A 68,484-nucleotide genomic window follows, 5' to 3' on the forward strand; every position below is an offset into this window, starting at 1 on the left:
TCTTGCAGACTGAAGCTGAGCTCCCGAAGCTCCCTCTCTTCCCCAGCCAGACTGCCACAGATACCAGAGCGGCCCCTGGCTCCTGCTGAGGGCCTGGTTAGCCAGAGGTGGGGGACGACATGTCCAGCTGGGGCAGATCCAGCCTCAGCCTCTACCTCAGACTTATGTGCCAGGGAAGAACCATGTCTTTACCCTTTTGCATCTACTTCTCAACCCCTTTGCCCAGCATAGGTGCTAAATAAAAGAGCCTGTTGGCTAAAAGAACCCTCTTTGCTGTCTGTTCTCTGCATGGTGAGGATGGGATTTGCATTGCTCTGAGCAGTCAAAGGAAGGGCATAATCGCTCCCTATAGGCTTTCCTAGGGTGTCAGACAACTTGGGGTTGTTAAGCAAGGGAGGAATCTGACTCGGTCCCAGGTGTCAAAGTAAAGCTACACTGGATGAAGGGGTCTGCATTTGGATGGAGGAGGGCCTGTCGTGTGCGACCTGCAGAAGCGAGTGAAAGCCCCCAGCTGGAACCTGTGTAAGGTGGCACAAGCCAGAGTCTATTTTAAGCCAGCTTGCTTCCTGTTCCCCAACCAGGTGTATGGTGATGAGGTGAGGCAGAGCGGGTGGGAGGGGAAAAAAGGAGGCAGCAGCTGGGCTTTCTCTTTCCTACCTTGGACTCACCCAGTCTCCAATGTGAGGAATGACATCAGCTCCACACAGATCAGGAAACACTGAGGTTTCAAAGAGCTGTTGTTTGGAGGCCTGACTCCTCCCCCAGCCGGTGTGAGAGACCTAGCGGGCCGCCTCAGGGAGTGGCAATGACTGGGCCAGACCCAGAGGGTTCTGGGAGCATTAACCCCAGCTTGCTTCTCTCTTCCTGCCTTTCTCCTGCCCCATCTCCCTCCCCTCCCTTTCCCTGCAGATCTCTGGTGAGTGTTCTCCCAGCCTGGTGTAGGGCATGCCCCAGTTCACTTTCGCCTGCTTCTGTGGTCTCCATGGCTTCTGCAAAATGAAGAGGAAGAAGGAGGAAGTTCACAGAGAGCGGGAGACGGCGGTGTGAGCAGAACCAGGGCCCCTCCATCAAGCCCCCAGCAGGTCTCCGGCCTGATGGTGCCCGCTTCTGGCTGGGGCTTGGAGCAGGAAGCCGTGTGTGTATCTTAAGTCTTGATTTAGCCAGTGCTCTTCTCAGCCTGACTCTCACCAGAGGGCATCAGCCTCCTGTGTGCTTCTCATCCTTCTCATGCCCACCACACCCATTAGCTTCCAATTCTCAGACCTCCTTGGAGAGAGGCCCCAGCCACACAAGGGGGAACCCCAGGACCTGCCGCATGCCTTCCAGAGACTAAGAAGCCCCAGGGAGGCCGAGGGGCGAAACTTCTTTCCTGCCCTGAGAGCTTCGGGGGACTCTTCTCAGGGTAACCGCATGAGGGATGTGCTGCCTTGGGCTAGGAGAGCTGTTGCTAAATAGGAAACTGGCTGCTTTAGCAGAGAACCTCCAGCAGCCCTGACCCTGGAGAAGGCCTCTGGGGCAGAAGTGTGAGACTCTCCTGCGGTTGCAGGAAGCGGGGCATGAGTCCTTTTCCAGCCCCCTCCCAGCATCCTTCTGGGCCAGGTGGGGCCAAGCCTGAGGTGGTCATCCCAGTGAGGAGGAGGGCAGAGGTGGCCGGCGGCCCCGCGGTTCCCTCTGTTCTTGCTCTCTGGAAAGCAGTGTTTCCTCCAGCCCTGGCCATGACGCACCCATGTTCATGATGCCGGCGCCTCCTTGCCAGTGGCACAGATGTGGGGAGGCCTGTTCCCCAGGTCCTGACTCCCCTCCTCAGGGACTGTCTTGCGGTGGCCAGACCGAGGGACTCCTTTCCTGCACTGAGCCGTGCCCTCGCTCGATTCTCCTGTCTCCCCTGCCTTTTTCTTCTCTCCTCAGAAGCCATAGAGGGGACCGCGTTTGTATGTGGTGCCTTCAGGGGAAACTCTTGGGGTGGGGGACCTCTAGGACTTTCCTTGACTTTTTCCCTTATCTCCCACGCCCATCAACCTTCCAGCTTCAGTCTCTGCCCTTACCCCCAGCCCATTTCCAGGAGGTAGGAAGCAAAAGAAAAAAACATTTCCTTCCCTCTTTCCTTCTTCCTTCCTTCCTCTCTCCCCCTATTTTGGTATAACTTAGCCTTTTGTCTTTAATCCTGGAGTTCTCCAGGGCTAGAAGACGTGCAGACAGGAATGCCAGCAGCAGAGACGCTTCAGGCAGATTCTGTAAGCCTGTTCTCCCGCATCGGGGAACAGCTCAGCCAAGGAGCAAAGTCAGATCCCCTCTAGCTCCCCAGGGACAGAATAACCCTTCTGACAGGTAAACAGGTGACCTGGGTAGACAAGTCAAGGCCTCAAGATAGGAGAGTCTGGGCTCCCCTTTCCTTAGAACGTGGGCCTCTCTGGGCAACCAGGGAGGGCAAAAGGCTTCCTCGGCTGGTTCGCCCAGAACCTGGGAGAAGCAAGGGCACATTCTATGCTGGCAGCCTCTGCCTGCCCAGCTCATACCCACACTCAGGGCCCTTTCCTGGGCTTTGGGCAGATTTGGTGGGATCCAGGTTCTCTTTATGAGGCTTGAGCACAGCTTGAGCTCCTCCTCCCATCCTCCATCCCCTTCCTTTGCCCCTACCTCCCAGCCCCCGCCTTCTACAATCTGTTATTTCCTTTTATATCCAAAGAATTATAAACAGAAGTCCTTCCCTCAAGGGAACAACAAGATTCAGCAATAAAAGCCAGTGGGTCACAAAGGACAGGAGAAAAGCTCCCTGGTTATTTGTCCTCTTGGATAGCAGAGGCCTTGGGTGAGGAAAAGAGATGGGCAGAAAAGTTAGCTTGATACAGAGGCCGGAGAGCTGCCTGGAGGGCATGTGTGTCCCTAGCGGTCACCTGCGAGGCTGCAGTCCTAGAGAAGTCACTTCTGTGGCAGAGGATGAAACTGTATCCCCGGAGACTCAGAGGTATTGGGTGTTATGTCCCGACCACACGGGCTCATCAGGAGGAAAGGTCAGGAAAGCGGAGACAGTGCGTCCTGGGGAGTGGGTGGCTGAGGAGAGCTTTCCCCAGGTGTGCCTCTCAGACCTTGGCAGGGATTGCAGCTGCAGGGGCCTGGCAGGGAGCCCATCCAGAGAACCTCTTCCCCCGGGAGAACTCCCTTGGCTCCAGAGGGATACTAGATATCTTGAGCCCTGGCTTTGGGAACACGGGTGGGGTCCCAAGGTCAAAATGTTCTGGGTGGAGGTCCAGTTGTCCTCTGCCACCAAGCTGGCAGTCCCTTCTTCACCCAGATCTGAGGTGGGGGCCAGCACTGCAGCTGGAATGGTCTGAGTAGGAGGTAGCAGCTTCTAGCCAGGCACACCCCAACCCCACATTCTGTTGTCCCTCGGTTTCCTTCTCAGGGAAATGGGGACTTTGCTCCTTTTAGCATCTCCGGAAGCAGTCTGGAGACTTGTGCCCTCCTCTAGGCCCTTGAATGAGCCCAGGGAATAGGGAAAGACCAAAGCAGCTCCAGCATTCACAGACCCTGCACCCTGGGCCTCTGACTTCAGGCCAGGCTTCTGCTCCTTCTGGGGTGGGCCTGGCTGCCCTGCCTTCCCATCCTCTCTCCATGGTTCTGTCCCAGAGACTTCACCTTGAGGTGGGGGCCCTGAGCCCTTGGGGTGAGGGAGGGGCACATGGGTGGATGATTCTGTGGAGGAGATCGGGCCTCTTGTTCTTGCTGTGTGGCACTTATTCCTCCTTGCAGACAGGTGGGGGCGTCAGTTTTCCCCATCTGTAAAGCGAGGACTTCCCATGGCCATTTTCCCTCTTGGGCTTCAGGCTGTTGAATGGAAGATCAAGAAGTGTGAAGGGTGCTTGGGGTCCCTGTGACTTGAGTGTTGCCTAGGACCCTGGCCCCCAGGACCCAAGGGGCTTCTTGTCTCAGGTTGAAACCTTTTTATTAGAATGTCATTTCCTTCTCTGCTCCCAGGGAAGGGCTTCTTGAATGTAGCATATCGGTTCATAGAAATATATAGGGAGATTGTTACTTTTAGAAAAAAAGAGCAATAATTAACTAACTGAAATACACATGAAGTGTTAGAGTGAGGCGCAAGGAGCACTGAGCTGGGAGCCAGGTCTCCTGGCTTCTAGCCCTGCTTGGAAACTAATGACCATGTGACCTTAGACTAGTCATGTCTTATTTCTGAGACTCAGGTTCCTCAACTGTAAATAGGGGATTACATGAATTTCCTCTTAAGTCTCCTTTGGAGTCCAGGGCTCTGTGAGTCTGGGAGGTTGAGCCTCAGTGGGGCATAGGGTTGTGGAACCAGAGGGTCGCAGGTTTCCTCTGCCCTCACAGATGCACTCTGTGCAGACAACAGACATGTGGGGAGAGTGGGTGGAAGTGGTACGGTGGCTCTGAGAAGTGAGAGGGGGAGCGAGAGGGAAAGGCAAGTCACCCAGAGCTTCTGCTAGTATCTTCCTCTAGCCAGGGCCCAGGGCTCCCTGCAGTTCTGCCTCTCTTCCCTCCTACAGCCAGGCCCAAAGGGAGTAAGTCAGTTGGCCTGGACTCTGACTCCAGGTCCTGTCTAGGCCATCACAGGCGCCACTCTTAGGTACACTCTCACTTTCTCTCTGTCACATACACACACCATCACCACCACCACCACAACCACCTGCAGATAGATGCTCAAGTGATTCTAGAAGAGATCTCAAGGACTGGCGCCCTGCTCCAGTTTTGTAACCCATGGGCTTCCCTTTGCACAGCTCCTCATGTGCCCATCTCCATGCTGATCAAACTACCCCACCTCATTCCTTGCCTTCTGCAAAGGGAAGAGCCTCAGGCTAGAGTTTGTCCTGTCTACAGACTGAATGTGCATTTTGCCCAGTGGCTGGGGATGTGCTGGTGGAATGTGCTGGTGATCATTTCTGGATGGAGAGCCACAGCCCCACAGTGTTCTGCCATGACTGACTCCTGACCTTGGCAAATTGCCTCCTCTCTCCCAGCCTCCTCCATAACAGGTGGCAATGAGTCCCATTTCCTCCCTACCTCACAGGAAGGCACGCATGATAAAGGGCACACTTATCAGATGTGCCCAGATGTGGCTGGAACTTTTGGAGACAGATACTTGGTTCACAATTGCAAAGGTGGACTTTTGCCAGAGAAGAAACTCTCTGGGCTGCTGAGTTCAGTGGGCTCCTTGCAGACTGGTCCAGGAGGTCTGGTGTTCCTCCTGAAGGTGGCTGCTGTGCCCAGCAGGCGATCAAGCTGACAATACCACAAGAACCAAGAAACAGAATCTGTTCCCAAGGAATGAACGTTCTATCTCTCTGACCCAAAAGCAAGAGCAAGAGAGAGCCGTCACCATCATCACCCTGCTCCCAACACAAACACAGCCCCTCAAGTCCATATTGCTGACAAGAGTGTCTGGCTCGTCAGGGTGAATCCTCTGGACCCCCAGGCCATCCCTGGAGTGGTCAGTGCACACTGTGTCGGGGTTGTTGTGGCCAGTCCGCCTGGGTTCCCTTCTCTGAATTTCCACGGGATAGGAACTATAGGATCATGAAGAAGAAATAGGAACCTTGACTCTTCACAGAGGAGCCCAGGAGGTCAGGACCATCCACCAGGAGGGTGAGTGGTAGCTGCCCAGGGCATCCCTGGAGGAAGTCGTCATACTGAGGAAGAAACTGCAAAAGCCAAGAGCTCCTAGACCTGGGCAGCTCAGGAGCTGGCAGAAACCCCTCAAGTCTGGAGTTCAAGGGTTTTCCTCGTGGGCTGCCGGTCTGTCTCTTTCCCTTCTGGGGCAGCCGTCTCTCCTCCTTCAGCTTATTCCTGTGTTCCATCCGAGGGGCGGGAGGAAGGCAGGAGGGGGAGATGGCAGGACCCAGACAGATCCTCAGGACTCTCCCTGCCTCTGTTGCCATGGCAACACTGCTATTTTTATCCCGTTGTTCATGATGCTCAAAGCTCTAACTTTCTCTGTTCCAGAGAGGCCAGGCTGGCTTCTGCCCTCATCCTTCAATACAGCATCTTCTCCCAGAGGCCTGAGGATGGGAAAGAGTGATGGAGAAAAGGGGAGCCCCTTAGGTCACCCCTCAGCCAGAGGGAACTGTTTAACAGGGGTTTGTCTCTGCCCTTTTGAGCCTTTGGTTTTCTACCTGGCTTAGGCACCCAGGTTTATGTTTTCTAGATCAAAACTCCCCATGGTCTCCCTGAGAGACTGCTCCAGAGAAAAAAGAGCTGCCAATCAGGATGGATTTTTCCTACACACGTATGACGCTGCGGACACTTCCCTTCTTGGGAAAATCAAACTTCATTCTGAAGAATGTCCTGTTGGTCGTATAAGCCAACCCCTGCCCTCCTAAAAGGGGATAGAGAATTAAATTTGGTTAATTAGCAATCAGATTCACTGGGGAATTGCAACTAGTACTTCCCTTTCTTCTGTCCCTCCACCAAAAAACTGGAACAAACGGCTTCATGTCTTTGTCCAGTCTTTCTGCCTAAAGCAAAATAGCATACATTCTCCAGGCTGAAAAGTAGGTTCCTCTCCACACCTACTCAAGACGGCCACATTTCAATCCAGGCTCTTGAAGACAGGGTCTAATGAAAGGATTTCTCTTCCTTCTCTGTTTGTTCCCTCTGGCCCAGCTTCTAGTCCTCTCCTTATGTCCCCACCTCCATGGCAGTGGCAGGAGACCCCTGAGAGGCAATGGTGCTAACGTTCCCCATCTATATACCCCTATGTAGTTTATCAAGATTTGAACCCAGCACCTGGGTGGCTGTGTTGGGCGGATACATTTCACATCCTCAAGACCACAACCCTGGCGACAGGTCTGGATTAATTCTGTAAACTGGGAATCTATATCATGCTGAACTCCTGCACTGAGGTTCTATCTTGGCTGAACTGACTCGTGGATGGTTAAGTTTCCTGGGGTGGCTGGGACCCATTTACTAAGCCTCTAATTGGTTTCATTTTGGCTCAAGTTGCATGGTTTCCCGAATCTATGCACCTGGAGTAAGCACTTTTCTGGTTGCCACTGAAAAGCATGCCGGCAAACGCTGCTCTGTTAATTGCTGTAATAAACAGACTTTATTATATCCCTTTGCAGTAAATGTATTATGTTGTCAGGGTAGAAGGGGCATCCATGTTTATTTCACACTGTAATACACTGCAGCAGCAGAAGCTAAACATTTGTTTCCATCAAATCTGCTGAGAGGAGGGATAATGGAGACTTGGGGGAAGAGTCAGGAGTATGGACATAAAGTGAGGTGTTGGGGCCAAGAAGGAGGCTTTGGGAGACACCCCAGGTCCCCTGGAACTCCGTGAGCCTCACTTGTGCTATCTCTAACTGAGGGAAGCCAGGCCTCGTGCCTCTTACCATCTCAGAAATAATAGTGGGATGAAGCCAGCTAGAGTGGGTGAGTGTGGGGAACAGGGAAGGTGGTTTAGGACTACAATGTGATCACATAGTCTTAAGGTGCTTTTAAGAAAGAGAAAGGGCCAGGCGCAGTGGCTTATGCCTGTGAAGCCAAGGTAGGAGGATCACTTGAGCTCAAGAGTTAAGACCAGCCTGGGCAACATAGCCAGACTTCGTCTCTACTAAATATATATATATTTAATTAGCCAGGCATGGTAGCATTCACCTGTAGTCCCAGCTACTTGGGAGGCTGAGGTGGGAGGATCCCTTGAGCCTGGGAAGAGATCTTGCCAGCATTCCAGCCTGGGCAACAGAGAAAGACCCTGTCTCAAAAGAAAAGAAAAGAAAAAAAGACAGACAGAAAGAGAAAGAAAGAAAAAAAGAAAGAGAGAAAGAAAGGAAAGGAAGGAAGGAAGGAAAGGAGGGAGGGAGGGAAGGAGGGAGGGAGGGAGGGAGGAAGGAAGGAAAGAATCCTTAGTTGGGCTTCTCAGAACTGAAGACTGTGTTAACAGAATTTTCAGACTTACAAAAGAGAGAAAGATGCTGTAAGATGGCATAACATTAAGAACAAGAATTATATCATGTATGTGATTATATATCCATAAAGCTGTTTGAAAAAGAATTATTGTGTCATAACTCCACTTGGATTGGGGGAACAGATATTCCAACGATCTCTGAAGCAGGAAGCCCTGAGAGAGGGCAGAGAGATCAGGCCATCAAGTCTAACCCCAAAGCCAGTCTCCTGTAAGGCAAGAAGTGATTTGGGGCAGGACAAGATTCAAGTATCACATACGCAGCTGTTGTTTAGAGCTGTGGAATGACTGCTCCTGAGAGGGCTGGCTGCCTCTTCTGCAGGCTCAGCCACCATTACGCATAGCACAAAGCGCTCACTAAGTGTTTGTTAAGCAGTCTGGGGCAGATATGACCCCAAGCCTTTCCATCTTCAGGAATTCGCCGAGATACCTGCCACAGCCTCTCTGCTGTCTGCACCCCAGCCTTCACCCTCTTGCGTGGGGAAATGTATGCCATGCACTGCTGTTGACTGAATCTATTCTATCAATATTGAGTCCTGGCTCTATGCAAAGCTCTGCAGGAGGGGCTGAAGGAGAAATGTAGGAAAGTCAGACATTGCTCCAACCCTGGAGAAACTCACAATTTCTTTTTCCACCCCCCCGAGACAGAGTCTCGCTCTGTTGCCCAGGCTGGAGTGCAGTGGTGCGACCTCGGCTTACTGCAACCTCTGCCTATTGGGTTCAAGTCATTCTCCTGCCTCAGCCCCCTGAGTGGCTGGGATTACAGGTGTGTGCCACCATGCCTGGCTAATTTTTGTATTTTTAGTAGAGACGGGGTTTCACCATGTTGGTCAGGCTGGTCTCGAACACCTGACCTTGTGATCTCAAAGTGCCTCCCAAAGTGCTGAGATTACAGGTGTGAGTCACCACGCCCAGCCAATTTAATAATAATTTAGAAAACAATGTGGCAAGTCTCAAAAATGTCTCAGTTAAAGTACAAGCAAAGTGCTCCAGGGCTTCAGAGGCCTGAGAGAACACAACTGTAGAGTAGGGAAGAATCAGAGAAGGCATCACAGAAGAGGTGGAATTTTTTTATTTTTTGAGGCAGGGTCTTGCTCTGTTGCCCAGGCTGGAGTGCAGTGGCACAATCATGGCTCACTGCAGCCTCAACCTCCCAGGCTCAAGTGATCTTCTCACCTCAGCTTCCTGAGCAGCTGGGACTACAAGCACGCACCACTATGCCCAGCTAGTTATTTGTAGTTTTTGGTAGAGGCAGGGTCTCACTATGTTGCCCAGGCTGGTCTCGAACTTCTAAGTTGAAGCTCTCGTCCTTCCTTGGCTTTCCAAAGTGCTCGGATAACAGGCAAGAGCCACTGTGCCTGGCCGAGGTGGAATTTCCCAGGGACCCTTCTCTCTTCTTTGCTGGCATCTACAGACTTCTGCCCATGGCTATACGTACGCACGGACACAGTTAGCAATGACTCTGACGGCAGGTATGATAGGAAGCCTCTTCTGTCACAGGTGAGACATATTGTTCCCAAATTCCTCTCCTCTCCAAAGTCTGACATCTGAAATTTCATGAGTGCTTCCTCTCTTTGACTTCAGGTTTTGATCCCTTGGGGTTTGTAATCCAGAAGGGAAGCAAACACTGGTCAGTTTTCAGGCACTTGTCCCACAGCATCAGTGATTACCTCAGATTTCCTCTTGGAGCAGGTTTTGTTAGGATGAGGGGAAAGAGCGTGAGAGCAGTGCACACCTGGCCAAGGAGGGCGAGGCCCCACCCGGTGGGAGACCGGGAGCACAGAAAGGAGGAGTGGCTGGGGGCTCTCTGAACTTCCCCATCTCATTGCCCTACCTGGCCAGGCCATGCATGTCTACACACACTTATGCTTGTCCACTCTTCAGCCTTCCTCCCTCCTTTTCTCTTCCTCTTCCTTTCTCTAACTCTTCTCCTGCTACCTTTTCCCTACCCTTCTTCCAAAGAGGCAGTGAGAACCTCAAAGACATCACATGGGGTCTGTCATGCCCCACCACATTGCCTGGGGCCAGAAGATTGGGAAGGCTGGCAATCCTAAAGCTTCTGTGTTGGCCAGGCATGGTGGCTTACACCTGTAATCCCAGCACTTTGGGAGGCTGAGGTGGGTGGACCATGAGGTCAAGAGATCAAGACCATCCTGACCAACATGGTGAAACCCCGTCTCTACCAAAAATACAAAAATTAGCTGGGCTTGATGACGCGCAGTTGTAGTCCCAGCTACTCTGGAGGCTAAGGCAGGAGAATCGCTTGAACCCGGGAGGCGGAGGTTACAGTGACCCAAGATCACACCACTGCACTCCAGCCTGGCAATAGAGCGAGACTCAGTCTCAAAAAAAAAAAAAAAAAAAAAAAAGCTTCTGTGTTGTTGTCCCGGCTTTGCTCCAGCTAAAATGTGTTTTGGTGACCAGACAGACATGCAGCTTTTTCTGTCTGGACCTCAGTTTTCCCTACTTGTAGAGTGGGTGGAACTCTGCCTCCACCACCCTTCCACTCAATTGGCTATGGAGGGAAGAGCACAAGACTTGTCTTCACTATCTGTGGCAGCCTACAGAAGTCACTCAGTCTCCCTAGACTTCTGTTTTTCATATGGAAAATGTAGATAATAATAGCCACAAGTTTTTGCAGGGGTCAAGTCAGACAGCCTGTGCTCAGGTGCTCACCTAGCTCCCAGCCTGGCACAAAGCAGGTGTTCAATATGAGTTAACTGAAAGGTTCGTTGAAAAAATTAGGAATCGCAAGTGTGCGTGTTGCACGTGTCACATGTTCCACTGCATCTAGCACGGTGTTGGGTACGAAGTAGCCATTCGGTCAATATCCACAGGTCAAACTGAACTGAAAGCAGGGTGTGGAGAGGTCAGGAATGATTAAATTAGCTCACTTGTGTGTTGGCTAACGTCTCCTTTTTCAAGTAATAAACAATAAATAGTGTGTAAATCTGCTTATCCCCAAAAGGCGTGTGACGTGTGCGGTGAAAGTGAGCTGGGGTCCTCTTCCCCACCCCCAAGCTCGCTGGGCGCTCTAGGACGAGTCTCTTCCTCCTGCTGCATTTTGGGGAGCATCCTGCAGACGGCGCTCTCCCATCATCTCAGCCTCAGCCGAACTGGGCTGGGGTAGGGAGCGAGGGGTGAGGGGAAGTGTGAAGGAAAAACAGCCCCACGCGTCACTCACATATTTACATCTGAACTGTCAAAATAGTTATTTTTAAGTCGAGTTCCGTCTGCTGCGGGTTTAAAACTGAGCGGTGCGGAGGCGGGGACGCCCTGCTGTGGAGGGAGGGCGGCGGGCACGGAGGCCTGAGTGCGCGTGCGCAGTGCGCCTCGCCGGCTGCCTCGGGGGTCCCTCGGCCGAGTGGGAAGCTCCTGGGCCAATGTGGGCGCGGAGGTGTGCATGTGGAAGACCGGCTCTTCCTTTGGCCACTTTGCACCTAGCTGAGGAGCTGCGTAAACTGTTGGCGTCCGCATGGTCTGCCATTCCTGGTTCTCCACGGTGATGAGCGGCTTTCTCCTGAATCATAGGAAGCACGCATCCCATTCCAGGAGGGAGATCTGCCCTGTTTTTACCTCCTCTGACTTTGGTTGTCTACTCCTACCCCACTCTCCCACCCCGTCCCTGACAACCCTCCGTCTGAAAGTTCTCCATAGCCTCCCTCTATACTTCCTAGTTACAACTGGGGCCCATGCCCATCTCTAAAACAAGACTTCATGGGCTCCATTCAGATCCGGGTCTGATTTGAGGATGCTCCTCCCGCCCAGCCGTCTGCAGCACAGCCCTTCCTAAGAGGGAAGGAGCTTGGGGGCTTCTACGGGAGCTGGTCCACACTTGGGCGGGCCTGAAGCTGAGGGCCCTCGGGTGTGCAAGCAGCAGAGAGAATGACTTGGCCTTCTATGTGGCAAGAATTCATTTTTCTCTGCAAAGTGAGGAGCCTGCTGGTTTGACACTCAGGATGGTTCTTTCTCGCTCTCTCGATTGCTCTCTCAGGGGCAGTGAGATTTGAGACAGACGCTGGCTGGCCCTGTTGCCATTAATATGTGTCCCAGCCCTGTCCAATGTCTGCTCTGTAATGAGTAGTGTTTCGGAATGTCACCTCTGTTAATGGGGAAGCGGCACCTGTGCACAGCCGGAACCACCTCTCTGTCTTCATTAGGCAGTCCTCGGCCTGGCTGCCGGCTGCCCTCGCTGGGTGACAGATGATGGGGATGAGGAGTGAGAGCAGCAGCCTCCTGCTGTCCAGGATTCATTCCCAGACAATGACCCCAAATGCCTGTCCCTGCTTCCCCCACCCCCCAACATCAAAATAGGCAGCCAAGAAAAATGCCCTTCTCGGGCAAGATGTGGCAAGGACAGATAATAGCTAAAAAGCATGCTAAGGAGAGTAGAGGAGTCATTTCCAGAAACAGAGACCTGCGCTAGCCATTGTGATCTCTGGTTTAGATTGCATTTGGGGGTCTCTTCCTCCCCCCACCCCAGCTATCTCCACAGGCCACCTTTTATGCCTCTTCTAATAAATCTGTCCACCATGCAAAAGTCACAGTGTGAGGGCATAATGGTTGTTCTAATTCCAGATTTCCCTCTAGCCCAGACCTGCATATTGCCTCCCAGCAAAATCCTGATCCTTTTAAATCTCAGCCCTCATATCTGCCTGACACAATGCAGCATCGAAATGAGCCAAGCCACAAAAGGTCCTGAGACATTGACAGGGCTTCAGAGGACCCCTACCATCATGATAAGGTCAGTCTTTGAAACACCACCAGCATGGATATCATATTCCTCTGGTTCAGTTCAACGTACCCACCCTCCCCACAAGGCTGTGTTAAAATAGTTGCAGCATCTCCTTCATCTCCTCCGCTGCCCAAGCAAATTAAACTGGACCAGAAGTGTCCTTCCATACTCTCTAGGTCATTGGAGGTTGAGGTGGGTTGGGGCCACCTGTGGAGGGTAGGGGATGGTGGTGATGATCACTTGGAATTGCCTGAGGCAACTGTCTGATCCAGAAGCTGCATGGATAGCTGGTTACTTGACTGGGGCTGGTGGTGGAAGTGGCTTCCTGTTGCCAGGCCCTCACTTTGAAAGGCTCTGAGGGAGCCATGTGGAGATCTGGACTTTTCCCATGACCTCTCTTCCCTGTCTCAGGGAAGGGCACCTTTGTCTACTGAGATATTCAAGCCAGAAATCTGACTCATTCCTGACACTCTCCACCCCATTCTCAATCGGTCACCAAATTCTCAAATCCTGTTGGCTCTCCCTCCTAAATCTCCCTCAAATCTATTTCTCTTCATCCCCACCTAGTTACTTAGTCCAAGCCAGCATCTTTTCTCACCTTGCTCTCCAGTCTACCACCCTCTCTCTCATGCTATGCCAGCCTCCCTGACTTTCTTGCCATTCCAGGAACACACACATGGTCCTCCCTGACTATCTAGTCTAAATCAAAGTGCTTTCCTCCCAAGCCCTTCCCTGTCACATCAGTCTGTCTCGTTATCACATTCTGAAAGGTTCTTGTTCACTCCATTTGCTTGTTTGTCTGCTTTTCCCTCCTAGGACATAAGCTCCAGGAGGGCAGGAACCTCATTTGCTTTATTTAACCTTGTATTCACAGCACTAAGAATAGTGCAAGGCATGTGGTAGGGTTCAGGAAATATTTGTTGAATGAATGAAGGAATGGTTTGCTGCAACCTAACGATACTCCTGTACCCAGTCCTGCACCCTTCCTCTCATCCCCTCCATAGCACCTCGAGGGCTCTTTCTCAAAGATAACTGTCATGGCATCACTCCCCAGCTCCAAGCTTTTGGTAACAGGATTGGCAAAATGTTGACAACAGTCGAAGCAGGGTGAGGAATATATGTGGGTTTCATTATGCTTTGACTTTACTTGCTTGTAATTGACTTATGTTTGTTTTAAATGTTTTAAAATTATGGAAACAAAAAACCACCATAAAACCTTCAATGGCTCCCACTGTCCTTAAGATAAAGCCTAAGAGCTCCTTATCCTGCTTCCTAGGCCCTTGGCTGTCTGGCCCTCTGCCAGTCTTCCAGCCTCACCCATTGCCAGTCACCCAATTGCCTTCCACACTCGGGATCCTCAGGAAACATCCACACTTCTCCTTAGTACCAGGAACTGTTACAATGCTCTGGGACAGTTGTTTGTTTCCATTTCATGAGTATGGAATTGACTAGACAACTGTATGGCTGCTAGAAGGCCTTGTCAATTTGGAGAGCCTCCTGTAGGTACAGTCTATGTATCGGCCATGAGGGTTTCCATCTCAGCCTCATTCCTTCTCCATTTTATGCTGCTACTTTTTCTGTCTTCTTTTGCTTCCACTTTTATTATCTTTCTGTGACTGTCTTCAGATCCCTGCTGGTACAGAGTCTCCTTTAAGCCATGGGAATTATATGCTCCTGGATTTTAAGGACAGGAATGGATGTCCCACAATGTCCTTGCCATCTTGGTTTGTGTGGTCTCCTCTTTCATGACATTGCTTCTTACCATGTGTACTGCAGTGGAAACCCATTCCCTTGAGTGTGCACTCTGTCTCTCTCTCTCTGTCTCTGTCTCTCTCTCTCAAATGTTCTTTTGAGAAAAAGCAGATCCCGACTGGCCTTTATTATGAGAAGCTGCTTTCAGTTTCCCTGAGTTTCCAGGTAAAGGGGTGAGCTATGGTATCAAATGAGATGGGAAGATGCCCCAATCATGAGTGATGTCCCCTTGTTAGCAAGAATCCCAGTGCAGGACCCCAGAGCCATTTTGTCATACTGGAACCTTACTCACAGTTCACACTTGTGAGCACTTACTGTGAGCACTTACAGAAAACAGTGTTTTTAGCTCCTGAGATGTGTTAACTCAGTCCTTAAAAATTCTGGAAGGAATGTAGTGTTACGACTACATTTCCATTTCACAGATGTGAAAGCCAGGGTCCAGCTAGTAAGTGACACAAATAGAGGCAGTGATACAAAAATCCAGAATACAACCAGAGGCAGTATGACCCTGGAGTCTGTTCTCCTAACCACTCTGAAATTGCCTCTCAAGGTCCCCTGGGGCTTCCTGAGCTCCTGGTTAGTGACTCCCGTAATCGAAAGCCTCCCAGCATCTCCTCCACTACTGTTCATTATTCACAGACACTGGGGTGAGGGACCCACTTGGTCTCCCTCCCTGGCTTCTTTCTCCCATCCTGCCCTGCCTTGCTAGATTATTCTTCTTGACAGCCCTGAACACCCTCCTTCAGAGGCCTCCAGGGTGGCAACCCATCGTCAGCTGCAGAGGGCCCCAGACCTGAAGGATCCTGGAACCTGAAGGGATCTGTGGGCCTAAACACCCTCAGGGAAATCCTGGAGCTGTCTGCAAGCTAGTTCCACCATATCCATCCACTTAGCTAAAACGCATCCTTTGCTGAAGCCAGCCTGGTCTCATCCCCACTTCTACCCCCAAGCCTTGTTCATGATATGCCTTTGCCTACAATGCCCATCCTTCTGCTTCCTGCCAATCCAGACCTTACCTGTTCTTTAGGTCCCACTCTGAGTTCTACCTCCTCCAGGAAGCTTTCCCTGAACAACACCACCCCCAACCAGGGGAGATTTTTCCCTATTTCTGACCTTCTTCGGCATTTATGGCCACCACTGTATTGGTATTTGATTATGAACTTTCACTTCTTACCTTTGCCCATGTGTGTTTCTGGTTGGTTTCTCCATCTAGAATGTAATCCACTTGAAGAACTGCATCTTATATGTTTATCTATCCCTGTGGGTTGTCCAAAATTTCTTGCATGTGGTTTATGTATCATAAATCTCTGTATGCAGGACTCACAGGATACTAGGAAAGGGGCCCCCAAGCTCTTGATTTACCGGCATCAAAGGTCTGATTTGCCTTCATGACAGGACAGGAGGCTAGGACCATTTAGGTTTTAAGCAGCAGCTCAGAAAATAGGGCAGATGGATACCTTCCTAACTTTGTATAGCAGGGGAAGTGTTCATTTAAGTGTACTCTTCATGGGAGTCCAGTGTGTAAAGCAGGTGAGGGTGGAGTCATTCTGGCTCCCCTGGAGTGGAGCTGCTCTGTGTCCCCCACCCCTCCATGGCAGCTCCAGGCACTGCGGAGGAGACCTTGGGACTGGAGTATCATAGTTCCAAAAATTGCTAGGAAAAATCACGTCTTGCTCCAGATTAAAAGAATTTATTAATTTGGATTATGGAAAGGAGAAATTATATGCACTCATTTTATTAAAAGCATTTTTGCTATTATGTTTATAGAATGGCAACTAGGCAGCATTTTCCCCTTTGTTATACACACTTGTTGGTTTTTTTCCCTCCATCAACCTTGTTCATGCCTCATGCTTGTGAAGGGAAGATGCTTCTGCCAGAACCTTCAGTGCATTTGAGTAAAGGTTCTGTTTACTCTTTAATTTACCCCATTACACCAGCATCTCCTTGAGAGTGGAGTCTACTGGGCTTTACTCGCTTCCTCATCTGCAGCCTTGCAGGGTGCCTGGTATGTAGTAGGTGCTCAGTAACTGAACTCCCAAGGGGTTTGAATCTTTAATTATACAGCCACCTCTCAACAAGCTAGACCCGGCTCATGAGCTCTGCGGATGATCCATGGTGAATTTTAATGTGGCGTTGGCATCCTCCTGCTGCTCAGCTTAAGCCTGAGCCACTTCCCCGTCCTCCCCCTCCCCACCTCCCCGCTTCCCCTGCCCAGCTGGCATGGGCTCAGAGAATATTAGTTAATTTTAATATTAGCCTAGGAAAGATTAATTAGGAAAGCAAATTTGCTCTAAAAGGTGTAATTAATTCCGAAGCCAAACAGAAGAGAGTTACGGATTATCTGCATTGCTGCTGCCTTCAAGTAGTGTGGATAATCAAGGGTTGACTAGACAAGTGCAGAATAATTTTTAAAGTGTCAGTGCTGTGTAGACCAAACTCCTTATGGTTCCTTATGTAAGCAGGCTCATGCCTGAGACAAAAGATTTGTACTGAGATGGTGCCTATGCAAGTGAAGTGAAGAGGAAACACATAATCAGCCATCCTGTTGTGGCTATTCTGCCTTCTAAATCATTCATGAATCGTGTATCTTCCTCTCTAGTCCTCCCCCAAATGGCATCATCTCTTTTCTAGACTGTTGTAGTAACCTCCAAGGAGTCCTGTAGCCTCCAGACTGTTCCTTACCAATTCATCCTCCACTCAATATCAAACTAGGTGTAATTATACCATGAGCTACTTATAAACCTCTACATGTGCCCAGAGGTGAAGGCAGAGCCCTTAGCATGGCACACCAGATCCTTCACAAATTGGAAGGATCCACCTATTCAACCTGGCTCGTTTCGCATCTCGCCTACCACGTCCTAGAATGTCTGTCCCCAGCCCCTTGTTTATAGGGAAAACTGTTGCTCGTCCTGGAAGTCTCAGCTTCAACGTACCTTTGGACCCTTACGGTTCAGATTCTGGGCTCCTGCAGCATTCCTTTAACACTTTATCTTATTTTTTGTAGCTATTTGTTTCCTTTTCTCTTTAAGGAAACTGTGAGCTCCTTGAAAGAGGGGCTATAGCTTTTGCATCTTTGTATTCTCCTCTACCTCTCCTTGATTTAGGCCAAGCATAACCCCTATCCCACAGGAGATGATCAATAAATAATTTTTGAAAGAAATTGATCAGCTAATGATTTCAACAATGATGCCAACCAGATCAGCTCAGTGAAACCCAAACTTCTCCCTTTTCCCTGCAGTCAGTAGTAAATTCGGCCTGAAATGTCTGGGGAAATGCCTCCGCTTTCCACTTCCTTTTGCCTGCATAGTGGAGGCTCAGAGGCAGGTGGCTTCAGGAGGAAAGTTATCTGAGAATGGTGAGTGATGCGGGCTTTAGACTGACAGCTGCTGATCTTTGCTTTAGTTGATTTCTCCTTTTGCAAATGGTATTGGCAATTGAAACTGCAAATCTACTATCTTCTCCCCTATGTAAATTGCATTTACATTTAAATTGTGCATTCTTCCAAAGAATGGGGTTAGTAAATAACTCGAAGATTAAATTTGAGGAGAGGAAATTGTGCCCCACGTCAAACCTGAGACTGAAGTGACATCTGGCTTTTACTATTTCCGTTATTTCAGTTTAATAACAGCATGTGGCATTAAGGGAAGAGAAATTGGATCTACATTTTAATGAAAGGAGGAAGCTCTCAGGGTTTAGATACCTTATCATGTTGAATACGTAGTCAATTGGCAATTAAAACTTGCTTCCCTCAAGAAATGGAATAAAATATCTTTGCAGCCATGGGGAGAGTGAAAAACAAAAAACAAGCTAATGCTCAGGACTGCACAGATAAAACTGAGGGAGATGGTGTGCTGCAAACAATTAAACCAAATATTTCAGGATAGCACAGAGTACAGGAATTCATAAATGGAATAATGCTGACAATAGAATCATAACTATGCTGGTGGATTTTCAAGAGAATAATTTCAAGCAGAATAGTTTGCACATGATATAGGGTTCAACCCATAGATGTTGATTGAAGTCATCTGATTTAATCCTTTTCAACTTAGCTTGTTTTAAACCCCAGAGATTTAACCAAGAAAATATTCTAGAAATGTCTGTTTCATCCCAATAGTCAAACTGTTTAAATGGAAGCAGTTCCACCTGCTGGCTGCTTTTTTGTTGAAAGCAATTCTGGGAAATGTAAACAAAATGCTTGTGCATCCTAATAACCCAAGCCTATCATTTATTTGCTTTGATGGAAACAAATGTGTCAATTTTCAAAGTCTTTGTTTGGTGAATGCAATGTTTGGATGTTGGTAAATGTTTGCATTACATGTTTGTTTGAAAACTGATGCTCTATTCAGAAACTGTGGAGCCATAGCCCTTGGAGCCACAGCCTGGGAGACTCAATAGCTTTCATAACCATCCACCCAAAGACGTTCAGCTCTTTCCCAGAATCTGGAAAGGACTGCAACTATAGACTCCCATGGGCAAGTGTAAATGAGATGAAGCCTCCTGAGGAAGATACTGGATGTGGGAACTTTCTGGGGCTAGGGCTCATGAGTAGAATAATGGAAAACATTTATATAATGCTTTCTATGTGCCAAGTACTTTATATGTATTATAACTCATTGAATAACATAGCCCTTTGAAACAGGTACCATTTTTATTATCCCCCGTTATGGACAAAGAAGAGGAGACACAGTGAAATTAGTAACTTACCTGATGTGAGGTCACCCAGTTGGGAAATGACAGAACTGGGATTTGACTCTAAGCAGCCTGGCTACCCTGTCCTCTTCACCCCCTTCAGATCATTCCCTCTATCCCTGCAATTTAATGAAGGCATTGCTTTTTCTCACAGTTACATTTTGTCTTGCACACGTCTTTAAAATCTAAGCAGTCTTTCTTGAAAGATGCAGGTTAATAGTCTCACAGATCTTTCCTTAAACAAAATAAGGCAACACCAAGTAGGTTTTTGCAATGTAGATGATAATATCTGTCTCAGCTGTCTTATAAAAGTGTCCAGAGGATGAAATGAGATGATATGAAAATGCTTTGAAAAGGGCAAATCCATCAAACTTCTGCAATGTATTATTATTTATCTGCCCTCCATCCTGATTTCTTGTTTTCTTAAATGAATAATCCTTAACAAATTAATATAGGTTTCTTCCACTTTCCTATTTTCCCTGGAGTATATGGTCAAATTGCCCAACTACTAATATGGGCCTTTTAATGGGTGGTCTAGACACTTGAGTTTGTTTGAGTTCTCCTTTCTCTTCCTGGTTTCTTGACACCATTTGGTTTGGTAGCAGCTCCTTACTTACTGTGCATAATGATAACTTCTCCGCATCTCTTGACATTTTATCATGGCAGTGTGCCTATGAAGTCGACCAGTCCCTCCTTCTGTTTGAACTTAGGTTCAATTAATCATCTGATTTGCACATCAATCTGTTGCTATGGGGGTTACTGATGTCACACTGTCAGTATTATGATTACCGTAATATCTAACAGGCAAAAAGGGACTGGTTGCTAGTGGAAACCTCAGGGTGAAACTCACCCAGCTTTAGTAACCAACTCGATTGCATAGACTTTAGATAACCATGTGAAGGGGTAAGTGAATTAATCATCCAGTTGGATTCCATTTGAATATTTTTCTTCCATATGTGTGTTCCCTCTAGGCAATTGTCTAGTGTCACTTGAAATTGATGAGGGCTCTATTGGAGGTTATTTTTGGGAAGCTGGTGAAACAACAGACAGCTGTTCTCAGGAACAAATGTCATAGGATCTGCCGAAGCTAGCTTCCAGTAAAAAGGAAAGAAAAAAAAATCTGAGGTGCTGAGGTGCATTGTCCTTTTTCTTCCTAGCATTAGTTTGTTTCCCACTGGCCTAAAAGTGTTAAGTCAGTTTCCCAAACACACAGAAAAGGAGGAAACTAACATTTACTAGGTACCTACTATGTGTGCTAGAATGTGACTCTCTTTAAAGCATTGCTTTAAAGTAGAGAACTGTCAAACTAGGTATTCCAGAACAACCCTATTATATATCAATTCATGACTTTTTCTAGCTTGTATATGGTGTTCTTCCTAATTGGACATTGACTGATCACCAACAAAAGCAAAGTCATTATTTAAAATTGGTCTAGATCCTCCTACGCTGAATAATTATCTTGCTGTTGTTTTCACTGCAGTATTAAGCCTTGAAACATGATAGAAATGTGGTACAATAAACTCCAAAATTAAAAAATCTCTGTTAAAAGGTTTGACAAATGGGTCTGTCTTTTTGAGGATTTTGTTACGTAGGTAGAAGGGTCAACTCTGGGAGATCAAGGAATCAACTGGATAAAACTGATTGAACTTGAGGTTGTGCAGATTTGGAAAGCTGTATCAAGATTTGCATAAATCTATATGAATCAATTTGTGTGCCAGAGAGTGAATAGCTGACTTTTTTTTCAAATGCCAATTCAGCAATTACTAAGTCTGCTGGCGGTTAATTAAAAACTACCATCTTGTTATGTTCAGAGTTAAATTACAAGTGTGAAAGCTGCTACTGTTTGCAATAACTGAATGCTCTGTACTCTCTGTCCTGTCATCAAAAGGAGGGCAGGGATAAATAACTTTTATTTAACTCAAAAAAAAAAAAAAAAAAAAAACCTCTCAGCTCTTTCATATTTAATTAAGTTCTTATCTTCTCAGAGCTTAAGTTTTACTCAGAGTTCCTGAGCAGTAATGGAAATATCTGTTTATTTTGTCCAGAAGATTTTTCTCATATTCGTTGAACAGAACAGTTATAAATAATTGAGCCCTAAAGACACTGGGGAAAATGACACCCATCCAAAGTTTTACAATGGAGGCAACTAATCCCAGCAGGGATTTATGGCAGAAGTAGAAAGTGCTGATTTTTGCTTTATTGCCTGTGCACCTAGGAGGTTCGGGAGATAGGGTTATAAACACTTACGTGGATTGGTAACATTTTAGTACTTATTTGTAAGGTTGTCTTAATGCATTTAGTGTTTTGCTATTTCAAGGATTCTACCATCAGAAAAGAGGCCAAACTTCTGTCACCATGGTGGATGTGAAGTGTCTGAGTGACTGTAAATTGCAGAACCAACTTGAGAAACTTGGATTTTCACCTGGCCCAATACTACGTACGTACAGTATGCAGCAAATATTAGAGACTTGTCATTTATGGTTTATAAACACCTTACAATAGAAGGAACATACGCAATAAAACCATTAAAATAGAAATAGGAACATAGAGAAAACAGAAAACCACAAGAGGGAAGAGGCAATAAATATACCCAAATCCTATTTACAGATTAGGATTGGGTGTTTGTCTTACTGCAACCTCTGCCTCCCAGATTCAAGGGATTCTCCTGCCTTAGCCTCCCAAGCAGCTGGGATTACAGGCATACACCACCACATCGAGCTAATGATTTTGTATTTTGCAGAGACAGGATTTCACCATGTTGGTCAGGCTTGTCTTGAACTTCTGACCTCAAGTAATCCACCTGCCTTGGCCTCCCAAAGTGCTGGAATTACAGGTGTGAGCCACCACACCCAGCCCATGGATTGGATGTTTTTCATCAGTGAAAAACCAGTTACTCTTTATTATGTGGTTCAATTTTTTTGTTTTGTTTTTAGTATGTAGACCTTGTTAACTATTTATTTATTATCTATATTCCCCATAGATAGGATGCACAGCCTTGTCTGTCTTCTCAGATGTGTCCAATGCCTGACTCTGTGGTTAATCCATACAGGTATCACCTAAGTGTTTGTGGAAACGAAGGAAGGAGTTGAACAACTGCAAGTCTACCTCGTTTAAAAAGCCATAATTGGGCAGGGCGCAGTGGCTCATACCTACAATCTCAGCACTGGGAGGCCGAGGCGGGTGGATCACTTGAGGTCAGGAGTTCAAGACCAGCCTGGCCAACATAGCAAAACCCGTCTCTACTAAAAATACAAAAATTAGCCAAGTGTAGTGGCGCACAACTGTGGTCCCAGCTGCTGGAGGGGCTGAGGCAGGAGAATCGCTTGAATCTGGGAGGCAGAGGCTTCAGTGAGCTGAGATCATGCTACTGCACTCCAGCTTGGGAGGCAGAGTGAGACCTTGTCTCAAAAAAAAAAAAAGCCATAATTAACCAATAATGTAAGGGATAAGAATAAAAATCTGAATTATGAAATACCTTGAACCCAGTAGGCTCGTATTAAAAAAAACCAGAACAATTTAATTTGTTCTCCAAATTCTTCCTCAGCTTCCACCAGAAAGTTGTATGAAAAAAAGTTAGTACAGTTGTTGGTCTCACCTCCCTGTGCACCACCTGTGATGAATGGACCCAGAGAGCTGGACGGAGCTCAGGACAGTGATGACAGCGAAGGTACTGTCATAAGCTGTACTGCTAGATAGCAACTTTGCACTTGTTAATACCTTGTCCGGCATGATTTATGCAGGTTTAAACGGTGTGCAGCCTGACCCGTAAAATAGCCATGTGGCCTCTTTGTACAGAGAGCCTGGAAAATAGGCCCCTGGGCTGTAAAAGGAATCTGTAACTTCACATCTGTATTCACGCCAGTGACTTGACTGGGTGGCAAGTTGGGGGAATGACTGCTCAACGTGCATGTCCTTTTACTAACTAGAGCCAAATGTGTGGTGATGCCTTAAAATCAGAAATTCCTACAGGTAAATTTTGGGCCTCCTTTGAGGTCTCAACCTCTGCTTTCCTTCAGTTGATAAATCTGACCATTATTTTGGGAGGATTAAATGATTTTATGCCTATTAAGAAGGATGAACCACAGTGATGGCTCCCACCTACATGTAATCCTAGCACTTTGGGAAGCCAAGGCGGGTAGAGCACCTGAGGTCAGGAGTTCGAGACCAGCCTGGCCAACATGGTGAAACCTCATCTCTACTAAAAATACAAAAATTAGCTGGTCATGGTGGCACACACCTTTAATCCCAGCTACCTGGGAGGCTGAGGCAGGAGAATCACTTGAACCAGGGAGGCGGAGGTTGCAGTGAGCCAAGAACATACCACTGTACTCCAGCCCAGTGGACATAGCAAGACTCCGTCAAAAAAAAAAAAAGATGAACCAGATTGTACCTCCCTGAAACCCCTCCTATGCTGACTGCCCTTCTGATTTATATGACAACTGACAGCAGCTGGTCTCTTTCAGGTCACAGAATGTGTAGGGAACAGGGGTCTCCAGGATCTCTGGGCTTTGCTGACAGTGGCCTCTGCTCCGGGTACACCATTCTCCTGCAGTGGTTTCTAGCTTCAGGGATCTCAGGGGAAGGGCTTGGAGATTCCCACAGTACATTCCAAGGCATTTCCATTCAACAAATATTTATCAGGAGTTCTCTATGAGCCACAGTAAAATAACAGGAACTACCATTTATTGAAGGCCACCAGTGCAACCTGGGCCAAATGCCCATCGTCCCATTTAACTCTCACAGCACTTGGCAGAAGCTCAGAGAGGCCAAGTGACTGGCCCAGCATCACTGAGCTCAGAAGCAGCCCCAGAAGATAAGCATGCATTAGCATGGGCCATGCAGAGCAGGACCAATCTGTCTTCATCACCATTCTGTGTCCAGCTCCTGGAACAGTTCCAGGCACATACCGGAACTCAGTGTATGTTTGTTGGATGAAAGAAAGTGAGAGAACTGAGATTTGTACCCAGTCTGGCTCTCCAAATGTTGCTCTTTCCACTCCATACCCTACATTTTTCTCATAATTTCTATTGTAAGGATGAACACATTACATTTTTTTTTTATCGTGTCTGATCTACAAAAAAAGGACAGTATCATATAGTTCAAATTAAAAACTGGATAAACCATGCAAGTGCCTGGGGCCCTCTGAAAAATCCCCTTATCCCGACATTGGAGGTGGCACAGATACTGAAAGCTTTCCCCAGGGGTTAACACTGCTGGCCTCACTTGAAAAGGATGGCAAGGTTTAGGGATAAACTTCACTGGCCCTTGAGCAGGCAGTTAGCATGGGGGTACCTCAGGGAAAGTGGCTACCCGAGGCCTCTCCTGGTTGTAGATTGTGTTCAGAGTCCTGTCCCAGATCCAAGCCTGCTTCTGTTTCCTGCCCTGGGGAGGGGCTCAAGAGACCAAACCAGCACTCTGGTGAAAAGCAGTGCCAGGTTTAAGATCTCAAAACTGCTCACGACTGCCCAGGACTTCAGGTTAAAGCTATAAAACTAAGCTGTTGTGGTCTCAGTCCCCGCTATCCTGGGTCCCAGCATGTAGCCCTCCACAGAATTGCGTTGATGCTAGGGCTAGGAGAGAATTGGTCCTTCCGTTTGTAAGGTTTGCCACTGCTTTAGATTGTGCCTCCCTGATCTAAGCCAGCTATGGGCCATCAGGTCGAGGTGGAAGTGCTGATTCAGTCCTACCTTTGTAATGCAATTCTGTGGTTGCCACACGTAGCAAACCCAGTTCGCCAAGTTAGGTTTGAACCAGATATTTGAATTTGTTCGTTGGAAAAGTCTCATAGCCACTGGTACCATTAGAGTGGAGGAGTTGTAATGAACTGGAGTGGGGCATCCTATGGACTCAGCCTTTTCCTTTCATGGAAACACCTAGTCCTGGAATGGGCTTGTAGTGGGGGTGGAGATGCAGGGAGCCCTAGACCTGAGGCTGAGCGTGAGGTCATCCAAACAATCAGTGGGTTTGATTTTTCTCATTTTCACTCATTGACTGTCTTGTCGGTGGGCAGACATAACTTTAATTATCTAACTGCTTTCAAACTTTCCAATTTTTTTTTTTTTTTTTTTTGAGACAGAGTCTGTCTTCCAGGCTGGAGTGCAGTGGCATGATCTTGGGTCACTGCAAGCTCCGCCTCCAGGGTTCACGCCATTCTCCTGCCTCAGCCTCCTGAGTACCTGGGACTACAGGCGCCCACCACGCCCGGCTAATTTTTTGTGTTTTTAGTATAGATGGGGTTTCACTATGTTAGCCAGGATGGTCTCGATCTCCTGACCTCGTGATCCGCCCGCCTTGGCCTCCCAAAGTGCTGGGATTACAGGCGTGAGCCACTGCGCCCAGCCCAAACTTTCCAAATATTTTTGACTTGGAGAGCTCATTTAAAATGGATGTGTAACTCCACCATTCCTTCAGGTTTATCAAAATGCTTCTTTGCAGGCTAATTAACAGCATCCTTTTCTGTCCCCAGCAGTTCCCCCGATTTTAAAGGCTTTTAGCACAGGTCTGGCCTTGCCTTCCCTGGGTGCCTTTTTGGATCCAGAAGGAGAAAATCCTCCCTTCCTATCTTGGCATTCCGGAATGCATGGGGCTTACAGCTGGTTCAAAGGGACAATGACTAGACTGCAAACAGCCACCCAGATGAGCAGCCAGCTTGTGTATTTCTCTCGGAGGCATGCAAATATGACAGGCCTTATTCCCAGAGGAAGGCCTAAGTCTGTTTCACGAAGGCTGCTGCAGCTCAGAAGAAATGTTCTTTTCCATCAAAAGAGCCACGTGAATTTCGTCCCCTTGCAAAAATGTCCTCTGATTGAGAGAATTCACTCTGATGATTGACGTTTATTCTGTTTGCTAGCTCAAATGTTCTCATGGCCTATTTTCCTTTTGTTTCCCATGATGCAGAGCTTAATATCATTTTGCAAGGAAATATCATACTCTCAACAGAAAAAAGCAAGAAACTCGAAAAAGTATGTACCATTCTAATGCCTGAATACTTAATACCCATATATGAAAAACAGGAAGTAGCTCTGTTCATCTGTATTAAGAAAGGGGATAGCAAGTTACTACATTCTGTTATAGTGGTAAAATCCTAGTTTAAAGAGGATCATTTTAATGCAGGTTTCTGTATGATGAAATGATTTCCATGATCTAGCAGAGGACCCAGAATGACAGGGTCCCTCCTGCCCCTTCTTGAAAAAGCCACCATTCTGCTTCCCCCAGCTGTCACCCCCCCACTCCCCATTTTCACTATCTGTTGTCTACGTTCACATATAGCACTGAGCTCGGTTCTGGGCCCACAGCAAACATAGATTAAATGTGAGTTTCCATCCCGTTTGCTTTTCTAGCCCCTGAGATCTGGCTTCTACCCCCAGCACCATATTGAAGCACACAGCCAAGTGTGTGAGGGTTACAGGTTTTGGGGTGACACCTAACTGGCTTAGGATTTCTGCCCTCCGCTTCCTGGAAGCGTGACTTTGGGGAAGTCAGTGAACAGATCTAAGCCTCCTAGCACAGTTTAACAGCAGTGCCTACCTCACAGGGTGGATGTGAAGTGAAAGGCAGGTAAAGCTCTGAGCATCAAACACAGCCCATCATTAGTGCTCAGTAATGAACTCCAAGGTGCCAACTCTAGTGACTTTTTCTGTATTTTGACCTCTGACCCTTTTTATTTGGAGATGGCTGCCTTCTTAGATTTCAGAATTCTGCCACTCCTTGGTTCTTGGTTCTGTATCCCTGTTTCTGTTCTGACTTTTTGTCTTCCTCTTGGCCCCTGATGTGCCTGTGCCTGACACCTCCTCCTTCAGCCTCTGCTCTGTGTCATTCACTCACCCACTCACCCCCTCTTTGTGGCCCCCACACACGCTTCTCTCCTGAGGCACAGGTCTGCATATCCAACTGCCTACTGGGAAGCGCCTCCCTTTTCCTTCTCTTTCCCTTCCTTCCTCACTTCTTCCTGTGTTCATTTGACAAATGGTTACCTAACATCATGAACATTTTGTGGGTTACACAGACATGTTCACACTTCTCCCCATGGTTATCCCCCTGTACCTCAGGCTCAGGATGTCCAGGACTGACCAAGCACATTTCAGGCCACCCTGAACCTGCATCTATGGCCTGGGTTTATCCTGATGGTTCCAGCATCTCCCCACTGTCCAGGCTCAAAGCCTTGGAGTCATTGGACCGCCCCCTCCCTGCAGCTCTTCACATACAAAGAGCTGCCAAGTCTTAGGGATTTGAATGATTTTAAAAAATTCATCCCTTCTCTGTCTTCTTCCTACTGCTATCCTAGCTTGCAACCACATTATTTATTTATTTACTTTAGAGACAGGATCTCATTCTGTCACCCAGGCTGGAGTGCAGTGGCACCATGATAGCTCACTGTAATCTCGAACTCCTGGGCTCAAGCAATACTCCTCCCTCAGCCTCCCAAGTAGCTAGAACTACAGGTACACTCCACCACACCTGGGTAACTAAAAAACAATTCTGGACGGGCATGGTGGCTTACCCCTGTAATCCCAGCACTTTAGGAGGCCAAGGTGGGAGGATTGCCTGAGCTCAAGAGTTCAAGACTCAGCCTGGGCAACCTAGGGAGACCATGTCTCTACAAAATTTAAAAAAAAAACAAAAAACTGGCTGGATGTGGTGGTGCATGCCTGTGGTGCCAGCTACTTGGGGGGCTGAAGTGGGAGGACTGCTTGAGCCTGGGAGGTTGAGGCTGCAGTGAGCCATGCATGATCACACCACTGCACTCCAGCCTGGGCAACAGCATGAGACCCCATCTCAAAAAAACTTCTTCTCTTTTTTTTGTGTGTGTGTAGAAACTCACACTGTGTAGTAGAAACTTCTTCTCTTTTTTTTGTGTGTGTGTAGAAACTCACACTGTCGCCCAGGCTGGTCTCGAACTCCTGGCCTCTAGTGATCCTCTTGCCTTGGCCTCTCAAAGCACTGGAATTACAGGCATGAACCACCTCGCCCAGCCTCCGTATTATTACTTTATTTGAACAATTGCAAAATCCTCCTGTGTTTGCCTCTAACTTTTCCCAATTCCAGTTCAGATCTACAAGCAGAGATTTAATCATGCCACTGGCTTGCCCAGAGACTTTCAAAACAAGATGCAAACTTGCTATACACCATGAATCAACTCTAGTATCTCCTGTAACCTAATCTCGCTCATCATCCAACCCAACAAATGCTCACCTTGTTTCTGCACCTCTCACACTGTCTTCCCATGAACCGTTACTTCAACTGTTCTTTATGCCTGAAATTCTTTTCACTCTTCTCACCCCCTACCGCATTTTTCTTCCTGTTAAAACCCTGTGATCTTTTAAGGACTATCTCAATGGCCACTTCTGTGAGTCCTTTTAAAATGGCATTAAGGTGGGTGGATCACTTGAGGCCAGGAGTTTGAGACCTGTCTGGCCAACATGGCGAAACTCTGTCTCTACTAAAAATACAAAAAAAGTATCTGGGCATGGTGGCATGTGCCTGTAGTCCCAGCTACTCAGGAGACTAAGGCACAAGAATCACTTGAACTCGGGAAGCAGAGGTTGCAGCGAGCCAAGATTGTGCCACTGCACTTCAGCCTGGGTGACAGAGTGAGAGGAGACTCTCAAAATAATAACCAGAGTAGCTGGGACTACCAGCTTATCCCGGGCAACGTAGTAACACCTCATATCTACAAAAAAAAAAAAAAAAAAAAAAAAAAAAAAAAATTAGCTGGGCATGGTGACACACACATGTGATCCCAGCTATTCAGGAAGCTGAGATAGGAGGCTGGCTTGAGCCCCAGAGTCTGAGACCAGCCTGGGAAAGATGGTGAGACCTCGTCTCTACAAACATTGTAAAAATTAACTGGACATGGTGATGCACACCTGTGGTCCCAGCTACTCGGGAGGCTGAGGTAGGAGAATCTCTTGAGGCTTGGGATGTCAAGGCTGCAGTAAGCCGTGATGACGCCACTGCACTCTAGCCTGAGTGACAGAGCGAGACCCTGTCTCAAAAAAGTAATACAAATAAAAATAAAAAAATAAAATGGTATTTTATCCTCATTTAGTAGCTATCACAGGGTCTTGCATATAGTAGGAACTCAAAGCTCACCTCACCAAATCTACCAAACAGCTCCAACGACAAAAAGGTTAGTTTGCAAATATGGTCTAGTATTTAAACTAGTTGCTAAGCTTAAATAAATGAAAAGAAACCTTCAAGTAAACATTGCCACATATGCTATAGCTTCAGCTTCCCATTTAAACATAATTCAAATGTGATGAAGTAATTCTGATATCATACCAAATTTTCTGAAAGTATTTTTTAACTTCCAAATACCTCATTAAAGGAATCCTTTCCATTCGGTAAACCTCGGTTCTGCAGAAAACCCTTTAATATAGTTCCTGCAAAGTTGCTACAGCAGTAAAAGCAACCTGAGTATTGAAAATGCATCAGGTAGGACCAGTGGCCTTCAGTCTCCGCTTTACATAAACCTGAAGTAAAACCACATCGATATTTTGAATTGGCAATAGAATTAAATAGGAAGTTTGTGATGGCCTAAAATGTTTTGATTTGAAGGATTTATATAAGCCATTTTCATTCTCAGAAGGGCCTCAAGACATCTGTTCATCCTTAAATCTGAAAGTAAATGTAAATAAGCATTCGCATTTCCATGTAAAAGGTGGTAGAAGGTGTGTTTATTGAGGCACTTGTCTAACACTGTAGACTTTAATTACTTAAGAGCATTTGTTTGTACCTAACAGCCTTCTGAGTGCCTAGCTAGGTAGTATTTGCATTTCTTTGAAATACCACATTTTCCTCTCATTTTTAGTTGGTTTCTAGTGGAATACAAGCCACTTAGAGATTTGGAATATGCAATTTCTGGACTCTGTTTAACACTGTATGTGTCTGCTTTATCATGTCACATATGCAGCCCATTGGATTTGGTCGTTAAAGCCACTCATTAAGCCAGGTCAAAATTTTTTTTAATTGGGGATTTTTTCATCAGAAAGACACTAGACGCAGCTTATGCTACCAATAACGGAGTGGGACATTAAGTCAGTATGTGTAACTCAGTCTCTAAGTGCCCTTCTACCAAAGAGAGGAAAATGGGATTTGGAGTTGGTTGGTAGGGAGGCAGAGTAATCTACAATGTCAGGCTACATAAGGTAGGCTTTGAGTAAGGTGGCCGTATAATTGATCATCTCTACCAGTATGCTTTTGAAAAGGGACACTAACCTGAAGGGATGCTGGAACATCAGGAGTAAACTGGGACTATCTGGGGCAAATGGAGGCAAATGGGGACATACGGTCCTGGGTTAGGGAGCAGTTCCAAGGGTGGAAGTGTTTATATCTGTGCCCCATCTTCAGAGGGCTGCTGCATCCAACAACCAGAGGGCAGCTGGCCCTGGGAGGTGGGTACTCCTGAGCCCTCCTGGGCCAGCTGGGTGTTTCTTTACCCTCTCCCATGCTCATCCCTGCCAGAATCTCAGTTTACTCTGTTCTGCCAGCCTGCATGCTCTCTTCTCATCTTCCCACCCATCCTGCACATTCTGCAGGTCTGGGCCCAAGAATCAATCTTTCTTTTCCTTCCTTCCTTCCTTCCTTCCTTCCTTCCTTCCTTCCTTCCTTCCTTCCTTCTTTCCTTCCTTCCTTCCTTCCTTCCTTCCTTCCTTCTTTCCTTCCTTCCTTCCCTCCCTCCGTTTTCTTTCTTTCTTTCTTTCTTTCTTTCTCTTTCTTTCTTTCTTTCTTTTTCTTTCTTTCTTTCTTCTTTCTTTTTCCTTCCTTCCTTCCTTTCTTTCCCTCCCTCCCTTCTTTGTCTTTCTTTTCTTTTCTTTCTTTCTCTTTCTTCTTTCTTTTTCCTTCTTTCCTTTCTTTCCCTCCCTGCCTCCCTCCTTCCTTTCTTTTTTCTCTTTCTTCATTTTCCTTCTTTCCTTTCTTTCCCTCCCTGCCTTCCTGCCTTCCTTCTTTCCTTCCTTCTTTCCTTTCCTTCCTCTCTCCCTCCCTCCTTCTTTTCTTCTTTCTTTCTCTCTCTTTCTTCCTTTCTTTTCCTTCCTTTCTCTTTTCTTTTCCTTCCTGCCTTCCTTCTTTCCTTCCTTCTTTCCTTCCTTCCCTCCTTCCTTCCTTCTTTCCTTCCTTTCTTTTCTTTCTTTTCTTTCTTTCTTTCTTTCCTTTCTCACAGAGTCTCATTCAGTTGCCCAGGCTGGAGTACAGCGGCATCATAACTCAGTGCAGCCTTGACTTCCTGAGCTCAAGTTAACCTCTGGCCTCAGCCTCCCAAGTAGCTGGGACTATAGGCACGGGGCACCATGCCCCACTACTTTTTCATTCAGCCTCCACCCCACCCTCTGCCCAGGAGCTTTTGCTGCAGGCTGTAAAATGTTGAAGATGAAAACCCACGCTTTGACTCCTCTGCATTGAATTCTATGCCAGGCATCTGGGGGCAGGGTGGGGCAGGGGAGTTACTCAGTCCCTGTTGGCTGAACTGAAAGGAGCTTTCCTCTACTGATGTTGATGATCTCTCTCTTTCTGACTTCCTATTATGTACCATATACTTTGTCGCTTAGATGTACCTTGATGTAGTCTCTTGAGAGATGATGCTTAGATCATTGTGAATGGATGACCATTCAGGGAATGGTTGCAACAGTTTCCACCCCTGGGTCTCAGCCTATGAGTCAACAACTATTGAGTACAGGATATTGTGCTAGATTTTCTTGAGGAAGAAAATAAGTAGGGAAAAGGCATAGATCCGATCATGAAGAAACTTGAAAATGAGCTCTGGACACAAAGAATATGTGTATCAAAAATAACAAAGAATATGTGTAACACAAATATGGACTCTGCTGGGTACAGTGGCTCATGCTTGTAATCTCAGCGCTTTGGGAGGCTGAGGCAGGAGGATCACTTGAGCCCAGGAGTGCAAGACCAGTTTGGGCAACATGACAAGAACCCATCTCTACAAGAAAAATAAAAATAAATGAAATGGGGGCCGGGCGCAGTGGCTCACGCCTGTAATCCCAGCACTTTGGGAGGCCGAGGCAGGCAGATCACCTGAAGTCAGGAGTTCGAGACCAACCATGGCCAACATGGAGAAACCCCATCTCTACTAAAAACACAAAAAATTAGCTGGGCGTGGTGGTGCATGCCTGTAATCCTAGCTACTCCGGAGGCTGAGGCAGGAGAATCACTTGAAGCTGGGCGGCAGAGGTTGCAGTCAGCCGAGATCGTGCCATTGCACTCCAGCCTGGGCAACAAAAGTGAAACTCTGTCTCAAAAATAAATAAATAAATAAATTTAATTAATTAATTAACTGGTCATAGTGGCATGCAAGCCAAGCTACTCAGGAGGCTGAGGCAGGAGGATTACTTGAGCTTAGGAGGTTGAGGCTCCAGTGATCCAAGTTCATGCCACTGTACTCCAGTCTGGACAGCAGAGTGAGGCCTTCTCTTAAAAAAAAAAAAAAAATTAAAAAGACTATAGAGCCAGACTGCCTGGGTTCAAATTTCAGCTCTACTACTAACTTGGACAAGACACTCAACCTCTCTATGTCTTAGTTTCCTCATCTATAAATAAGCTTAAGAACAGTCTCAACCTCACAGTGTTGTGAAGATTGAAATATGCAAAACAGAGTAGTATATGTATATGTGATATGAAATATGCAAAGCGGAATAGTATATGTATATGTAATAAGAGGCAAGTACAAATAAGAGCTATTATTATCATTAACATTATTGTTACATAAAAAGCATGTTATTTAATTACGTGTAGTACAAAAAAATATACTTAGTGAAAAATAACACTGGAAAACGAATCTTCAGTATTGAACTTCTAAGTGCCACAGAATGTGATTTATCGAGTGCCTACAGATATATTTATAGAAGTAAATATACAGATATAATTAAAGATTACTTTCTTAAGCCCTGCGTGTTGAATGAAGCAGACTGAACTTTAAAAAAACAATCATATGCTGGCCAGGCTTGGTGGCTTACGCCTGTAATCCCAGCACTTTGAGAGGCTGAGATGGGTGAACTGCTTGAGCCCAGAAGTTGGAGACCATCCCGGGCAACATGGTGAAACTCTGTCTCTACTAAAAATACAAAAAATTGGCCCGGCATGGTGGCACACACCTGTGGTCCCAGCTACTTGGGAGGCTGAGGTTGGAGAATCACCTGAGCCCAGGATTTCAGATCACACCACTTGCACTCCTGCCTGGGTGACAGAGGCCTTGGTTTTTGTTGTTGTTGTCTGTTTAAGTCATTGTGCCCTCCCAGTATTTGAGACTCCTCTTTCTTAATCTTATACTTAAATTTAGCTGAGCTTGATGGCTCGCTCCTTTAATCTCAGCACTTTGGGAGGCCAAGGAGGGAGGATCACTTGAGCCCAGGAGTTTGAGACTAGCCTGGGCAACATGGCAAAACCCCATCTCTACAATAATTACAAAAAAATTAGCTGGGCATAGTGGTGTGCACCTGTGGTCCTAGCTACTCGGGAGGCCGAGATGAAAGGATGGCTTGAGCCCAGCTCGAGGCTGCAGTGAGCAGTGATGGCACCAATGCACTCCAGCTTAGGTGACAGAGTGAGATCCTGTCTCCAAAAAAAAAAAAAAAAAAGAAAGAAAGAAAAAGAAAAAGTTATTAAATCTTTCTCCACACCTCTCGAAATATTTTCAAACTTACAGAAAGTTGCAGGAATAGTACAAAGAGCACCCACATTCCTTCCGCTCAGGTTCCTCAGTTGGTACCTTGTATCACGTTTGAGGTGTGTGTGTGTGTGTGTGTACCCTACCATTTTCTCTTTCTGAATGATTTGAGAGCAAATTGCAGATATGAAGCCCCTGGGCTCCCCAGTAAGTATTCTGCCCACCAAAGGACACTCTACTACATAACCACTATATGACCCTCCAGATAAGGAAATCCACACTGATTCAATGCTTCCAGCCAGTACTGAGACCCCATGCAAGTTTCACCAACTGTCCCAATGATATCTTTTTGCTTTTTCATCCACAACCACTCCAGGAACACATGCTCCCTTTAGTTGTCGTCTATTCCTTCTCCTTCGATCTGGAGCCATGGTGCCCCAATCTTTCCCTGTCATTCCTGCCCTTGACAGTTTTCAAGAGTACAGGCCTTTCATTTTGTAGGGTTACTAGGAAATCTCTCTACCCACAGAACACTTCTGATGCAAATGTGTGGGTTTTTTTTCTCATGACAACCAGTTCTCCAACTCTCCAGACACTAGTCAGATGTCCAACAATTCAGTAGAATTCTGACACTATAGACCTGGAGTTAGCGTCAGATCCCACAGGTTAAAGGGCTCAGTCTCACAAGACGGCCCCCACTTAAAATGCCAATCTCAAGTCCTGGGTCTCCCATACTTCTAATTGACTCGCTAAAAATCAAAGGTTCCCACAACACCTTGGATTTGCTAATTTGCTAGAACAGCTTACAGAACTCAGGAGTGCTCTTTCCTTACTAGTGTATTTTAAAGGATATAGCTCAGAAACAGCAAATGGGAGAGATGCAGGGGGCAAGGTCTAGGTCAAGAGACGCAGAGCTTCCATGCTTTCTCTGGGCGCGCTGCCCTCTAAGTACCTTAATGCGTTCACCAACTCAGAAACTCTCTAAACTCTGTCTTTTAGGAGTTTTATGGAGGTCCTGTTACTTAGGTATGATTGACTAAATCATTGGCTATCGGTGATTAATTCAACCTTCAGCTCCCCTCCTCTACCTGGAGGTCAAGGGGTGGGGCTCCAAGTTCAAATCTTTTTTTTTTTTTTTTTTTTTTTTGAGAAGGAGTCTTGCTCTGTCGTCCAGGCAGAAGTACAATGGTGTGATCTCAGCTCACTACAACCTCCCCATCCCAGGTTCAACCAGTTCTCCTGCCTCAGCCTCCCAAGTAGCTGGGATTACAGGCACATGCCACCACACCCAGCTAATTTTTGTGTTTTTAGTAGAAACAGGGTTTCATCATGTTGGCCAGGCTGGTCTTGAACTGCTGACCTCGTGATCCACCTGCCTCAGCCTCCCAAAGTGCTGGGATTACAGGTCTAAGCCACCGTGCCCAGCCCCAAGTTCAAATCTTCTAATCACATGGTTGGCCTTTCTGATGACCAGACCCCATTCTGAAGCTATCTAAGGGTCTTTGGGCACCAGTCAACTCATCAGCATATAAAATAGATAACTCCTGTAGCTCCAGAGATTCCAAGGGTCCTTAGAAGTTCTTGTGTCAGGAACCTGGGACTGAGACAAAAATAGTATAATAAAAGGTGCTTCTATCACACCTATCACTGAGGAAATTACAAGGATTTCAGGAGCTCTGTGCCAGGAGAGGGGACAGAAGACCAGGTGTATGTTTCTTATTGTATCACAACATCACAAGGGTGAACCTCAAATTGGATTTGTCTGATTTTTCCTTTTGACTAGTATTAGAAGCCATGCGTTCTTGGCCGGAATTCTTTAGAAATGGCGCTGTGCTTTTCTCATTACATCGCCACGGGACAAACAATGTCACTGTGTCCCACTGATAATAATGTTAACCTTAATTACCTGGAAAAGTTGATGTTTGTCAGGTTTCTTGGCCACGCACAGTGGCTCATGCCTGTAATCCCAACACTTTGGGAGGCCAAGGCAGGTGGATTGCTTGAGCTCAGGAATTCAATAGTGGACAACATAGTGAAACCTCTTCGCCACAAAAAAAACACAAAAAATTAGCTGGGCATGGTGGCACATGCCTGTAGTCCCAGCTACCTGGGAGACTGAGGTGGGAGGATGGCTTGAGCCTGGGAGATTAAGCCTGCAGTGAACCGAGATTGTGCCCCTGCACTCCAGTGTGGGTTGACAAAGCGACCCTGTGTCAAAATGAAACAAAATAAAAACGCTCAAACATTATTTTTGCCTTTGTAATTGAACAGCATTCTGTGGGGAGATATTTTGAAATGGCACCAACATACTGTTCCTCATGGACCCTCACTCGTTAGCCTTAGCATCTGTAGAACCCTCTGCCTGAATCAGCTTCCACTGTGGTGATGGCCTATTGAGATTTTCTATTTCTATCAGTCCTTCTACATTTGTTAGTTGGCATTCTACTGTAAGAAGCGTTTTCCTTTCTCCCTATTCATTCAATAACTCACTCACTCACTCACTCATTCATTCATGTAAGTATGAATTCATTGATTTCTTTTTGTCCAATGCATTGTATCCATTGACATCACTATTTTCATACTCAAAATTTCCCAGCTTTGGCTAGTAGGAGCCCCTTCAAGATAGATACTGGGTCCTTTTGACATGTCCTCATGATTATTTGAGCACTTCCTTGGTTTCTGGCATAAAAAGATGCTTCAGACTCATCTTGTACTTTTCCTGCCCCAGGAGCCTTGATTCCTTTCACAAGATGGTGTTTGGAAGCCGAGATCTAGGCCTTCAGTGAGCACCTTCCTACTGGGTATCATTGCTTCTAGGCCCTTTTCAGTGGACAGAGCTAGAAAATAAATGTATGTCTCTGTGTACATACACATACATACATCTCTATTTTTATGTAAGTATACATAAAATCAAAAACTATGAGTTTCTATTTATCTCCAATTGCAATCTAACAATCCAATGTTCTTTCTAATCATTTACTTTTATAAAATCACTTCTCTGACAGTGATTCCATTATCCTCTGATTATAGATTCCATTAGCCTCACCGTATTTACATTTTCACTCAGTTTTCTAATTTTTTTTTTTTAGATGGAGTCTCGCTCTGTTGCCCAGGCTGGAGTGCAGTGGTGCAATCTCAGCTCACTGCAATCTCCGCCTCCTGGATTCAAGCAATTCTCCTGCCTCCGTCTCCTGAGTAGCTGGAACTACAGGCGCACACCACCACACTTAGCTAATTTTTGTATTTTTAGTAGAGATGGGGTTTCACCATGTTGGCCAGACTGGTCTTGAACTCCTGACCTCAGGTGATCCACCTGCCTCGGCCTCCCAAAGTGTTGGGATTACAGGTGTGAGTCACCACACTCAGCCTCAATTTTCTAATTTTCTCAGTATAACTAATCACCCAGTCACAATAACCACTTCCTTCTCTTTATCACCCGTAACTGCCTCCTTGACCATGGAACATACCAACACCTCCTTGCAGCCCCCACTACAAGAGGGCCCTCTTCCTTCCCCTCACTGTCCCTCTTCCTTGCGCCAGGGCACACTAACGTGTCCATGCTGGTCCCCCTACCCCTCCCAGTGCTCTAATTCTTCTACTACCAGGCAGGCAGAAACCCTCCACAACCTCGCTACTCCATTTCTTGGCCTCCAGGCATGCCAACACCTCTGCATCCATGTCCCTTCTGCCTCCTTTCTCCATGTGCAGAGCATACTGACACCCCAGGGGATGATAAAGAAGGGAAGGAAAACTGCATGTCTCATTTTTACTTCCAAATTTTAAGTTTATTTCAATGTGTTTCTGCCAAAACTTTAATGGGATTTTAACTCTCTGTGCCTCAATTTCTATTGTTGCTTATGAGATACCTTGTAAGCCTACATTAGGGCCCACCCCAAAGGCTGCCACAAGCAGGCTTAGTGTATCATGGGAATATGTATTAAAGAACTACAATTAAGTAGTGTGTGATTCAAGTAGTATATACAGGTTTTAGAAGACCTGATGTTAAACATCTCTCTAATAGTTTCTTAATTAATTGAAAAACATCCTTATTCCCAATAGTAGTTGTATATTCAAATTGGGTCAAAGTGAAAAGAAAATTACATAGTTTCTTAACTACTTAATAAGCCCTTTCTTCTTACCTCTGATGTGTGCTAAGGGGGCTGATAAATGCCATCTTTACAAGAAATTTAATTTAACATTCTTTCTGTAAAAATATTGACCTCCTGGTAGATATGATCAATATATCTTGATCTTATTGATTAAATGTTGATTTCTTTTCTGTGTAATAGAACCCAGTTTTTGAAATTCAAGAGCGGCAAGAGGAAATAGTGGAAATAAACCCTGAATATAATGATTTCAAGATGATAATAAAGGTAAACTTATTTATTTCATAAACCTGAATTATGAGCAGTGTTGTTCTCCTGTAGAAAAAAATATGGATTTTTTTAGAAAACTCAACTTTCTTTTCTTTTTCATCTAAGAATATACCCATATTTAGCTAAATTATACTTTGCTTTGTGAGTATGGATCTATGTCTTCATTTTAGGAAGAGGAGTTTCCTGTTGTACCTCCCATATGAGCACCCCTGAGTTATTTTTAATCTCTTGAGACTTGTCAAGGCTTCATAAGCACTAGGTGTTATTCATTACAATTCTTGAGTCCAGGAATGATTTATTATAATTTTTTTTCTTGAGATAGGGTCTCACTTTGTCACCCAGATTGAAGTGCATTGGTGTGATCACAGCTCACTGTAGCATCGACCTCCTGGGCTCAGACTTCTGAGTAGCTAAGACTACAGGTGTGTGCCATCACACCCTGCTAATTTTTAAAATTTTTTTGGAGATCTTGCTGTGTTGCCCAGGCTAGTCTTGAACTCCTGGACTCAAGGGACCCTCCTGCCTTGGCCTCCCAAAGCACTGAGATTACAGGTGTGAGCCATTGTGCCCAGCCTGTAGATAATTATACATCATGGAATTTCGTATTTGAAAGGCATCTTGGAGGAGGCTATGTGATTTATCTTACAGATGAGGAAACAGGCAGAAAGGGAATATGACTTGCCCAAGACCACATAGAGGATTAGAGGAAAATTGGAAATAGAAACTAGTGTCCTAATTTCCATTCTGTTGCCCTCTCCATTATATCAAAAGGCCACAGGGGAGGAAAAACGACCAGGCACCTGAGTGATGAAATAGCTCCCCTCAGTGTCCTTTCCGTGGTATTACAGAAGGACTCAGGACATCTGTTTTCCCATGGAAGCAAAGGCTGGTCTTTCTGATGATTGCTGCGTAGTGAGAGTCTATGGGAGGCACTTCTTGGTGACCCTTCCAATCGCAAACTAAAACCGTGACACAGAAATCAGCACAGTTAGAAATGGGCTGACATATGCAGATTGGTAGCTGGAATTAGCCCAAGTGGGAAGGAAAAAACTGTGTCTGAAAATCTTTTAAAATAAAACACATTATGCATATGAAAAAGAATAAAGAATTACGTAATGAGAAGTTGGATTCCCATCCCAAAGATTAAAAAAATAAATCATTGCTGAATCAGTTGAAGCCCCCAGTGTATCCCTCTTGGGACATCTTCCTGTTCCCTCATGGCAACCACTAACCTGAATTTTCTACTTCTTCTTTCTCTTTTCTTCATAGTATTCACAAACTTTAGTTTAGTTTTTCATGATTTTGTATTTTATTTAAACGATATTATAGTGCAAGTTTTCTTCTGCAGCTTCCCTTACCATTTAGCATCATGCTGTGAGCTTACATGGTCATTACTGGTAGCTTCAGTTCATTTATTTTCACTGCTATATAGAATTATTGGAGAAGTATTTTTATTCATTCCCTATTTGTTGGACATTTGGATTGTTTTCAGATTTTCGTAACACAAACAATGCTGTTACAAACTTTGTGGTACAGGACCCAGTGTGTATATGTGTAAGAATTTTTTTTCTGATTGCGTATTTGTACCTACAAGTAGGACTGCTGAATGGAAGGGGTCTACACATGTTCAACTTAAGAGATTATATTACATTGCTCTACAACATGGTTGCACCATTTTTTGCTTCCCCCAGCAATATATTAAGAACTCCAGGAGCTGGGCATGGTGGCTAATGCCTATTATCCCAGCACTTTGAGAGTCCAAGGTGGGAGAAGTTCAAGTAAGGAGTTCAAGACCAGCCTGGGCAACATAACAAGACCCTGTCTCTAAAAATAAATTTTTTTTTTTTTTTTTTTTTTTTTTTGAGACAGAGTCTCGCTCTGTGGCCCAGGCTGGAGTGCAGTGGCCAGATCTCAGCTCACTGCAAGCTCCGCCTCCCGGGTTCATGCCATTCTCCTGCCTCAGCCTCCCGAGTAGCTGGGACTACAGGCGCCCACCACCTCGCCCGGCTAGTTTTTTGTATTTTTTTTTTAGTAGAGACGGGGTTTCACCGTGTCAGCCAGGATGGTCTCAATCTCCTGACCTCGTGATCCGCCTGTCTCGGCCTCCCAAAGTGCTGGGATTACAGGCTTGAGCCACCGCGCCCGGCCTAAAAATAAAATTTAAGAAAAAAATTAGCTGAGCAGTCCTCGCTTCTCAGGAGACCGAAGCAGAAGGATGGCTTGAGCCTGGGAGTTCAAGGCTACAATGAGCTTTGATCCTGCCACTACATTCCAGCCTGAGTGACAGAGCAAGATCCTGTCTTAAAAAAGAAAAAAAATGCTCCATCGTTCTAAATCTTCTTCAGAATTGAGCATTGCCAGATTTATTTTTCTCAATGTGGTGGGTGTAAGATGGTATTTTATTATTGTAATTTGTATGTATTTTATTATTAATAAGTTTGGGCATCTTTTCACAATTATTGGTCATTTGTGTTTTCTCATCTGTGAAATGCCTATTCATGTCTTTTGCCCATTTTTTATTAGGTTGTTTATCTTTTTCTTGTTAATTTATAGGAGCTCCTTATATATTGTGGTTACCAATCTTTTGTTAGCTATATGTGTAGCATGTATCTTCTAGTAGTTTTGACTTGTCTTTTTACTCTGTTCTTGGTGCCTTTTAAAAATTAAACGTGCTTATATTTGTAGTTTTTATTTTGAAGTAATTTCTTTTTTTTTTCTTTTTTTTTTCTTTTTTGAGACAGAATTTCCCTCTTGTTGCCCAGGCTGGATTGCAATGGCATGAACTCGGCTCACTGCAACCTCCGTCTCCCGGGTTCAAGCAATTCTCTTGCCTCAGCCCACTGAGAGCTGGGATTACAGGCGTGCACCCCCAAACCTAGCTAATTTTGTATTTTTAGTAGAGATGGGGTTTCTCCATGTTGGTTAGGCTAGTCTTGAACTCCCGACCTCAGTTTATCTGCCCGCCTCGGCCTCCCAAAGTGCTGGGATTATAGGCGTGAGCCACCGTGCCCAGCCTATTTTGAAATAATTTCAAACCATGTAAGAAGAATTGTTACATGGCCATATTGAATCTAACCATACCCAAATTCACCAATTATTAAGATTTTTCCATCTGTGTTTTACAATTTTATCTATCTTTTTTCCTTCACCTATTTGAGATCAAACTGCAGACATCATGTTTTTTTGACCTCTGCCAAAATTTCAGTATGTATTTCCTAGAATAAAGACATTATATCACTTCTATAATCACGGTACAATGACAAGAATCAAAATTTTTAAAAATTGAGATGAAATTTACACAACATAAAATTAGCTATTTTAAAGTGCACAATTTAAGGCTGGGCATAATGGCTCATACCTGTAATCCCAGCACTTTGGGAGGCCAAGGCAGGCAGATCATCTGAGGCCAGGAGTTCGAGACCAGCTTGGCCAACATGGTGAAACCCTGTCTCTACTAAAAATATAAAAATTATCTGGGCATGGTGGTGCATGCCTGTAATCCCAGCTACTTGGGAGGCTGAGGCATGAGAATCACTTGAACCCAGGAGGTGGAGGTTGCGGTGAGCCAAGATCGCGCCAATTCACTCCAGCTTTGGCAACAAGAGGGAACCTCTGTCTCAAAAAAAAAAATTAAATAAATAAATAAACAAATAATATAGTTCACAATCCAGTGGCATTTAGTACATTCAAACTGCTGTGAAACCACCACCTCTATTTTAGTTCCAAAACATTTTTGTCACCCTAAAATAAAACCAATACCCATTAAGCAGTTACTCCCCAGTCACTCCACCCCCCACCCCACCCCACCCCTGCAGCAGCTATCAATCTGCTGCTTTAATGGATTTACTTCTTCTGGAGATTTCACATAAATGGAATTGTTCAATGTGTGATGTTTTGTGTTTTGCTTCTTTTGCTTAGTATAAGGTTTTTGAGGTTCATCCATGTGTCCATGTATTTGCATCAGCACTTCATTCCTTTTTATGGCTGAATTATATTCCATTATATGTAAAAACCACAATTTGTTTATTCATTTATCCGCTGATGGACATTTGGGTTGTTTCTACCCTTTGGCTATTGCGAACAGTGCCACTATGAACATTCATGTTCAAGTATTTGAGTACCTGATTTCCATTTTTTTTGGCTAGGTACCTAGGAGTGGAATTGCTGGGTCATATAATAATTCTATGTCTGACTTTCGGAGAAAGTGCCAAACTGTGTTCTGCAGCGACTGGGCCATTTTACATTACCACTAGCAACGTATGAGGGTTGCAATTTCTACATCCTTGCCAACACTTGCTATTTTCCTTTTTTTTTTTTTTAAGACAGAGTCTTGCTCTGTCACCCAGGCTGGAGTGCAGTGGCACGATCTCGGCTTGCTGCAACCTCTGCCTCTTGGGTTCAAGCGATTCTCCTGCCTCAGCTGGGATTACAGGTGCCTGTCACCATGCCCGGCTAATTTTTGTATTTTTAGTACAGATGGTGTTTCACCATGTTGGCCAGGCTGGTCTCGAACTCCTAACCTGAAGTGATCCACCCACCTCGGCCTCCCAAAGTGCTGGGATTACAGGTGTGAGCCACTGTTCCCGGCCTTTTTTTTTTTAATAGCCATTCTACTGGGTATCAAGTGGTATCTCATTATAGTTTTGATTTGCATTTCCCTAATGACTAATGATGTCATTATCTTATTATATCATTATATCAAGATATGTCATTATCTTATTATAAGGAAGTTTATGTGCTTATTGGCCACTTCTATATCTTCTTTGGAGAAATGTCTGTTTAAGTCCTTTGCCCATCTTTAGACTGGGTTTTCTTTTTCTTTTTGAGTTGTAAGAATTCTTTATATATTCTAAATAATAGACTCCAGATATATGATGTGCAAGTTTTTTTTCTATACATTGAAGTCTATACATTGTCTTTTTAACTATGCTCGTGGTGGCGGGTGCCTGTAGTCTCAGTTACTCCGGAGGCTGAAGCAGGAGAATGGAGTGAACCCCGGAGGCGGAGCTTGCAGTGAGCGGAGATCGCGCCACTGCACTCTAGCCTGGGGACACAGCCAGACTCAGTCTCAAAAAACAAACAAACAAACAAAAAAACTATGTTGCCCAGGCTAGTTTCAAACTCCTGGGCTCAAGAGGTCCACCTGCCTGAGCCTCCTGAATAGCTGGGACTATTGGCATGCACCACCACGCCTGGCTACTTTCTTGATAATGTCCTTTATTACACAAAAGTTTTCTGAAGTTTGATTATGACGTGTCCTGGTATGGATTTCTTTAGGTTTATCTGATTTGGGTTCATGCAGCTTCTTGATCTGTGGATTTATGTCTTTTGCCAAATTTGGGACATTTTCAGTCATTATTTCTTCAAAAAAAATTTTAGCCCCACCTCATTCTTCTCTCTTTTAGGGACTCTGATGACACAAATGTTAGGTCTTTCATTACAGTCTCATAAGACCCTGAGACACTGTTTATTGTTTTCTGTTTTCTGTCTGTCATTCAGTTTGGGTGATTTATATTGTTCTATCTTCAAATTCATTGATTCTTTTCTCTGTCTTCTCTATTCTGCTGTTGAGCCCATATTTTGGTTGTATTTTTTTCAGTTATATATATATTTTTAAGGCAGAATTTCACTCTGTCACCCAGGCTGGAGTACAGTGGCACGATCATAGTTCACTGTAACCTCAAACTCCTGGGCTCAAACGATCCTCCTGCTTCAGCCTCCCGAGTAGCTGGGACTACAGACACATACCATCATGCCTGGCAATTTTTTTTTATCTTTTATTTTTAGAGATGGGATCTTGCTTTGCTGTGCAGGCTGTCAGTTCTAAAATTTGCACTTGGTTCTTCTTTATATATTCTACTTCTCTGCAAAGAGTTTATATTTTTTCATTTATTTCAAACATGTTCATATTGTTCATTGAAACATTTTATGATGGCTGCTTTAAAATCTTGGTGAGATGGCCGGGCGCGGTGGCTCAAGCCTGTAATCCCAGCACTTTGGGAGGCCGAGACGGGCGGATCACTAGGTTAGGAGATCGAGACCATCCTGGCTAACACGGTGAAACCCCGTCTCTACTAAAAAATACATAAAACTAGCCGGGCGAGGTGGTGGGCACCTGTAGTCCCAGCTACTCCGGAGGCTGAGGCAGGAGAATGGCCGTAAACCCGGGAGGCGGAGCTTGCAGTGAGCTGAGATCCAGCCACTGCACCCCAGCCTGGGCGACAGAGCCAGACTCCGTCTCAAAAAAAAAAAAAAAAATCTTGGTGAGATAATTCCAACGTTTGTGTCACCTTGGTGTCAGTGTCTATCATTGTCTCCCCTCACAAGACTCTGGGTGGTTTTTGTTTTTGTTTTTTGTGTTTTTTGAGACAGAGTCTCGCTCTGTCACCCAGGCTGGAGTGCAGTGGTGTGATCTTGGCTCACTTCAACCTCCACCTCCCAGGTTCAAGCAATCCTCCTGCCTCAGCCTCCTGAGTAGCTGGGATTACAGGTGCCCACCACCATGCCTGGCTAATTTTTTTTTTTTTTTTTTTTTTTTCAGTAGAGACGAGGTTTCACCATGTTGACCAGGCTGGTCTCAAACTCCACCTGCCTTGGCCTCCCAAAGTGCTGGAATTACAGGCATGAGCCACCACGCCTGGCCTTCTGGGTGGCTTTTAAATCTTGTTTTAGCAGACCTTCTCTGACTGTACGTTGGTGGGAAAAGAGGGGCACTGCCTCTTTACTGCCAGGTGGAGGTAAAAGTCCAGGCTCCCACTGGGGACACCTTTGGGTGTGTGTGGAGGCGGGGGATGCCTCCTTACTACTGGGTTGCTGGGAGGGCCTCCCATGTGGCCTCCATTGACACCACCCAGGTGGGGAGCAGGAGGGTTTGCCACATGGGGGTGAAAGTCCAGGCTTCTTATGCACCTTGGCTGGCGGGGGTGGAGGTGGGCTGTTGGGCTGCCACAAGGAAGTTCATGTCAAAAAGTTTTTTGTCTTACTAGGCTGCCTTTTTCCTTGTCTTTTGGCTTTTCCGGGAGCTTTTTTTTCACCTGCATCCCTTGGTGTTTCCAGGTTGTCAGCCCCTCCAGCTTCCAGTCCAGGATATATAAGGTAAAAAGAAAACCACGGGAACTCACCACCTTGTCTTCCCTGAGTCTCAAGCTCCCTGGCCCATCGACCTTCTCTCTATATCTTCCGGAGTCTTCATAGGCTTGTTTTAGGTATAAGGTCCAGGGGGATTGGCTGGACTTAGCAGAATAAATTGGAAGAAGTACATCTACCCCAATTTGTTCCCAATACCGTTTTCCAATGGTCCATTTTTTTTCTTCTGAGCTGCAATGTCAGCTCTTGTCATATATCAAGTTTCCATATAGACATCGGTATTTTTTAGTGGATTATTTATTTATTTACTTTAAAATTTTAGATTCAGGGGGTACATGCGCAGGTTTGTTACACAGGTATATTGTGCTGAGAGTCGGGCTTCTGATGATCCCATCGCCCAGGTAGTAAACACAGTACCCAATACTATGTTTTCAACCCTTGCCTTCCTTGCTCCCCCTTTCGGAATCCCCTGCTTATTTCCATCTTTGTGTTTCTGTGTATTTAAATGGGTATTTTAATGTCTTTACATTTATTGAAATTTCCTTTAATGTCCTTCAGTAAGATTGTATAATTTTCTTAGTAAAGGACATGCTAATCTTTTGTTAGCTTTATTAGTAGATAGGCTTTCAATTTTTGCTTCATTGAGAATAGGACCTCTTTTAAAGCATATTTTAAATTGTTGCTGGTGTATAGAAATGAAGTTGATTTCTGCATATTGATTTTACAACAATAAACTTTTTGCAATTATAATACTTTTTCTGCAGATTATTTTGTAGCCTGGTTTGAATATCTTTAATTTCTTTTTGTTTTACTGTGCTGGCTAAGACTTTTCATTATACTAGTGTCGGAGAATGACGACAGTGGACATTCTTTCCTTTGTCCCGATTTTAAAGGAAATACATCTAATATTTTACCTTTGAGTATGACTTATGGTGTAGGTTTTTGAAGATGTCTTTTGTCAAGTTAAGGAAGTTCCTATTCCTGGTTTACTAAAAGTTTTTTTGTTTTTGTTTTTGAGACAGATTATAGCGCTGTCACCCAGGCTGGAGTACAGTGGTGTGGTCTCGGCTCACTGCAACCTCCACCTCCCGGGTTCAAGCGATTCTCCCGCCCCAGCCTCCCAAGTAGCTGGGATTACAGGTGCACACCACCATACCCGGCTAATTTTTGTATTTTTAGTAGAGGTGGAGTTTCACCATGTTGGCCAGGCTGGTCTCGAACTCCCAATCTCAAGTGATCCACCCGCCTCAGCCTCCCAAAGTTTTGGGATTACAGGCGTGAGCCACCTCCCCTGGTTGCCAGAAGATTTTTTAAAATTCGAGAATGGAGATGATCATAAGGTTTTTAACCTTTCTTTTGTTAATGTGGTACAGATAATTTTTAAAGCCTTTTAACTAATTCAAAATCATTACTTGGGTTAAGAGAATACAACGCTTTAAATAAAGGCTTTATCAAATCAGGATTCAGGTAAAAACAATGAAGTAAAAGTCTGCTATGATTATAGATCTTTTACTAACTTAATAATTTTTAGTCAGTAAGAGGATTTGGAGTTAACTCAATTTTAAAGATCTGTAAGTCAAAAGGAGGTTTTTCTTTTTTTCTGCCTGTAAGCAGGTCATAATTTCCGCTTTGCTATGTCATTTGTAAAAGTGTCCAATTCTACATATAGGCCTTTAAGAAATAATTGCATTATTGAATTAGAGCAATTGGAGAATGTATTATGTTTCAGTTTGGACAGAATGCCATCCCCAAGCTTCAGGGACATCCCTGCCTTCTGACTTCTCCAAGTCCAGTGGTAAGGAGTATTGGGAAAATAAGAGAAATAAAGGGTAGGAAACTGGGCTCTCAGCACCCTTTTCTTGACTTCCCTTAATTGTAGGTGTCAGCCCGTGAAATTTTGGCCAGCTTCAAGCCTACATGGTAAATATGTGTCTTGTGGAAATGCAAACAAACTTGTATTTCTTTATGGACGGTTAGTGATGGCTTTAGTCAAGATAGATTATTTTTTAAAAAAACAAATGTAGGCTGGGCACGGTGGCTCATGCCCTTAATCCCAGCACTTTGGGAGGCTGAGGCGGGCAGATCACTTAAGGTCAGGAGTTCAAGACCAGCCTGGCCAACATAGTGAATCCCCATCTCTACTAAAAATACAAAAATTAGCCAGGCATGGTGGCGTGTGCCTGTAATCTCAGCTACTCAGGAGGCTGAGGCAGGAGAATTGCTTGAACCTGGCTGTGGAGGTTAGCCCAGTGTTTTGTTGTTAACTATAATGTGATACAATATGACATAAAATATCATATGCAATATTATTTCAGATTGACTATGATATACCTAAGTAGGCCAGAATTAGCACAAAATAGTCCACCTGGAAAAAAAACCTTTATGAAAACGCCAGTTCATCTGAAATAATTAAGAATGGAACTACTGGCTAAAAATGTTACTTCCATAGGAAATTAATGATTTTGATAATGTATTAATTAATGAACAGTTTTTAAAAACATGTTTTGACATATTTTCAATGATGAGTTCTTCTATAATAATATAAATATATTTTTTAAAGCATTGGAGCCAGAATATCTGGGTTTAAATTATAGCTATGCCTTTTATGAATTGTGTTATCTAGGGCAAACAATTTAGCTCCCTAAGCCTCTACTTCCTCTTCTGTAAAATGGTGACTGTAATAATTACGTCCTAGAGTTGTTAGAAAGATTAAGTGAATTGGCCGAGCGCAGTGGCTTACACTTGTAATCCCAACACTTTGGGAGGCCGAGGCAGGTAGATCACAAGGTCAGGAGATCAAGGCCATCCTGGTGAAACCCCGTCTCTACTAAAAATACAAAAAAAATTATCTGGGTGTTGTGGCTCACGCCTGTAATCCCAGCTACTCAGGAGTCTGAGGCAGGAGAATCACTTGAACTGGGGAGGCGGAGATTGCAGTGAGCCGAGATCATGCTACTGCACTCCATCCTGGCAACAGAGCAAGATTCTGTCACAAAAAAAAAAAAAGAAAGAAAGAAAGAAAGATTAAGTAAATTGAAGTATGTGAAATGCCCAAGATAATAGATGTCAGAACATGGTATTTCTAATTCCCTCCACTATCATGCTGCAGTACCATGTGGTGATTATGGGCAGGGACTGTGGGGCTCCACTGCCTCACAAGCTGTGTGAGTGTGGGAAAGCTACTTAAACGCTCTATGCCTCAGGGCTCTCATCTGTAAAATGGGCATAATAAAAGCACCTTTCTCATAGGGTGGTTTTGAGAATGAATTTAGTTTATTGATATAAAATGCTTAGAATGGTGCCTGGTGCGCAGGGAATGCCATGTACATGGCAGCTAGTGTTGTACTGAGACAGTCACAGTTTGTTGTATTGGCATATCTCTGACTTACTACTTTTATAACTAACTACAGCTGTGGCCAGCAATATGCTTCAGGCCTTGGGAGTGTGGTGGAATTTTCGGACTTGAATGCCAAGGGTATAGCGAAGAGGGTGGAAAAGCAGAGGGGGCCACGTATTCCCCAGCTCTGGGCTCCGAATGCTTTGCTAAAACAGCCATCTTTGCAGATTCTAGCTCTGGGCCTAAGGAGAAGAGAGCAAAGATATTATGTGTCTCCTGGGTGCCATTTACCCTCACTGAGCCACTGCTTTAATAAACACCAATATTTTTTAGCTCCACTGTAAATGTTGTTTATAGTGAAGATCATATTATAACAGTGTTAATGGAATTTTTTAGAAGATGAAATATAAATCAACTATAAACGCACCACTTGATGCAAAAACTGATTTTATTTTTTCAATTTACCTCTAGTTTTTGTTTACATGCATATCTAGTATATGTTTACACAGTAGACATCACTGTTTATGTACAATTATACCCTGTTTATTAATACTAATCGATAACAGTTTTCCCTGTTATATGGTCTTTATAATAGTAATTATTGATAGCTGCACAATTAGGTAGATAGGCCATAATTACTCCATTTTTGAAAATGACAATGTCCACCTTCTACATACTGCAGGAGAACTTTACATATGATTGATAGCAAAGAAAACAAATTGTAAAAGAAAAGGAAATCAAAGGCCTAAACCTCCTTATGGCACAAGGGGAGTATTTGATTGCTTAGGAGCTGTAAAATTCTATCATTTGATTTTGCAATGCATTTCTACCCCAAATGCTTTATTTCATGTATGTATTTTTAAATTTAAGAGAATTAAAAAGAAGTTGCATGTGATGGGTATGTGGAGGTTCATTATACTATTGTCTATTTTTGTATATGTTTAAAATTTTCCATAAGTAAAAAGCTTAAAAAAGAATCTGCTTATAAATGATTTTTCCAATACCCTTGGAAATAGCTTGAAATATCTCTTGATGAACATGCCAACACTAGCCCACATGGCACCTTTGTGGGAAATTTCAAAGTATGTCTTCCTCAAGAGCTTTTGCTTCCCTGTTCCTGGAAGGGTATGTGGTAAGGGTATGTAAATCTACAGTGTCTACATGGGAAAAGGTGCTCCTTGCATGTGGCTCTCTTGCACGGTGCACAACTTCCCACATATGCAAGAGTTGTGCTTGGGTATCACTAAACCACTGTTGAGAACGTGTTTAAGAAGGGGGCACAGGGAGTACAGGGGAAGCGGAGGAGGCTGTAGCTGTTCCATCATTGGTGACCTGTACTGGGTAGAGGGTGACTAGCAGTGCGTGATGCTACAGCAAGCCATGCCCTCCCCAACCTACCCTGGGCTGGGACCCTTGGGCCTGCCGTAGGTCATAGTCCACACTCACTGGAGGGGTCCACTTTATGGTTGTGTGCTGACCACATCCTTGCTAAGACCCAGGCTCTCCTTTCTCCTGGTAGCTCCGTGATGAACACAAATGCCCCTCTTCTGTCGGACCCTCCAAACACTCCAGTCCAGGCTACCTTGGGATTGAGGTCATTACTCTCCTCTTGACTTTCCTTGTGCTTGTGGTTCTGTCCTGGTCTCGGTCAGTTCTTTCCCTGTCTGACGCTAGTCCCAGCTCCTTCTCCCACTCCTGGGAATTCTCCAGTTCCTGACTCACTGCAGCCTACAGGCTCTAACAGCATGGCAGGTGTCAGAAGGCGCCTCTTATGTTCAAGGGTCCTGGGCTTCCAGCAGGGGAGTAGATGGCAAGTTACCAGTAGCCCCAAATGTTAGATGCTGTGGCTTGATTAAAGAGAAATAGGAGACAGCTCCACGAGATCCAACAGATGGTCTGATTAGGGAAGAAGGAAGCCAGTGCAGAACACTTACAAAATAGCCATGCTTGGTAGTGAGCTGTTTTGGACAGGGACGGTTTGGCAAGCCCTTCTGAAATCTTCACAGCCGGCGTCAGGCCTGGCACTGAGCAGCATGCAACAAATGTTTGTTAGATGAATAAATAAAACATAAGGGCTGGGCACAATGGCTCACACCTGTAATCCCAGCACTTTGGGAGGCTGAGGCGGGTAGATTGCTTGAGTCCAAGAGTTCGAGACCAGCCTACCCAACAGGACAAAACCCTGTCTCTACTAAAAATATTACACAAAAATTAGCCAGGTGTGGTGGAGCGTGCCTGTAATCTCTGCTACTCAGAAGGCTGAGGCAGGAGAATTGCTTGAACCCAGGAGGCAGAGGTTACAGTGAGCCAAGATCGTGCCACTGCACTCCAGCCTGGGTGACTCTGTCTCCAAAAACAAACAAACAAACAAAACACTACAGTATAAAATGTATATATTAGGGCTGAAGAAATACAGCATAGAAGAGTGATCTAAGTGGATGAGAGTAATAAAGATTTCCTACAGGGGGAAATTATTTTTAGAAACTGAAGGGTAGAGAGAAGTCTAGTGCAGTGGTCCAAGCACTGATAATAATACTGTGTAGCCTCTAGCAAGTTACTTAACCTTTCTGTCTCAGACTCATTTCCAAAACAGAATAGTGCTTACTAGATAGGGGTGGAGTGTTCCCTCGCAGGAGGCGCTCACTGGAAGGCCTCAGTGAGTTAATGGGTAAATGGAGCTTAGTGCTTGATCAATAGAATTAGCAACATCATCTGATATCCCATCTTCACATTCCTGGGAGTCCTCTACAATTGCTCCTAATTCTTTTACAAAGTAACATTTCATTTTCCTAAATTATTTTCTAGTCCTTGTTCATAGTCAACTTGTTTTGTTAAAATTACTTTATTCTTTGTAGAAAATGATGCATGCTCATAAAAAAGAGCTCCAAGCAATAAAGTACAAATAAAGAAGCAAAATAGAGTTGATATTTAAGAACAGAGTGCTGTTCTCATCACGTGGCCCTAGTCCCTTGTATGTGTATTGTTCTCATGCGAGTCACTGAAGCAAAATATTACTCCATGGAACCTGGATGTTTTTGCTAATTCTTGAATAAAGACAAACAAGTTTGTATTATAAAGTATCAAACTACTTTATCTAGACTTTTTCTAAATAAGAAAACTGAACTGACTTTTTCTAGAATAAAAACTGAGGTTATTTGTACAAGACATTGGAAACAAATTCCTCTTGACATTTTCTTTCTGTTTATCAGTGGCCTGAGGCTTCCACCGCTAAACCCAAAGCTGTAGATACCTATTGCTTGGATTATAAGCCTTCCAAGGGAAGAAGGTAATGATGTTTTTTAGCATATGTGGAAATTGATATTGCATCCTGTAACTCTGGAAAAACTCATTGTTCAGATTTATGTGGAGGGTTTAGCCTGAAAATAATCTGTTGAGAAAGGAGAAAGATTTGTAATATCCAACAATTTCAAAGCCAAAGTTTCTAGTTCATTGCTCATATTTAGAGATAAGAAAGTAGGCCCAGGAGAACTGGGAGGACAGGGCAAAAGTCACAGTGGACTAAGATCACAACCCAAGTCTCCTGACATGTAGCCATTTGGAAACATTTCTTTCTATTTGCGTCCTGGAAGATGGACAAGAGGCAAATATATATATATATATATATATATATATATTTAAAAGGATATAAGGGCGGGCGCGGTGGCTCTTGCCTGTAATCCCAGTAGGTTAGGGGGTTGAGGCAGGTGGACTGCCTGAGGTCAGGAGATCGAGACCAGTCTGGCCAACATGGTGAAACCCCATCTGTACCAAAAATACAAAAAAATTAGCCAGACGTGGTGGCATGCACCTGTAATCCCAGCTACTTGGGAGGCTGAGGCGAGGGAATTGCTTGAACCAGGGGGGCGGAGGTTGCTGTGAGCCGAGATGGTGCCACTGCACTCCAGCCTGGGTAACAGAGCGAGACTCCGCCTCAAAAAATAAATAAAAAAATAGAAAGGATATAAATATACGGTTAAATAGGAGAAATAAGACCTAGGGTTCAATAGGTCAGTAGAGTGGCTTTAGTTAACAATAATCCATTGAACACTTCCAAATAGCTAGAAGAGAATAATTTAAACATTCCTAGCATAAAAAGAAGATAAATATTTAAGGTGGTGGATATCCCAGTTGCCCTGATTTGATCTTTACACATTATATGAAGGTATCAGAATAGCACATGTTGGCTAGGCACGGTGGCTCATGCCTGTAATCCCAGCACTTTGGGAGGCTGAGGTAGAAGGATCACTTGAGGCCAGGAGTTTGAGATCAGCCTAAGCAAAATAGTGAGACCCTGTCTCTACAGAAAAATTTAAAAATTAGCCAGGCATGGTGGTATGTGGCTACAGTCCCAGTTACCTGGGAGGCTGATGCAGAAGGATTAGTTGAACCCAGGAGTTCAAGGCTGCAATGCAGTGAGCATTCCAGCCTGGGCGACAGAGTTAGACCCTGTCTCAAAAAATATATATGTAATATAAAATTACATATACCCCAAAATATGTAAATCTATTATGTATCAATTTTTAAAAAGGAATAAAAAGAGTAGGTAATTCAACTAAAAGCTCAAGACAGGCAATTGTATTAGTCAGAAAGTAAAGCTTTCTGGAGAGTTTCCTAACTTCTGAATAAACTTCAGAAGGTTTTGCAGAATTAGACTAGTGGAAACATAAGGCTCATGCTAAAAAATTTCAGAAAGTGCTCTTGCCCTTTTAAGTGCAAAATAAGCAGATTGCAAAGGCGCTTTTCGTCTCCGCCCTGAAAGGTGGTGTTTGTACCTAAGAAGGGAGGAACGAGAGGGCCTGAGTACTGAGGCTTCCCATCCACTTATACAATTTCCCAGTGGGGACCTGGGGATCTGAAAGGCCTGTGCCAAGTCAGGCTTTATGCCGGCATTGAGAAGTGCTACACAAGTGGGCAGAAACAATGAAGAAATGCTTTGTGGGATTAGAGAGACCTCACATCCCCCAATATGCTGTTAATATCACTTGTTGAAATTAGAGACTGGGCACAGTGGCTCAAGCCATAATCCCAGCACTTTGGGAGGCTGAGGTGGGAGGATCCCTTGAGCCCAGGAGTTCGAGACCAGCCTGGGCAACATGGTGAGACCGCATCTCTACAAAAAAAATTATTTTTAATTTTTTTTGGAAGCAGGGTCTCATTCTGTTACCCAGGCTGGAGTGCAGTGGCACAGTCATAGCTCATTGCAGCCTCGAACTCCTGGGCTCGACTGATTCTCCCATCTCAGCCTCCATGCCCAGCTAATTTTTTTTTTTTCAGATGGAGTTTCACTCTTGTTGTCCAGGCTGGAGTGCAGTGGCACAGTCTCAGCTCACCGCAACATCCGCCTCCTGGGTTCCAGTGATTCTCCTGCCTCAGCCTCCTGAGTAGCTGGGATTATAGCCGTGTGCCACCACACCTGGCTAATTTTTGTGTTTTTAGTAGAGTCGGGGTTTCACCATGTTGGCCAAGCTGGTCTCGAACTCTTGACCTCGTGATTCACCCGCCTTGGCCTCCCAAAATTCTGGGATTACAGGCGTGAGGCACCGCGGCCGGCTTGTTCTCAGCTAACTTTTATATTTTTTGTAGAGACAGGATTTCAAACTCCGGGGCTCAAGCAGTCTGCCTGCCTTGGCCTCCCAAAGTGCTGGAATTACAGGCGTGAACCACTGCACCTGGCCTACAATTTTTTTTTTTTTTAATTAGCTGGGTGTGGTGGCATGTACCTGTGGTCCAAGCTACTCAAGAGGCTGAGGTGGGAGGATGTCTTGAGCCCAGGAGGTTGAGGCTGCAGTGAGCTGTGATTGTACCACTGCACTCCAGCCTGACAACAGAATAAGACCCTGTCTCAATAAAAAAAGAAAAAAAAAAAAAAAGAAGAAGAAACTAGCATAGGTTTTTAGTGAGGAGAGGCTATCTCTAAATCCCCACCATGACTGCACCCTTGGGCTTCAAGACATACTTTAAGGGGGTGCTCAGGTACACCGGAGCTGTCCAATCCTAAGAGCCGCTGATGTTTTCACAGGTGGGCTGCAAAAGCACCAAGCACCAGAATCACATATGGGACTATCACCAAAAAGAGAGGCTACTGCGCGAAAGACCAGACTATTGAGAGCTGGAAAGAAGAAGGTTTCCCAATGGGCTTGAAGCTTGCTGTGCTTGGTATTTTCATCATCGTGGTGTTTGTCTACATAACTGTGGAAAATAAGTCGCTGTTTGGTTAAGTAATTTAGGAGCAAAGCAATACTCCAAGCGGGGCCTCCTGCTTCAGGAAAGAACCAAAAAAGTACCCTGAAGGGCAAGCCTAGCCCGCAGCCCTCCCTTGCAGGGAGCCTTCCCTTGCACTGTGCTGCTGTCACAGATTGGTATCTGGGCTCAGCCAGGTGGAAGGAACCAATGGGAGAACGAGGCACCTGTGTTAAGAGCACGATGGTTAGGAAATCCCCCAAGTCATGTCAGCTCTCATTAAAGGTGCTTTCATATTTGAGCAGGTGTCAAACAAGGAAACTGTCTGACATTTTTCTTTCTAACTCTGGTGACAAGCCATAGGTCGCATTTTATTCACTCTTCCAATTGTACAGCCAACTCTGGGAAATAGCTAATTTACAGCAGAGAAATGTGTCTAGTTTAGCAAACACAAAGAAATGTCCAACACCATGGAAACAATTTAGAAGAGGATAGCATTTTTGCCTTTGAAACTTAGCAAGGTTCTAAAAAATTACTATCTGACAAAGAAATGTAATAACTATGGCCTCAGGGACCAGGCAGACCTGTGTAGGCACCCAGCTTCTCTCTTTATCGGCCCTGTGACCTTGGGTGAGTTAGTTGTCCTCCCTGATTTTCAGTTTCAACTTTCAAGGGTAGAATAGGCCTCTTAGGGTGATTAAGAATTTGAGGAAATAATGTGCGTAATGTACTTAGTGTGGTCCACACCTGACTTGTAGCAAGTACTCAATAAATGCTTAAGCAATGTTACACTTTGGCACAATATTGGAGGAGCTAATTCTAGGTACAAAAAAGCACCAGAGGCTGGGCATGGTGGCTCAAGCCTGTAATCCCAGCACTTTGGGAGGCCGAGGTGGGTGGATCACTTGCGGTCGAGAGTTCGAGACCGGCCTGGCCAACATGGTAAAACCCTGCCTCTACTAAAAATACAAAAAATTAGCTGGGCATGGTGGCACATGCCTGTAGTCCCAGCTACTCGGAGGCTGAGGCAGGAGAATCACTTGAACCCAGGAGGCAGAGGTTGCAGTGAGCAGAGATCGTGCCACTGCACTCCAGCCTGGGCAACAGCCTAGGCTCGTGATCCACCCGCCTCAGCCTCCCAAAGTTCTGGGATTACAGCATAAGCCACCATGCCCAGCCTGAAAATGCTTATTTAAAAAAAAATTTTTTTAATAGCTTTATTGTGGAATTGCTTGAGTCCAGGAGTTCAAGGATGCAGTGAGCTGTGATCACACTACTTAACTCCAGCCTGGGCCCTGTCTCTTAAAACATATGTATATATAGAGAGATAAATAATTTATATGCCATACAATTCACCTACTGAGAGTTACAATTCAATTATTTTTAGTATATTCATAGAGTTATGCAATCATTCCCACAATAAATTTTAGAATATTTTCATCATTCCAAAAAGAAATCCTTAAGGTGCTTATTTTAATGGTAAACAAAAAAGGACACAAATTTGTTGTACCATATTATCACAACCGCACAACAGTGGAAGAAAATATGTCAAAATGTTAAGAGTACTTTGGTGACTGGGGCTCTAATTTTTCCCCCATTTCTACTTTTTAAATATTTTTAAAGATTTCTGTAAGCAGTGTATATCAGTTTGCTAATGAGAGAATATAAACATTAATTTTTTAAAATTGCATTCTGTCTGGATGTGGTGGCACATGCTTGTAATCCCAGCACTTTGGGAGGCTGAGGTGGGAGGATCGCTTGAGGCCAGGGGTTTGAGACCAGCTGGGACAACATAGCAAGACCCTGCCTATAAAACAAAAAAAAGAAGAAGAAATTTTTGAAAAACTGCATACTGTATTACAGTTTGAATGCAAAGATCATAAAACTCTAGTAAGGCTGGCTTAAACAGGGATCTATTTTTATCTCATAAAAAGAAGTCTAGGGCCGGGTGCTGTGGCTCACACCTGTAATTCCAGCACTTGGGGAGGCCTAGGTGGGCGGATCACCTGAGGTCAGAAGTTCGAGACCAGCCTGACCAACATGGAGAAACTGCGTCTCTACTAAAAATACAAAATTAGCCAGGTATAGTGGCGCATGCCTGTAATCCCAGCTACTCAGGAGGCTGAGGCAGGAGAATCGCTTGAACCTGAGAGGTGGAGTTTGCAGTGAGCCGAGATCAGGCCATCGCGCTCCAACCTGGGCAACAAGAGTGAAACTCGGTCTCAGAAAAAACAAAAAAGTCTAGAGTTTAAGATGTTCAGTATTGTTTAAAATGACCAAAAATGTAATATAATGCTGATTCAAACAAACCAAGTGCAGAAAAAATTATGATCAAGGAGATGTGAAACTGACCCGATTTTTGGTGGTATTCAGAGAGGTTTGTTTTGACTGAGCTGCAGCAGCTGTCTGACTCCCAGGGGAAAAAGCGAAAGGCTAAGAGAATCCCAGACACTGGCCTGGCACCTTGGAACTGCTGAAATTCCATGAAGAATCCAGATAATGGCCATCACATTATCATTTAAGGCAGGACACAAGGACTAACCAGGTCTCTTCTCCAGCTCTACGTATTTCATCCTGAGCAGCAAGGGAGGCTGAGAAAGTGGGCACTGGAGCCTTAGCAGCCTCTGTGTCAGACAGACAAGGGAGAAGAGGATTGGTCATAGGAGTAAGCAGAGCCAACCTACAGTGGTGGTCACATGCACTTAAAAAGGAAAACTTATGTTGTGTTGTTTTGTTTGTTTGTTTTGAAACAGGGTCTCACTCTATTACCCAGACTGGAGTGTGGTGGATCACCGAAACCTCCACCTCCCCGGCTTACGAACCTCCCACCTCAGCCTCCAGAGTAGCCGGGACTACAGGCCCGTGCCACCACACCTGGCTAATTTTTTTTTGTATTTTTTATAGAGATGGGGTTTCACCATGTTGCCCAGGCTGGTTCAGAACTCCTGGGCTCATGTGATCCTCCCAAAGTGCTGGGTTTACAGGTGTGAGCCACCGCGCTCCACCGAAACTTCTGTTCTTAATAAAACCAAACGTTATAAAAAATAAAACTCCTAGAAAGTTGGCTGGGCGCAGTGGCTCAAGCCTGTAATCCCAGCACTTTGGGAGGCCGAGTTGGGGGGATCACAAGGTCAGGAGATTGAGACCATCCTGGCTAACCCGGTGAAACACTGTCTCTACTAAAAAATACAAAAAACTAGCCGGGAGAGGTGGCGGACGCCTGTAGTCCTAGCTACTTGGGAGGCTGAGGCAGGAGAATGGCGTAAACCCGGGAGGCGGAGCTTGCAGTGAGCTGAGATCCGGCCACTGCACTCCAGCCTGGGTGACAGAGCGAGACTCTGCCACACACAAAAAAAATAATGATAAGTTTCCTCCATTATTTTCAACTTTTCCTAGTTCTTTTATGTTAGGATTCTGGAATCAGTTTAAAGAGACTGCACAAGACAATTACTTTTGTGTCTGACCATTCAAGGTGTGAGTCCCCAACCAGCAGTATCAGCATCTCAGGCTCGGTCCCAACTACTGAGCCAGAATCTGCATTTCAACAGGATCCCAGGTGATTCCTACCCAAATTAAAGTTTGGGAAGCATTGTGGTGGCGCATCCCTATCAGATGCTGTGATATAGTGATATAATAAAAAATTTATATTTTGTCTCTGCCCTGGTTCCTGGCACACAGTTCCTAAAACCTTGGAATCTCCTGGGTGGTAAGAGTGTCTTTTGTATGCTATTTGAGATGACTGGTGACTGGGGGCCACTAGATAGCTTCAGAATGGGGACAGGTCACCAGAAAGACCAAGGCAGGATTCTAGAGTTAGAACTTTCAGTCCCATCCCCCCAGCCTCCAGGAAAGGGAGATGAACTGAAGGTTAAGTTGGTCATGAATGGCCAATGATTTGATCACTCATGCCTCCATAATGAAGCCTCCATAAAAACCCAAAAGGACTGGGTTCAGAAGCTGGTTCTGGGTAGCTGAACCTATGGAGATGCCTGGTGGGGGGGAGTGCTGGAGAGAGCACAGAGCTCCGCGCCCCTTCCCGTGTGCTTCACCCTGTGTGTCTCTTCCATCTGACTGCTCATCTGTACCCTTTATTATTAAACCAATACATGTAAGGAAAGTGTTTCCCTTAGTTTTGTGAACCACCCTAGCAAATTAATCTAACCCAAGGAGAGAGTCCTAGGAACCTTGATTTATAGCCGGTTGGTCAGAAGCACAGGTCACAATGTAGGGTTCATAACTGGCATTGGAGGTAGAGGGCAGTCTTCTGAGACTGAGCCCTGAACCTGTGGGATCTGATGCTGTGCCCAGGCAGACAGCGTTGGAATTGAGTTGAATTAAATTATAAGGCATTCAGTTGGTGTCTGATGGATAATTTGGTGTCAGAATTGCTTGGTATGTGGGGAAAAAACCCATACATCTGGTGTCAGAAGTGTTGTGGTGGCTGGGAGTAGGAAAAAACACTTTGGTTGGCCGGGCATGATAGCTCACACCTATAATCCCAACACTTTGGGAGGCTGAGATGGGCAGATTGCTTGAGCTCAGGCGTTTGAGACCAGCCTAAGCAACATGGCAAAACCCTGTCTCTATAAAAAATACAAAAATTAGCCATGTGTGGTGGTGCATGCCTGTAGCCTCAGCTACTTGGCTGACTGAGGTGGGAGGATCGTTGAACCCTGGAGGTTGAGGATATAGTGAGCCATGGTTTCAATACTACACTCCAGCCTGGGTGACAAAGTGAGACCCTGTCTCAAAAAAACAAAACAAAACAACAAAAACCCAAAACAAACAAATAAACAACAACAACAACAACAAAAACCTTTGTTTTTTTCCTATCTCTAATAGATCCATATATAGGAGGAGTCTCTAAAACTCAGGTCAGAGGACCAGTGAGTTAAGTCTATCAGGAACCTAAGTGCAATGGGGGACACGTTCCCTCTTGGAGAAAAACTTATCTTAAAAGAAGAGACTCAAGGCATACAAGTTTGGTCCCAGGCAATGTGTCACCATCCGTTCAACAATCGATTAGCACCTCTTGTTCTCTTGCAATAAAATGACAAATAAAACCAGTCAGGTTGCCGGGCGCGGTGGCTCAAGCCTGTAATCCCAGCACTTTGGGAGGCCGAGACGGGCGGATCACGAGGTCAGGAGATCGAGACCATCCTGGTGAACACGGTGAAACCCCGTCTCTACTAAAAAATACAAAAAAACTAGCCGGGCGAGGCGGCGGGCGCCTGTAGTCCCAGCTTACTCGGGAGGCTGAGGCAGGAGAATGGCGTAAACCCGGGGGGCGGAGCTTGCAGTGAGCTGAGATCCGGCCACTGCACTCCAGCCCGGGCGACAGAGCCAGACTCCGTCTCAAAAAAAAAAACAAAAAACAAAAAAAACAAATAACCAGTCAGGCGTGGTGACTCACATCTGTAATCCCAGCGCTTTGGTAGGCAGAGGTGGGAGGATCACTTGAGGCCGGGAGTTGAAGACCAACCTAAGCAACATAGCAAGACTCTGTCTCTATGAAAAGAAAGAAGGAAGGAAGGAAGGAAAGGAAGGAAGGAAGGAAGGAAGGAAAGAAGGAAGGAAGGAAGGAAGGAAGGAAGGAAGGAAGGAAGGAAGGAAGGAAGGAAGGAAGGGAAGGAAGGAAAGAGAGAGAGAGAGGAAGGAAGGAGAAAAAGAAAGAGAGAGAGAGAAAGAAAGAAAAGAAAGAAAGAAAGAAGGAAGGAAGGAAGGAAAGAAAGAAAGAGAAAGAAAGAAAGAAAGAAAGAAAGAAAAAGAAAAGAAAGAAAGAAAGAAAGAAAGAAAGAAAGAAAGAAAGAAAGAAAGAAAGAAAGATTAGCTACTCAGGAGGCTGAGCCCAGAGGATCACTTGGGCCCAGGAGTGAGCTATTATTGTGCCACTGCACTCCCCCTGGGTGACAGAGCAAGACCCTGTCTCTAAATAACTTTTTTAAAAATCAGTATAAGATATAGTTCCTGCTCTCAAGGAACACACAGTCTGACAGGAGAGCTGAAAAGTCAACTGACATTATGGTGTTAAGTGATATCCTTTTGATGGTGGCATAGGGTACCCTGGAAGCACAAAAGAGCAACCTTCTCTGATATTGGGAGTAGACAGGGGTAGCTTCCTAGAAAAAATGGTATCACAGCTGAAGCCAGAAGGATGGGTAGGACTCAGTCCAAATAAGGGAAAAGTGGGCAAGGCTAAAGGAAAAGTCTGCCAGGCGAGGGAGCAGTATTTACAAAGACTAGCATGTGAGAGACAGCGTGGCAGGTTTAGAGAGACACAAGAGAGTGAAGAGGGTGGGGAGAGATGTGGCTGGAAAAGAAGATGGGATTCAGATCATGGAGGTTCTTGGGACCATAGGAAGGAAAATATGGTCTTTGTTAAAGTTTGAACTTTAATGGAAGTCAATGCACAAGAAAAGGAACTCTTCTAAGGACTAACAGTGTCTGCCTCCCTGATTGTCTTCCATGTCAGTTGCCACAGCCTCCTGCCTGAGAGCTGGAGAGGCAGGCTTCTAAGGAGGGGCCAAACCAAGGAGCTGTGTGCTGAATTCCTTGAGGGACTTGGGACAGAGGAGAGGCAGGTCAGTTTGCAGTGTATTTGCAGCAATAGATGTGGGCAGCCCAACGTGGGTGCCTTTGACACGGGCAGTGAATGGGGCAATGCTACTGGAGCAAAAGCAGCAGAGAAGGAATGAGGAGCTGCTGGCCGGTGGCTGAGATAGCTTTGTGGGACTCCCAGGGATAACAGAATTGTGGCTGCAATTGCCCAGGGCAAATAGGGCAGGGGAATTGGGGGTGAAGAGGAACAGTTGAAACCTCTCTGCTTAGAAAACTCTAAGAATGCACTTGCCCTGTTTTGTGAGTATTTGTGATGTGACCCAAGTGTTTCCCCATCCTCTTTTTTTTTTTTTTTTTTTTGAGACAGAGTCTCACTGTCACTCAGGCTGGAGTGCCGTGGCATGATCTCAGCTCACTGCAACCTCCGCTTCCTGGGTTCAAGTGATTCTCCTGCCTCAGCCTCCCAAGTAGCTGGGATTACAGGCATGCGCCGCCACACCCAGCTGATTTTTGTATTTTTAGTAGATATGTGGTTTCACCATGTTGCCCTGGCTGGTCTTGAACTCCTGACCTCAGGTGATCCACCTGACTCGGCCTCCCAAAGTGCTGGGATTACAGGTGTGAGCCACTGCACCCAGCCCATGATCTTCTTTTTAAGGCTCACCTTTCCCTGGTAATTTGGGGAAAACAGGTCCAGGGAATGGGGCTGACTGACATCCCAGGATCACTGCTGACCTCCGCAGAGAGCTGATGCAGGTCAGACCAATTCTCCCATTGCTGCCCTGTCCCTACATTCTCCACAATACAGTGACACAGGCTGTGTTACATGTAACAGGCTTTTCTGACATTTTAGATGGAAGTGAAAGTGTATATGAAGTTGAAATGTGGGGAGGGAAGAACCTTAACACCGAATGCTAAATGAATCATTCCCAGAATCCTAGGAAAATAAAAAGTGCTAACCCCGTCAAAAGTGCATTGAAGCGGCTAGCTTTGCTTCCTGCTTCAGGATTCATCCTTTTCCAAGGGCCTCACCTTTAACCCTTCAGAGTGATTCTCCACCCTGAGACCCCTGTACAAGGCACAGTCATATCTCCCTCCCAGCGGCTTACAATGATTCAGATGTAGTTCTGGTCTCAGACGCAATCCTGCCTGAATCTATATAAAGAAAGAGAAAAATCTCCCTCACTCCAAAACAGCATAATATGCCAAGATTTCTCCTGCTTCCAACGTGTGGAGTGTATTTGTTTGTTTTCAAATCTTATGCTTCGTTCTGTTTCTGCAATTTCTAGAGCACACCTGGGGACCTGATACATAAAAAACTGGCTTTACCTCAGTGCCTTCTCCAACAGCAGAGTCATTGACCCACCCCCATCCCACCTTCAGCTATACAAGGACCCATGACCTTGAGATTTTCTTGACCCTGGGCCAAATCAAATTCTAAGGCAGGGCTCTCTCCCCCACTAGTCTCAGCCATAGGAAGAGAATCAGTCTAGAGATTGATTTCTTCTTGTCAAGAGCAAACTCCCAGCCAGCGAGGTGTTTTATTTTTTCAGTTTCAATGACTCGTCTGCCTCCCCTACAAATCTTGGAGCTCCCTGGGTCGAGGACTGTATCTTAATCATCTCTGGATCTCCTCTCGAAGTGATGTCTGTGCTACCTCCAGAAAGAGCCCATTTCCATTTTGAGCAGTTTCCAACTCAAATAGACATTTGAAACCACAAAACCAATACCCCAGATTTTGCCTCCTGTTTATCCCTGTGACAAGAAGTCTCTAAAATGAGCAAACTGCTGTTGAAAGGCATTCCCAATCAACCTCATTATGTAGTGTTTAGCCTTCCAACACACTATCATTCCCAGGGCATCGAAGTGCCCATTCCTATAAATGTCGCTATTTACAGCAGGGTCAGTCCTGCCACCCAGCAAAGGTGTTCTCTACCCCATGGCCAAACAGTGAAGTGGTGCCCTGGCTGGAGAAACAGGACTGAGCTAATTGCATGTCACACAGACACACTGGATTTCACCAGCTTGTGTTCTACAGATGGGGCAATGAGGCCAATTCTATCGCATGCATGCTGTTTAAATCTCTACCCAGTCAGTATTCAGGCTGGCAGATGGAAGAAATTCTTAAAGGCTCTACTTCTGTTCTTCGACATTCAAAGAAATACTGTGCTACCACCTCTTAAAAATAATTGGTTAAGTACCAAGTTATTTTCATTCCCACAGTCATAAATAAAGAAGTGCTAGACCACAATGTTTATATCTATAGTAGTTGATAATCTTACATGCAAGAAAAATGATTGTTGATGTTTAGGAGGTTGCTTTTCTTGCTTTTTTTCCTTCCTTCCTTTCCTCCCCTACCCCTACCTCCCAGCCAAGAAAAGTCTTGTTGATTAGAGTAACGAGAAGGGACTGATTTGGAAGTAAAATTAAACTTGACTCTTTCCTGAAGCAAGAACGTAATCTCAAGACTAAAATAAGAAAGTGCCTAACTAACTTGGCATTTTATTCTGAGGAAGATTCCCGATAGAAACTTGGGTGGAAGAAAATGAAAGGGAAGCCAATTAGCCTGTGTTAAGCAATGCTAACTTTTAACAAGCTTGCTCAAGAAGAAATGAACCTGTTAAGAGGGTCATCCAGGGCTTCCTTGCCGCCTCGGTGCACAGCCCAATCATGCTTCCTTCTTGTTCATTTTGACAAAGCAGGGGAGTGAGAAGCAAGAAAAAAAAAATATGCGGAGGTGTTGCAGCAACTTGCTAATCAGCACTGCTACAGGATCGCCAGCATTTACAGGACCACATTCACTGAGAAATGATGGCTCCTATGAATGCTCTCGTGTGTGGGCGTCACCTAAACACAACCCTGCCTAATGAATCAATCTCTGGAGAGCCAGAGGGGGCTATTCTAGGTACTGCAGATGTGGATGAGGACGGCTCTCCTCATTTCCTGGCAACAGGAGAGTGGTGTGACAACTCCAATTCCTAGAGAGCCATTGGCAAAATCCTCTTTGGGTTCAAGGGTTAGCTAAAGATATGTGGAGGGGAAATGATGAGTTTATCTTTTTTGTTAATTTATTGTTACTGGACTTTTTAAAATTTGGCTCTTAGAAGGAGAATGGGTTATTAGTGTTCATTACTGTTCTGATTAGGAGGAAGCTCTTTTTTCCTTCCCAGATTAATGTTGGGTAACCCTTCAAATTGGCAAACAGAGAAGGGCAACTCTACAACGTGTATGAACAAGGATGGCTTTGCTGCTGTGAAGAACACATTGCCCTCACTTGCATTACTAGAAAAGAAAGGTGAGATCTGGCCTAAGAAGGGCTGAGGCAGAATTTTAAAAATAAATATTCATTCACTCCAAGAAAAGTAACAGGCAAGGCAAGGGTTAAAAAGAAAAGAAGCAAATTTTCCTCTGCTTAGCAGCTCACTTCAAGGACAGTTATAAGATAACGCTGTGCTGTCCGAAAAGCCAAGGCCAACGGAATGGGCTCCAGACACCCACTCCTCCCTCCAGAGCAAGGTTGAAAGGAAAAAAAAAAAAAAGAGAGAGAAAGACAAATTCCTTTCCTGTTACTCCTTTCCCTGGCTTCTTAAGCATAACTGTTTTACAAATGTCTGTACTTAGCCAGTTCTTGTTTTAATTTGGACTCAGCTACAAGGCCACCAGCTATGCAAGGCCACAAGTTATGCCCTATATGATTAACTGCCTTTGTTTTGCTTTTGTAAGCCCGCTTATAAAAAGCCTGCTCTGTCTTTGTTCAATGCTCAGCTTTTTGGATGTGAATCCACTGAGCTGGTGCATACCTTAAAATAAATATCCTCCTGTTCTGCCATATCAATCTCTCCGTTCCTCAGTTTACCTCAACAGGGCAACGTTGGGGAGAGTGTCCTGAGCAGGAGATCCAGGATCCAATCCTACCTCTGCCCTGGCAGGCTCCCTTGGGGCCTCAGCTTCTTCATCTGTAAAATGAGCACCAGAATGATCTGAGCCAGAAACTATGCAACGGGGAAACTTAAAGACATTATGCTAAGTGACATAAGCCAGTCAGAAAAGGACAGATATTATATGATTCCATTTACATGAGCTACCTAGAGTAGTCGGATTCACAGAGATAGAAAGCAGAATGGTGTTGCCAGGGGCTGGAGACTGTGGGGAATGGGGAGTTACTGTTTAATGGGTACAGAATATCCATTTTGGAGAATGAAAAAGGTTCTGAGATGGACGGTGGTGATGGTCGCACAGCAGCATGGATGTGCTTAGTGCCACTGAACTGTACCCTTAAAATGGTTACAAGGGTAAATTTTGTTATGTGTATTTTACCACTATTTTTTTGAGATGGAGTTTCGCTCTTGTTGCCCAGGCTGGAGTGCAATGGCATGATCTCAGCTCACCGCAACCTCTGCCTCCCGGGTTCAAGCCATTCTCCTGCCTCAGCCTCCTGAGTAGCTGGGATTACAGGCATGCACCACCACACCCGGCTAATTTTGTATTTTTAGTAGAGATGGGGTTTCTCCATGTTGGTTAGGCTGGTCTCAAACTCCTGACCTCAGATGATCCTCCTGCCTCAGCCTCCCAAAGTGCTGGGATTACAGGCATGAGCCACCGTGCCTGGGCCTTTCACAATATATATTATAAAATAAACTAAGCAACTATCCACAACATTCACTCAAAGTATCAGGAGTCTCAAATTCAAGCACCTATGGGGGTCAGGCCATTTGTATGAGCGAGCCCATGGTCTTGCCTAGCGTACAGAGGGGATAGTAGCTCCCAGCCCAGCCAAGCCATGCCATGCAGGAATGTGATTAGACTTTTCAAGAGGAAGGGAAAAGTCTGAGTATTTATGTGAAATGCCTTAATTATTTAAATTGGCAACTAATTCAAAATTTTAAAAAGCAACAAACTGTGGGCAAACAAAATAAATCTGCAGGTGAGGTTCTGTTTTCTACCTCTCTGTAGGTAACCAGTCTGTATAATCTACTTTTCGTTTCTTCTTCTTTTGCCAGCATTCCCACCCCACACATCTCCCTTAATAACAGGTCCTGGCCAAGACAAACTATATGGATAAGCCCATTGATGTTCTACATTGTGTTCCTATGGGAGCCCAGCCAGAATATGCCAGCATAGGCAGGGCACACCCACCTGCAACCAGGCAGGTGCAATGACATCAACACAGCCATCGTTCTAGCAGAGCCTATCAGAGATCTGGGGTACACGTGTGCATTTTCTAGCCCCAAACTCACTTTTACCTCAAGAATTCCACTAATTCTTATCATTATTTTCTTAGTTTTCTCAATGGACACCTAGTGAAATAGTTCTCACCTCCTCTCCCATCACATCAGCCTCCATGTCTTTGATCTCTTAATTTCTGGTGTAAAACCAGCTTCCTTACTACATCTGATGTCCACACTCACTACCATATTCAGAAGTCAGATGAGGCTGGGTGCAGCTGTAATCTCAGCACTTTGGAAGGCCGAGGTGGGCGGATCACTTGAGGTCAGGAGTTTGAGACCAGCCTAGCCAACGTGGTGAAACCCCATTTCTACCAAAAAAACACAAAAGTTAGCCAGGTGTGGTGGCACATGCTTGTAATCCCAGCTACTTGGGAGGCTGAGACAGAAGAATTACTTGAACCCAGGAGGTAGAGGTTGCAGTGAACCGAGATTGTGCCACTGCACTCCAGCCTGGGTGACAGAGCAAGGCCCTATCTCAAAAAAAAAAAAAAAAAAAAAAAAAAGAAAAAAAGGAAGTCAGATGATATCATACATCTTTCTTGATTTTTGACAAGTGTGGAAGATACATCCTAATGTGTAAGCTTCTAGAGTACAAAGGTTTTATACTTCATGGGAGTAGTAGCAGCCATGCAGATTCTAGAGGTCGCCTGTACTGTATTTCACTTATAAGCCTGATACTGCAACTTGGCAAAAGAACATAGGCAGCATTCCACATTTGCTAGCAGCTTCATTTAAAGGTGGGACGTTGCTTGCAAAAGTAGGCCATTTGGAGAGGTGTGGGGAACATACCACCAATCATCTGCCAGTTCGATGCCTGCTTATACCAAATCTGGTAGCAAAAAGGAGAAACTTGAGCATTTCCTTAGGCTAGACTTTCTACAATTAATTCTCGGTGACAGCGCAGATGTCTCTTGCTTGTAAGAAGCCATCAAAAGGTTCTTTTGGATGTGCTATGCTCTCCCTAAGTGGGGAAGCAGAAGTACTGCTTAGATAAACAGATCTGCATTCTCAGGAAATTCTGCTCTGCTGGCTATGGGAAGGCTGTAGGCTGTTTTCAGTGAGTCTTTCTGCCCAACCACCCATGTGGTTCAGTGTGGCCCTATGCCCAGCGACGCCTCTTTCGATCAGCACTTTTCCCCAGACTACTACAGTTTACCTGTTTGAGAGCCATGACAATTTTTCTCCTGTTTATCATTCTGCTGACAAGTATAGAGAGCCTACTATGTGCTGGGCACTGTGCTAGGAGCTGGGATATAACAATAAGTAAGACACTCTCCCCTCCCTCAAGAAGCTCACCAAATAGTGGGGGAAGCAGAGCCATAAACAGATGATTATAACCTGGCCTGACTGTTTGGATGGATGCAGTTTTGGTGCTCTGCCCAGATCCCCTTCCCTGGCTCAGCACACCCACTTCTGTGGCATGGGGGTTGGCTGCTGACAGCTCATGGGTGCCCCTCTCCTCCTGAGAGTTGCCCTCAGATGATGGGTGCTGCCTCTCCTACTCCCTTATACTCACCCACTCCCTTATATCCTTTGGCAGCCCACAGCCAAAGGATGGACTGATGTGGAAAAACAAAAGGTCAGCCCTGGGCACAGTGGCTCATGCCTATAATCTCAGCACTTTCAGAGGCCAAGGCAGGAAGATCACTTGAGGCCAGGAGTTCGAGACTAGCCTGGGCAACCTAGGGAGACCTCATCTCTACAAAAAATAAACAAAATCAGCCAGGCGTGGTGGTGCACACCTGTAGTCCCAGCTCCTCAAGAGGCTGAGGTGGGAGGATTGCTTGAGCCCAGGAAGTTGAGGCTGCAGTAAGTCAAGATTGTGCCACTGTACTCCAGCCTGGGTGACAGAGTGAGACCCTGATTTTTACAAGGAGGAGCACTGGTCAAGCGCGGTGGCTCATGTCTGTAATCCCATCACTTTGGGAGGCCGAGGCGGGTGGATTATCTAAGGTCAGGAGTTTAAGACCAGCTTGGCCAACATGGTGAA

At 45.2% G+C, this 68,484-nt stretch overlaps 1 protein-coding gene and 1 long non-coding RNA gene across 9 annotated transcripts in view; both read left to right on the forward strand.

Annotated features, from left to right (window-relative positions):
• The window catches only part of LOC103878389, an 11,992-nt gene extending 4,909 nt beyond the window's left edge, over positions 1-7,083 (forward strand). The window contains exon 2 of the long non-coding RNA XR_638572.4: positions 910-7,083. This is a non-coding gene — a long non-coding RNA (uncharacterized LOC103878389). The remainder of the gene's footprint in view (positions 1-909) is intronic.
• A 10,835-nt stretch (positions 7,084-17,918) lies between these two features.
• Positions 17,919-55,025, forward strand: LEMD1 (LEM domain containing 1). 8 transcript variants are annotated; one of them, XM_017950205.3, is made up of 10 exons: positions 17,919-20,015; positions 21,430-21,549; positions 22,657-22,779; positions 26,010-26,074; positions 38,019-38,102; positions 45,162-45,200; positions 46,921-46,986; positions 47,071-47,111; positions 51,738-51,814; positions 54,548-55,024. In XM_017950205.3, exons 2-9 carry the CDS (start codon positions 21,468-21,470, stop codon positions 51,772-51,774), a joined length of 537 nt encoding a protein of 178 aa, XP_017805694.2. In that variant the 5' UTR covers positions 17,919-20,015; positions 21,430-21,467; the 3' UTR covers positions 51,775-51,814; positions 54,548-55,024. The 8 variants fall into 8 exon arrangements, with proteins under 8 accessions (XP_017805694.2, XP_017805695.2, XP_017805691.2 ...); XM_017950206.3 differs by lacking the exon at positions 46,921-46,986 and having other exon boundaries at positions 17,933-20,015; XM_009188899.3 differs by lacking the exon at positions 47,071-47,111 and having other exon boundaries at positions 18,208-20,015; positions 54,548-55,025.
• Positions 55,026-68,484: the final 13,459 nt, after the last annotated feature.

The sequence above is a fragment of the Papio anubis genome, chromosome 1 (genome assembly GCF_008728515.1).
Source record: "Papio anubis isolate 15944 chromosome 1, Panubis1.0, whole genome shotgun sequence".
NCBI lineage: Eukaryota > Metazoa > Chordata > Mammalia > Primates > Cercopithecidae > Papio > Papio anubis.

Excerpts from the sequence above, each read along its gene's own strand:
- LEMD1 (XM_009188899.3), top strand. The coding sequence starts at position 21,468 with ATGGTGGATGTGAAGTGTCTGAGTGACTGTAAATTGCAGAACCAACTT. Across the intron at positions 21,550-22,656 it reads TTCACCTGGCCCAATACTAC|CTTCCACCAGAAAGTTGTAT; the intron begins GTACGTACAGTA and ends ATTCTTCCTCAG. Across the intron at positions 22,780-26,009 it reads GGACAGTGATGACAGCGAAG|AGCTTAATATCATTTTGCAA; the intron begins GTACTGTCATAA and ends CCCATGATGCAG.